At 36.1% G+C, this 72,089-nt stretch overlaps 3 protein-coding genes, 2 non-coding genes and 1 pseudogene across 31 annotated transcripts in view; 5 read left to right on the forward strand and 1 right to left on the reverse strand.

Moving 5' to 3' along the window:
• The first annotated feature begins 9,820 nt into the window (after positions 1-9,820).
• LOC140857958 (uncharacterized) lies at positions 9,821-19,078 on the forward strand (annotated as a pseudogene).
• A 168-nt stretch (positions 19,079-19,246) lies between these two features.
• On the forward strand, positions 19,247-19,322 carry LOC114914280 (small nucleolar RNA Z155). The gene has a single exon (XR_003801065.2). It is a non-coding gene; the product is annotated as a small nucleolar RNA Z155 (small nucleolar RNA).
• Positions 19,323-19,497: 175 nt separating this feature from the next.
• Positions 19,498-19,607, forward strand: LOC114914283 (small nucleolar RNA snoR100). The gene has a single exon (XR_003801068.2). It is a non-coding gene; the product is annotated as a small nucleolar RNA snoR100 (small nucleolar RNA).
• A 5,096-nt stretch (positions 19,608-24,703) lies between these two features.
• On the forward strand, positions 24,704-39,920 carry LOC105045141 (uncharacterized). 27 transcript variants are annotated; one of them, XM_073257706.1, is made up of 8 exons: positions 24,706-26,547; positions 29,026-30,331; positions 30,594-30,675; positions 34,290-34,463; positions 34,542-34,630; positions 36,375-36,725; positions 36,930-37,013; positions 39,124-39,920. In XM_073257706.1, exon 1 carries the CDS (start codon positions 24,845-24,847, stop codon positions 26,510-26,512), a length of 1,668 nt encoding a protein of 555 aa, XP_073113807.1. In that variant the 5' UTR covers positions 24,706-24,844; the 3' UTR covers positions 26,513-26,547; positions 29,026-30,331; positions 30,594-30,675; positions 34,290-34,463; positions 34,542-34,630; positions 36,375-36,725; positions 36,930-37,013; positions 39,124-39,920. The 27 variants fall into 27 exon arrangements, with proteins under 27 accessions (XP_073113811.1, XP_073113824.1, XP_073113825.1 ...); XM_073257716.1 differs by having other exon boundaries at positions 36,475-36,725; XM_073257715.1 differs by having other exon boundaries at positions 36,484-36,725.
• A 1,187-nt stretch (positions 39,921-41,107) lies between these two features.
• Positions 41,108-41,978, reverse strand: LOC140857789 (uncharacterized). The gene is made up of 2 exons (XM_073256980.1): positions 41,823-41,978; positions 41,108-41,733 (listed from the first exon to the last, which is right to left on the reverse strand). Exons 1-2 carry the CDS (start codon positions 41,880-41,882, stop codon positions 41,290-41,292), a joined length of 504 nt encoding a protein of 167 aa, XP_073113081.1. The 5' UTR covers positions 41,883-41,978; the 3' UTR covers positions 41,108-41,289.
• Positions 41,979-71,178: 29,200 nt separating this feature from the next.
• LOC105045144 (RING-H2 finger protein ATL64) overlaps positions 71,179-72,089 on the forward strand; it is a 1,461-nt gene continuing 550 nt past the window's right edge. The window contains 2 exon segments of the mRNA XM_010923310.4: positions 71,179-71,430; positions 71,433-72,089. The exon segment at positions 71,433-72,089 is cut by the window's right edge and continues 550 nt beyond it. Coding sequence (XP_010921612.2) covers positions 71,343-71,430; positions 71,433-72,089 — 745 coding nt within the window. The 5' untranslated portion in view covers positions 71,179-71,342.

Here is a 72,089-nt window from a genome sequence, read left to right on the forward strand (position 1 = left end):
AGCAATCAAATTACTAATCGATCCTTCTGCAATACTTGCACTAGGTTAAATGTCAATCGTATTGATTGTTTAACCCTAGAACAATTCTTAATCGTTGATCAACCATCCGATCGGATCATGAACTCTAATGTATATGATCTCATAGGTCTGAACCTAAGTCGATAGCACAGAAATAAATTGCTGTACCAATCAAAATGATCATCTAGCAATGGTACCCGACGGTCGAATAAATCGAATGTGTAGAACAACATCCACAGAACCCATGCGGATATAGTTTTCATATAATTCATCCCCTTGACCAAAATACTCATAGGACACCTCAGAGTTCAACTGTCAACTCTGATCAGGTTATCCAAATTATATTTTAAAATATCAAATCCATCTGATGGATTATCTTGGTCAAAATTTTGCTAAATTGAAATACAGCGACTCATTCTTCTCCAACTCTTGGAGTGGTCAATCCCATCTCGATCACACTCTGACTTCGCAAGTACTTGACTGTGCCCAAAAGCCTTTCATCACTGAATTAAAAATTCAATTAGTCCAGTACCAAAGCACAGTGAGTTGCTTGCAAGTCACTGAGGTGATCTCAGGTCTAAGGGACACTTATACCTATATCCCATCAGAGACATTCTCGACAGCAGAATACTCTGGAGTTGATCACGTTCAATGATGATGTACCCTTACATCTCATCTGTATGCCATACCAGTGTCTCCACACTCTTTGATTAAGAGGACAATCAACCTATATGACCTACAGCAACCTATGCTCGATAGAAGCTGTCGTCCTTATTAACAGCCTATCATTTGATCGTGAACAGTTTTAAGGACTAATCGATAAATCCTCTCTTTATCGAACCTAAATAGTCCTAAGGACTTCATCATAACAACGGAGTTCATTAGAAGATGAAAACTTATGATGAAAATACCAAAAATATATTTTATTTATTAACAAATTAATTACAATACAAGATTGCTCAACCGTCAACAGATTGACGATTGGCTTTTGGGATATATTTTTCAACAACTCTCACTTGTCCTAAAGCCACTCGACACAGTATCAAATACCCATCTTTGACTTATGGTTGTCGAACTCCTTTATCGTCAGGGCTTTAGTGAAGGGGTCGGTCAGGTTCTCCTTTCCGTCAATCTTCTGAAGGTCGACGTCACCTCGATCCACGATCTCTCAGACCAGGTGGAAGCGACATAAAATATGCTTCGGCCCTGGTGTGCTTTGGGTTTCTTCACCTGAGCTATGGCACCAGTGCTATCGCAGTAGAGCAGGATCGAACCATCGAGGAATGGTACAACTCTGAGCTCGTTGATGAATTTTTTCAGCCACACAGCTTCCTTCGCGACATCCAATGCTGCGATGTACTCCACCTCACAAATAGAGTCTGCTACAGTATGCTGCTTGAAACTCTTCCAGCAAATAGCTCCACCATTCAAAGTAAAGATATAACCCGACACGCTTCTGCTGTCATCATGGTCTGATTGAAAGCTGGAGTCTGTGAACCCCACAAGTTTTCGATCTGACTCGCCATAAACCAACCATTGATCCTAGTATTTCTCAAATATTTAAGGATGGCTTTAACCACTTTCTAGTAATTTTCTCCAGGATCAGATTGGTATCTACTCACTACTCCTAGTGAGTATGCCACATCTGGCCTTATACATGTCATGGCATATATGATAGATCCCACGATCGAATCATATGGGACTCTACTCATATGCTCTCTATCTCTTCAGGAGTTATCGGACAATCCTTCTTAGAGAGAGAAATTTCATGGTCTATCGGTAGATAGCCCTTCTTGGAATTCTCCATGCTGAACCTCTTCAGCACAGTATCTATGTACGTGGACTGAGATAACCTAAGCATCCTTTTATATCTATCCCTATTGATCTTCATCTCTAGGATGTAGGATGCTTCACTCAAGTCCTTCATAGAGAACTGCGATGATAATCAAATTTTTATTTCTTATAGTGCGGGGATATCATTCCCGATTAAAAGAATATCATCCACGTACAAGACAAGGAATAGCACAACTGGACCATTTGCCCATTTATAGATGTAGGGCTCTTGTCCGTTATTAATGAAGCCATACATTTTGATCACCTTATCAAATGCATATTCCAACTCCGAGAAGCTTGCTTCAATCCATAAATGGATCTCTGAAGCTTGCACACCTTGGACTCATCTATGGATGTAAACCCCTCAGGTTGTATCATATACACCTCTTCGGTCAGCTCTCCATTCAGGAAAGCTATCTTTACATCCATCTGTCAGATCTAATAATCCAGATGGGCAGCTATTGCAAGCATTATTCGAATAGATTTGAGCATTGCCACAGGGGAGAACGTCTCATCATAGTCAATACTATAATGTTGATGATACCCTTTGACAATCAGATGGGCTTTATAGGTCTCCATCTTTCCGTCTGTGCCCCTCTTCCTTTTGAAGATCCATTTACAACCAATAGGTTTAACCCCTTCAGGTGGGTCAACCAATGTCCATACATCGTTGACCTTCATGGACTCCATTTCAAATTTCATGGCTTCAAGCCATTTCTCAAAATCAGATCTCTATATTGCATCCATATAGGTGATCGGATCCTCATCGTTCTCATCGAGTTCGATGAGATTATTGTCCTAGATCAAGAAGCCGTAGTATCTGTCCAGCTGACGTGGTACTCTACTAGATCGCCTTAATGATGCAGGTACATTAGGCTCTGGATCTGATCTAATCAAATCTGACTCAGGTTCAGCTATTAGTGTCGGTCCTTCTACCTGTTGAACTTCATCAAGTTCAACCTTAGAGGAAACGATTCCTTCACCAAAGAACTCCTTTTTTAAAAAGATTGCCTTAAGACTGATGAACACCTTTTGTTCATCAGCATGATAGAAAAAATATCCTTGGGTCTCTTTAGGGTACCCTATGAATGTGTATTTGTCAGACCTAGGTCCAAGTTTATCTGTAACTAACCGTTTGACATAGACCGGGTACCCCCAGACCCTAAAGTGTGAAAGTGCTGGCTTATGCCCTGTCCATATCTCATATGGAGTCTTAATTACAGACTTACTTGAAACTCTATTTAATAGATAATAGGTCGATTCAAGTGTATATCCCTAGAAGGATATCGGCAAGCTGGCAAAATCTATCAAGGATTGGACCATGTCTAACAGGGTCCGATTTTTTCTTTTAGACATACCATTATGCTGTGGTGTTCCTGGAGGAGTCCATTGGGAGAGAATCCCATTCTCTCCTAGATATGTGAAAAACTCACCAGAAAGGTATTTTCCTCCTCAGTCAGTCAGATCGAAGAGTTTTAATACTCTTTTCAGTTTATTTTTCTGCTTCATTTCATAATCGTTTGAACATTTCAAATGAATCCAACTTATGTTTCATCAGATAGACATATCCATATCTGGATAGATCATTTGTGAAAGTGATGAAATAGAAATATCCACCTCTAGCACTTGTGCTCATGGGCCCACATATATCAGTATGTACTAGGCCCAAGAGCTCAGCAGCTCTCTCACCTTTTTCAGTAAAAGGTGACTTGGTCATTTTACCAAGAAGACAGGACTCACAGGTTGGAAGTGATTCACAATCACTGACTTCGAAGATTCTCTTTTGAGTCAACCTGTTTATCCTATTCTTGTTTATATGACCTAGCCTATAGTGCCATAGTAGATATCTGATACACTATCTAATCTAGGGTGCTTGCCTCTTATCGGGCTTGATCTTTCTGGTCTGGCCCTGCACTAATGTCCTAGCCTGAACTTGTACCTTCTTCACTTTCTTCTTCTTGTTCTTCTTCCCTTTTTCAAAGGGTCGAGAACCAGAAGACGAACCTCCCACAAAGTTCACCGACTCCTTGTGGAGTTGGTGATCCTTCTCAAAGTTCTGAAGCAACCCTAGTAACCCGTGGTAGTTTACTTCAGACTTTGTCATTCTATAATGAGTGAGGAATGGGAGATAAGACTTGGACAGCGAGTTCAGTATTGCATCTTTCCCAAACTGCTCATGCAAGAAAAAATTGAGCTTGCTCAAATGCTCCATCAGCTCGATCATGTACAATACATGATCAGTGACAAAGGCATCATCCCACATTTTGACGTTGAAGATGGCATAACTAGTCTTGTGCCTCTCTACATCATCGGGTGTGCCAAAGGCATGTCCTTTGATTGAGTCATCTCAAATCTGTGACTGAACTCGTCGCTCATGGCAGCCAGCATGATGCAGCGCACCGTGGTCTAATCACTGAGCCACTTCTGGTAAGTATCTCTGACTGTTCCACGTGCATTGACAGCTGGCTCCTCAGGTGCAGGATCCATTATCATATATAGGATCCGTTCATGCTTCAGGACTATCTTCAACTTTCAGTACCAGCTACCGAAGTTGGATCCCACCAATTTATCATTGTCCAACAATGATCGGAGCAATAGAAAAGTGACCATGTCTGCACAAAGAAAAATCATAATCAAATTAGTAATTGATTTATTAAATCTAAAGATTTGGACTTTAATCAAAAGGTTTCTCCCACTATTTTATTCGAATTGGTAGCCTCTACCTCCAATTCGAGAAATTACCCTAATTTCTTAGTGGGTACTAGAATCTACTTAGACTGCACACAAGCCCAACTTTGATTGACCAATCCATGTACATCTAAGGATAGGTTCATAACTAATTATTTTTTTAAATAATTTTTAGTAATTTTATTTTTGCCCCAATCCCTAATCAATAGGCTTTGGCCTCCACTGAAAAGGTCTGGTTAGGTCCAACCATTAACATGACCATACTTGGCCCATTTAGCCAATGAATGATTAGGCCCAACTTTGGTTGGCTAACCTAACCACCGTTTAGAAAGATGCAGTCAAGGAATCATATTATGAATGATAATTTCATCAGTCGATAAGCACCAGGCCTTTGGGCCTCCAATGATTATCCAACTGATGGACCCATTATCATCCACTTAATGGGAGGCTATGATTTAGTTATCACCATAACTATTTTATTTTAAGGACCTAATAATTTTATAAAATTTAATTGATTTAGAGGATGAGGTCAGATGAACCAGCTTATCATGATCCTCCCACTGGCTTCACTAAGTCAGCTTAAGGGAGACCATTAAAAGGGTTGGTCTAGGAGCACCTAAATCAGTCACACTGATTTACCTAGCTGACATGGGTCAACTCGAATAGTCAAGTGATCCGATCAAAATATAATTTCACCAAAAGGCCAGGTAAGTTCGATCGATGGGAGGATCTGCCAAAGCTTGCCTTAGACACCATATGAAATGGTCAGGTAAGCAGGCTGCCAATTAAAAATCATCGATTTGGTTTACCTTAGACACCAACTGGTTTAATTAGTTTCGATTAGATCAACCTAACAGTTCGTGCTAGACTGCTTAGCCAAGAATCAAGTCCATTTGGTTCTCGTTAAAGACATGGACTTGACCAACTACAACTATTGTAATTGATCTAGAGAATCCTTGACCTAATCTAAAACAACAATTGATTAGATTTAGTCAATTCTCTAATTAAGTCCATCTTTAACCTAACCTTAGGTCTAACCCAATTAATGGACATAATTTCCACTAACCCATTAACCCAATATGTTATGGTTTGTGTATTAGGTTCTTCAATTCACAATCCTAGAACCTAATCAAACAATTTCTTAATTCTCAATTAAGTTTTGGGCTGAGGGTTAAGGTTCGGTTTTTCGAAAATAATTTTTATGTTTGTAAAATATTTTTACAACATGATTCTACCAATCAAGTTGCATGTTTGATTCATAATCAAAATGCAAATAAAAAAAAAGTATGAAACTACTTTAGATCTAATCTAAACAGGTTCATGTAATTGAAATAATTTTAACTTTAAACTGCATAAATTTTTCAGACAAATATATGATGGTTCTTTGCTCGAAAATTATTAACAAAGAGATTTTATTTTAGATTTAAATATTTTTTAAATTTAATAAATCATAAATTTAATCTAGATCACATCGAATAAATTTATAATTAAAGATAGATCTACACGAACTAGGACAACTTTTGCACTATAAGGGGTAAACCTTACAGCAGGACAACCTACAGTTCGTGATTGATCTAAAAATTTTAATTTTAGATTTAATATAAATTAGATCTAATCTAAAAATAATCTAAGCATGTATAAATAATCATGTAATAAATAACCTAGGCTCTGATATCAATTGATGGAACCAGATCTAGGGTTTCAAGGTTAGATCTTGAAACTTTTTCAAGATCAGACAGCGAAAGATTAAAATAAATTAAAATTTATCTTATAAAATCAGAGAATCTCTAGATCTAAGATCCTATTACATGATTATTTCATGATATTAAATTAAAAATTAAAATATAAAGAGCAAGAACTACATGTTGATCATATCAACATGTTTCTATACAACATCTAATGTATGTATAATAGATCAGATCTATTACCTTGTAAGTTAGACATTCTAACTTTATTGATCTGGGCTTAAGGATGATGTTGTAAGCTGCACATACATTCGGCCTCTAGGAGTCATCCACATGAGCTCACGAATCACGATCAGAAGTCTTGATCCAGAAAATCAGCACAGTATGCTAGTACTGCGCTGATCCTTCTTCGATGGTCGATCAGATGCCTCCTTCTTCTTGATTTGGACTCTTCCAAAGATGAGAAGTAGGAGAAGAAGTTTTATATGAGGCACTCTTAGAAAACTTACAGATGGAGGAAGGGAAGAGATGAACCCAGCAACTCTAGAAGATGACCCTCTTCTTCTTCTCTGTGCTCTAACCCAGACACCTAGTTTTGTGTCTATTAGATCTCCATGCCTTAAGAATTTTTTTTTTGTGTTTTAGATGCCCCAAAGATCTCTCAATGCTCTATGTTTCACAAAAATTTTATGAAAAAATTTATTTTAAATAGAGAGATATGAAGAGTCCTTGTCTAGGTCAAATACCTAGTCAAGGATTATCCAAACAAGGCAAAACAAGGGGCGCCCAACTCTTGGACGTCCCCTCTTTCTTTTTCTATCATGGATCACCAGAAAAGGATGCATATTATGTGCCATAAAAGTCATGAAAATATCAAAAAAAATTTGGATAAAATCAGTGCCATAAGGAAAGAGTTTTGGTTTCCTAAAACTCTATCTCATAGAATTTGAAATCCAAACTAATTCCTACTTTGACTTGGTCCACAACTACATTCTATGTAAGAGAAAAAGAAAAAAATTTTTGGGCATGCGTGAAGACCTGGGAGAGAGGGTTTTGTCACACAAAATAAGAGAGAGTGGGTGTGGGATAAGAGAGAGTGGGCATGGGGGGCTAAGGTGATGCAAGGTGAAATCCTAGTCTTACTAGGATTCAATCTATGACTTATTCAAATTTGATTTTTCAAACCAAATCAAACCAAAACTAAATCAACATAATCAAAATAAGTCTTAGCCCAATTAAGAGTCTAATTTAATTAGATTAAATTAGATTTAAATCTGATTTAATTTTTTAATCAATTAGAAATTAGGTTGACCCAAGTCCTATTTGAACTAGGACTAGTTTTTTTTTGCACTTGGCTTATCCAATAAATCAATTGGACTTAATTCAATCAAATCTAAATCAAATCTAATTAAATCATATTCAATTAGACTTAATATTAGCCATTGACTTAATCAAATTAAGCCAACTAGCAATCAAATTGCTAATCGATCCTCCTGCAACACTTGCACTAGGTTAAATATCAATCGTATTGATCGTTTAACCCTAGAATGATTCTTAATCGTTGATCAATCATCTGATCAGATCGTGAACTCTAATGTGTGTGATCTTATAGGTCCAAATCTAAACCGATAGTACAGAAATAAATTTTTATACCAATCAAAGTGACCATCTAGCAATGGTACCGACGGTCGGATAGGTCGAATGTGTAGAACAACATCCTTAGAATCCATGTGGATATAGTTTCCATATAATTTATTTCCTTGACCAAAATGCTCATAGGACACCTCAGAGTTCAACTGTCAACTTTGATCAGATTATCCATATTGTATTTCAAAATATCAAATCCATCTGATGGATTATCCTGACCAAGATTTTGTTAAATTGAAATACAGCGACTCATTCTTCTCCAACTCTTGGAGTGGTCAATCCCATCTCGATCACACTCTGACTTCGCAAGTACTTGACTGTGCCCAGAAGCCTTCCATCACTGAATTAGAAATTTAGTTAGTCCAGTGCCAAACACAGTGAGTTGCTTGCAAGTCACTGAGGCGATCTCAGGTCTAAGGGACACTTATACCTATATCCCATCAGAGACATTCTCGACTGCAAAATACTCTGAAGTTGGTTACGTTCAATGATGATGTACCCTTATATTTTATCTGTATGCCATACTAGTGTCTCCACACTCCTTGTTTAAGAGGACAACCAACCTATATGACCTATAGTGATTATGCTCGATAGAAGATGTCATCCTTATTAACAGCCTATCATTTGGTCATAAACAGTTTTAAGGACTAATCGATAAATCCTCTCTTTATCAAATCTAAATAGTCTTAAGGACTTCATCATAACAACGGAGTTCATTAGAAGATAAAAATTTATGATGAAAATATCAAAAATATATTTTATTTATTAACAAATCAATTATAATACAAGATTGCTCAACCATCAACAGATTGACAATTGACTTTTGGGATATATTTTCTAACATCATATTAGATTAACTGTGCATCAGAATAAAATAATTATATATCATATTTATTTAACTGTATATCATGATACCTTAACTTTGCACCACATTTATAAAAGTAATGTGATATTTTGTATGCTTAGAGTAAGAAATAACATTATAATGGTCTGATTATGAATTATGGTTGACATAATTTATCTAGTTTTTAAAATAATTTTATATCAATTTATCTATATTTTATTTTCATTCACGAGACCAACAGATCGAAAACTAGGAGTAAATTTTTTTAAAAAAATAAAATAAAAACTTAAAAATAATACTTAAATTAGAGGCCAACAAAGTAAATAAGGGAAAGAGAAAAAGAAGAAGGCTCAGATCTGTCAATGAACAAGGCATTGCAAGTTTTTCTACACCTTTAACCATGAGATGGCTACAAGTGGTTGTTTGTGATGTAACAGACCATCTAAGTTTGTCCTGCAACTACAACGATAAGAATAAAAATGCATCACCTCCATCGATCTCTCTCTAGACTTTTTAGGTGCATCTCATACAGGCAATCATCATAGCCTCCTCGAGCCCCTAACCGCCTATCCGAGCCCTCAAGTCATCATAGCCTCTTTGGGATATGCTTCGGCTCCATGTTCATAATGCTGACGGGCACCTTCCCTCGGCCTAAGCGTGCAGGGCTGTATATCTTGGATGCCAGCTAGAACCCGAACCCAAGCGCGTAGGGCACGCCCTGGCCTCATGTTTGCAATGCTGTCTGACACCTTTCCTCGATCCGAGCACTCTGCATGCCGAGACCCAAATCCCGTGCTTCTAATTAATTAATTACATAATTAATTAATTAAATTAATATTTAATTAATTAATTTTTTAATATCTAATTATACTTATTTAATATAATTTAAATAAAAAATTAATTTTTAGTGACAGCATTAGCCGTCGCTAATATTCACAATAGAAGCGACTTAGGGATGGGATGCCAGCTCGAGGATGCGATCGTGGAGATGAGGGCTCAAGGACGGGGCCACGGGATCGAGCCAATGGGACAGGGGCCACAGGATCGGGGTGGCGGGCTGGGGGGTGGGGCAGGTGCCGCGGGGTCAGACTGGCGAGGCTGAGGCATGGGGATGAGGTCGCAGGAAGGCGACGTGGGTCGGGGCCGTGGGGTCAAGCCGATGGGGCTGGGGGCTACAGGGCGGGCAGTGGGGTCGAGTCGCGACATCGAGACCGATGGGGTTGGGGTGATCGCGGGCATGGAGGGATGTAGTCTCAGGGCCATGGGATGCGGAGGGATGGGCGAGGAGGGATGGGGCGTTTGGGCGCCGGTGAGAGAATGAGGCACTGGCGAGAGGATGAGGGTTTGGATGCTGGCAAGAGGAGAGGATGAGGGAAAAGGGGTTGGGGAGGCAAGGGGGTTGAGGGGGGTTCAAGCACTGATGAGAGGAGGGAAGGGGAGAGGGAGGATGAGGAGGGTTTGAGCACGCGAGAAAAATCCTCCCCCCCTCGCACGTTGTTATATGTGGAGTATTAGCGATGGCAATGCGACCGTCGCTAATACTGTTAGTAAAAGTATTAGCGATGATAAAATCTACTACTAAAAAAGGATAGCCATCGCTAATATTTTTATCGAAAAAATATTATTTTTTTAAATAATTTTTTTAAAATTATTAGCAATGGCAAACATACCGTCTCTAATACTGTCGATAAAAGTATTAGCGACGGCAAAATTCATCACTAAAAACTTATAGCTATCGCTAATACTTTTAGCAGAAAAAAATATTTTTTCATAATTTTTTCAATAATTTTTTTTAAAATTATTAGCGACGGCTAACATACCGCCTCTAATGCCATCAGTAAAAATATTAGCAATAATAAAATCTATCGTTAAAAACTTACAGCCATCGCTAATACTTTTATCAAAAAAAAATTATTTTTTTTGAATATAATATAATTTTAAAATTTAAAGTTCATCTTCATCATTTATTATCTAAATAATTATTGTTAGAGTATCATCACAAAAGACTGTCTCGATCCGATAGCCCTTGCTAGTCGATCAATAAAACTTGATTTTGATGGCCATGAACGATCGCATGATAATCTAATAGATAGAGATTATTGATAGATCTAAAAATTTACAGCAATGATCTTGATGATATTTATAGCATACTATCAAAATTTTACTTCAATTGGATATCATTATCATAATCAATTTAGCACGAAATAATTTTAACTATTAAATAAAAAATGAATGATCAAAAGGCCAAACAGTATCTGATTAAGATAAATTTTTAGTTAAATAATTTTTTTTATTACTTAATCATTTATATGGTGATGATCGTAAAATTCAAACTATGAACCATCTACACTAAGTAAATTTTACAAAAGCACAACTATAATTATTTAAGGACTTTAAGAATGAGTATCAAGAGATATATAGTTTTGGATTGTTCATATACGTACAGTTTGAATTTTATAATCATCACCATATAAACAATTAAAGTGATAGTAAAGATCATTTATCTAAAAAATCATCTTATAATCGATAGCCATTTGGCCTTTTGATCATTCATTTTTATTTAACGATCTAAATCATCTCATACTAAATTGATCATAATAATGATATCTGATTGAAATAAAATTTTAATACTATACTAGAATATCATCAAGATCATCGTTATAAATTTTTGAATCCATCAGTGATCTCTATCATCATATCATCATGTGATCATTCATGATCGTTGAAATCAAATTTTATTGATCGACGTAGCTAGAACTATCAGATCGAGATGATCTTTTATAATGATACTCTAATAATAATTATTTAGATAATAAATGATAAAAATAAATCTTAGATTTCAAAATTATATTATATTTAGAGAAAAATAAAAAAAATAATTATATTCTGTCTCTTATTAATGATGGCATATTCCATCACTAATAATCTTGCTATTGTTGCTAATAAGTTTAATAATAAAAAAAATTATTATTTATGATAGAATATTTCATTGCTAATATAGTCATCGCTAATGATTTTTACAGACGGACTGTCGCTAATACTCTTTCTGCGATCACTAATAAGTTTAATAAATAATTTTTTTTGTGATGGCTAATTCTGTCATTAATTGTGTCATCACTAATGATCATTAGCAACGATAATTACCATCTTTAATACTCTTTCCACCGTCGCTAATAATTTAATAAATATTTTTTTTTGTGATGGTTTATTTTTTGGTCGCTATTGATCATCGGTAAAAAATATTATTAGTGATGGCTATTTTGCCATCACTAATAGCCATCAGTAAAAAAATTATTAGCGATGAAAAAATTATCATTGGTAATACCGTCGCTAATACTTTACATTAGCAACGACGAAAATGCTATCACTAATAGTCAAATTTTTGTAGTGCCTGTTGCCATCCCGATATCAAGCAATCCTGACCTATCTCTCTCCTCTTCCTCCAATAGTGTTTCAAACCCTAAGATTTCTAGGGCATGTCTGCCCTCTTTGTAAAACCAAGCATCCTTTCTTTACCTCTTCCTCCCCTTGGTTTCTCTCCATAAATCTCCTTGAGGAGTCTTCGAGTGCCTTTGGACCATCATGTCCCATGATGTTCAAGCAATTCATCCTTGAAGAGTTCTTGATCTCCTCTTGATTGACCTTAGAACCTTGAATCTTTGTGCTTTTGCAATGAATCTAGCTCAAGAGTCAACTCCAACATGCATCAGGGATCGCCTCCTCTCAATTGAGGAGAAGCTCAGAAGGGTTTTCCTTTAGAAACTCAAAGATAAATCCACTATCGAATTCTCTCTATCATCAATCGGTGTTGATGTCATGGCCGATATCTTCACAGATGTATTAAATAGGGAAAATTTAGGAGGTGCGGCAATCATTTTGTTGTTTAATTTGGTAGTAGAGCAACCAAATATGTCATCTTGTATTTAAACCTTTAATGTAATGCTGAAGGGCTGGGAAGAAAATTTTTTGAGTTTATGAAAGAAATATTGGCTTAGATGAAGAACAATGTGATCGAACCCAATTTAGAAACTTTAGAGATTATAATGGATAGCTTTATAAGGGCTTAACAAGTGTTTAAAGCACTTCAATTTCCAGTAGATTGGAAGATATTGGAGCTAAATTTGATTTGGAGTCACTTCATATAGGTCTCAATCTCATGTCAGGGTTGCTAGTTCTTTTTTCCATAGAATGAAAGGAAAATTAGTCTCTGATAACATGTCATATATTGAAATTATCGATCGATGGGCCAAGTTTGGTAGAATTGACAAAATAGAGTATTATTGGACAATGATGATGGCTGAAGGATTAAACCCTAATAATGTTACATATAATCACCTTATTGAGGCACTAGTTAGAACCCCATGCGATGCATGGCATGTATTTATTTTTTTTAAATAATATTTTTATAAATTAAAATTTTAATATAATATAAAAGATATTATGGATGATATCGAATGTTCTAAATAAAAATATAAATTTTAAAAATATTTAAAAAATATAATATTCAAAAAATATTTTATTTTATTTAACTATTTTATTCTATTTATTTATATATATATTTAAATCTATGTCAATTTTGAGATATAAAAAGGTTATTTTTCTAAGGTTATTTTTCTAAGTCATCTGCCATAATTTCATCAGGATACTCCCATCTTCAGCAAAAAGGCAAGGCATGGAATAGGCTGTATAAGTGTGTGCTTAAAATTTTTTCATCCACATGGAATCCTTCGTTGAGGAACAATCACTATTAATAATTAACTTGGATATTAAAAGTTTGAAAATTCTTAAATTTATCAGAGGAAGATAAATTTTCATTTGTTTCCTATCTCAATAAGGACTCAATTCACTAAAATTTTATATTTTTATTTGATAAAAGTGCTTGATTGTGCTGGATATTGAGGATTTCTTATTATGTTTTTTAACTTCTTTTGTTCAGATTTTTCCTTTGGTTGGATCCTCTCAAGATTTCTTTGTAATATATTATATGATTTTTCTTTAGTTTAGTTGATCTATGTCTATTATTGCAAAAAGATTTTTTTTTTTTAGTTTCTTTTGGTCGAATTTGACGTTAAATGAAGTGTAGTGAGGTTGTTTGTTATGTTATATCGATTTCTTAATTTGCTCCTCATTTTAATTTATTTTTTATCATTAAGTATTTCTTTGAATTGGTTTTTTGATAATTAATGATTCTTTTGTTTTTTTATGAGTTTTTGTTGTATGGGAAAAAAAAATTATTCTTATTTTTTTCTTTGTTGATTTTTGTTTGATTTCTTTAGAAATACAAATTAACCATAGGGAGAGCCAAAAATAATTAACAGGGATAACTTTCCGAGTGATGGAATAGTATTATATCATGGAACATCCACTTACTTGCTCGCATGTATAATTATAGTCCCAATGCGCATATGGCAATCGCACCGGAGATTGGTGAACCTCATATCACATTATGTAGGTGGTCCCATCGTTTCAAGTTCCAACACACTACGGTGCATTTCTCCCTTCCACATGGTAAACTAATGGCAACGGTCATGCACTTTTTTTTGTTCTTTTTTGAGTACGCAATAACATGTTTATTACCATATCAACACATCGTCACAGCCGTCCACCCATCAATCAATGACTCTCTTCGAAGCCCAAAAAATCGTTACGTCGTTCGCATCCTCTCTTGTCCAACCAAACCTTCTATTCGGGCCAGACGTCGATGGAACCCCAATCAAAAAAAAAAAGACCATATCTCTAAGATGGAGAGCTTCTCTATTGAGAGTCTCCATTTATATATATATATATTAATTAATAATAATAAAAAAAAAAAATTTATAATATAAAAAAAAAAAAAAAAAAAAAAAAAAAATAAATATATTTTTCTTAATATAAAATCGATTTTAACCGGATTCCAGCACCCTCCCAGCTTTATTTAAGACCCCTCCTCTCTTTAATTCCCTACTAGAAGAGCATAGATTAGATGAAGTTCACTACTGATTTATCGAGCTTCTTCATGGGTTGTTTTCCTATCACCACGGCTAATCCACATTGAAAAAAATGAGGTAAGGCCCTCTTGATTCCTTTGAATTATCTTCTCCCTATCCTCCATGATTGTAGATCATGGATTTTGACTGGCCATCACCGATTTTAGGCTAAGAAAACAATGCTCTGTTTTGATTTTTGTTTTCTTGATTTTTTCTGCCTGATTTCCTTGATTTTTCGACGGCAATCATCATCGCTGACCGTCGATCAGTGATTCCCAATCTGCATTGCCAGTGGCTTGAATCTCGGGTCACGGCTATCACCGCTTAAGATCCCCCACTTTGGGAAAGAAGGGAGACCAGAAGAATCCCCTATTTTCAAATATAGAACTTTGTCATCTCCTCCCTTTTTTCAAGCCATCCTCGCTATCGATCGTTGGTGGGTTGCCATCTGTTATGTTGCCATGGCCCTAGCTATTGCTGGCCATAGCCACGATCAATGGGAGGTCTCCTATCTGGAGAAGGAACGGAGGAACGTGAGTCTCCTATTCCATTAAGAACAAAGGGAGAAGAAAAAAAAGAGAAAAAAAAAAAAAAAAAAATCTCTCTCCTTCCTCTTTTCTCTATTTCTCTCTCTAATTCTTTCTACCCTCTCTACTTTCTCTTTATATGATTTTCTTTCTAAATTATTTCTCTCTCCTAAGATTTTATAGAATTTTGAGAAGATTAATGATGTCGAATGATTCTAATGAAAAGATTTTGGTTCATAATTGCCGAACATCATGTTAGTATCAATCTTGATCAGATTGGATGCTGCTAGAGTTAATCATCCATAATTTTATTTTGAATCATCTATATATTAGTTTAATTATGACTTGATTAGATCGTCTTGATTGGATCGATCGAGATATTGGGATGTATCGTCTGATCAGTTTTGTTATATCTTATTAATTTTTCTCTTCTTTGACTATAACTCTCTACTTAATTTATAAACTCAATAAAGAATTCCCAATCCTATTATTTTAAATTCGAGTTGATCCAATAAATAGACTCTGAACCACTTATGTCATAATTAGATCTTGATTGGATAAAAAATTAGATGACTGGGCCAATCTAGACTGTTGGATGCAACTATCCGTTAATCCTAATTTTTTTAATTATTTATATCCTTTCTGATTGTTGGATTTGATTATATATAGGATTGTAGATGTCTAATAATGGGATACTTTGATATGATTTATGAATCAAAGATTTTTTTAAAAAAATTCTAGAATTATATGAATTTATTGGAATATGTATGAGAAGTAATGTTTATTTTTTTCAGATGTATCGATAATTTATAAAATATTTTCTTAATTGATTTATGAAATAATGCATGAATTTGATGAATGATATTTTGTTATTAAAAATATCTTATTTTAAAATATTATGATAAAGCATGATTCAAAGATCTTGTTGTGCATTATACTTCATTGCTTTCGATACCACATGATTATGAATATTCTTATCAAACTAAAATAAGAAACATAAATTATAAAAACAAAGTTGACTTGAGATGACCTGAATTATGTGGAGGACCCTACTAATAGAGACTAATATATTGAAAATTGATTTGTCTTGAGAGTCTATATCACCCATGAAACCAGCGATAAATTGTCAGCAAAACCAGCAGTTTTAAAAGACTTTACTGTTAGATGATTCACAGCTTGTCGCAAGATGACATATGATGTGATGATCCTACTATAGTAAGGCTGCAAATGGATTGGATTGATCCACGATCTGACCCATGGAGACCCGACCCGATCCAAACTGTTTAAAAAGACCTGCAAATCCGGATCAGATTTTAAAATTGGATCTGTTTTATTTTTTAGGATGAGTTTGGATTTATTGAATTTTGATCCGGTCCGACCCGACCCACTTGAATTTTTAGGTTTACATGAATTTTATGCTCAATGACCCGGTTTGATCCAAATCCATTATATGACCAAATCTATTATATACTAGCATAGGCTAGGCACAAAATACAGTGGACTGCCCACCTACACAATGTTATCTTCTTCCCTTTTCATCCCCACAATTGAGTGGCATCCAACTGGTTCAAGCTGATAGAGTCTCCAACAAAAATTTTCTTTTTCTCTTTTCACCTCCATAAGAAATCCTTCACATCAAACCGACACAATCTTTCCAACTCAATAAATTTAGAAGATTAGTAAGAAATAGATATTTCACTTTCAGTTGTATCCCACGATCGGCTTCCATATGTACATGAGGTACATCTTGGTACTTTCTTGGAATGTAATTGTCATATATTGATGACCACTTCAAAAATTATTATGTCGTGACTGTCATTAGATGATAAACTTGTAAGATCAACTTCAACTCTAATCATGAGAATCGATTGAATAGTTATAGCTAATGCCTATTGATTAATTTGACCTACGATCCAACTCAGACTCAATTTGAATCCGAATCGGATCCATATTTCATGGATTAGGGCTAGATTATACATACAGCCGATCCAACCCAAATGACCTATTGGGTCAAAATATTTGATTATGGATCCGATCCGGCTCGATCTAATCTTCTAGTGGGTTGGGTCTGGGTCTAATATGAAGATCCAATCAAAGAACATGATTAGATCGGGGTCATTCATGATCTGATCTGATACAATTCATTTGCACCCCTATACTATAAGGATAATGTGCTCATAGTTCATGGTCGATGAGAATTTGATAATTTTGAAAAAAATTGAATTCCTAAGATTCAAATTTTGAAAAAAGATTGAATATGACATGAATAATACTTTGATAATATTATATAATAGAAATTGATTTTGAACTGATGAATTTTATATGCTTATTTTTTATAAATAATTATTTATTTTATTATCTGATTTAATCTAGTTGAAGTGATCATTACTTACTAGGTTGTCTAGCTTATTACCTTCTAGTTTACTATTTTTATTGATCTTGCAAACTAAGATGATATAGGAAATATGTACAGGAGAGTGATTAAAAGTAAAACTTTGATGCCTTTATTTTAGTTTGAAAATTTTATTGAATTTGGTGTAAAATATTTTGAATATTTTTAAATTTATTGAGATATTAAAGTTGTAATTTAGATTGTTAAAATTTAGAGTTAATCTATTGACTAATCATTTCATTGTTATTTTATGATAACATGACGAGGTGCCTTGCATGCTTATGGAAAGAGTTCTCTATGAATTTACAGCGGTTGTCATGACCTTTAACTCATGATTTTGGGTTAGAGGCATGACAATGATTGATGATGCTGTTCATATTTTTGAGAAGATGGAGGAGAAAGTTTGTGCTTCAAATACCATGGCTTATAATGCAATGATTTCTAATTCTATTTTAGTTGGAGATTTGGATAACTGTATTCAATACTACAAGGGTACGTCTGAAAAGAATTGTGTGCCAGATATTCATACATACAATAGATTGATTAGTGCTTTCCTAAAAGTTAGAAGAGTGGTGGATGCTCTTGAAATGTTTGGGAAGATGTGGAACCAAGGAATTCTATCTAATACTGGCATCATTACTGATTTAATCGAGCTTTTGTGTAGTTTTGGACCACCTTATACTGCTATGATGATTTATAAAAAGAGTTAAAAAGTAGGTTGTAAATTGTCAATGAAAGCTTTTAAGCTTTTGCTGATGAGGTTTTCGAGGTTTGGTAAATATGGTGTTTGTGCTGAAGATCTGGGAAGAGATGCGACAAAGAGAGGCTATGCTTATGATAAGTAGCTTTACTAGTATATCATCAACGGACTTTGTGCGCTATCCACCATGCCTATGCTCCGGGATTTGCCCTGATTCACTTGCACTGGTGCATGCAATAATTTCTCATTTCGCCTAAGTTTCCACCTAAGGGAGATCGGAGGGGTATCTTAGATTCCGATTGGGGTTTTTTCTCAAGCATATTGGATTATATGCGAGTTGCAGCGATGTGAGTGGTCCTATGAGGTTTTACATATTATTTGGATGGGGGGTACATAGTGGTTCATAAGGGAAGGGGAGGGTAAATAATGAACTCCTATTTGGTAAAATTTTTTGAGAAGTAAGGGAGGGTAGAGAAGGGTTCTCTCAATCCCTCCGTACCCCTCACTTACTCAATTTTCTGTACCCTCCGATTTGGGGTGTAACGGAGGAAAAGGTTCACGCTTAATTTTTACTTTCCTAACTTATCCTTAATAAAACTTTAAAATTATAACTAGACCATTATATACTCTATCTTCTCAATCATCCCTTTGCTGTTTGTATAACTCAAAAATCCTATAGCCATCTCTTCACCCACAGGCTACTCCTTCTCACATAAATCCAGATATCACGATCTTTAAAATGCATATTCCAGTGACAGTGATTCAAAACCTGTCAGTGTCTGAGCTGACAGTAATCTTTGAATAGATCTAGATTTTTTTTTATGTAGGATCTAAAATATTTTTTTAAGAGCTAATATTTTATTTTGTCCAAAATATTTTTGACCTTTTATTTCTTGTTTTTCCCAAGTTGATTTTTTTTTGTAATCACTTGGTAACATTTCAATGCCATTGAAATGGTGATAACATTTGCTGAAAGAAATTATTGATTAAGAAAAAATCAGATTATAATTATCTGATCAACGATAATAATTTCTTCCAATTCATTTGTTAATTAGCCATCTTGTTTCTCATTTTTATGAATCTTTATGAAATTTCCTTTAAGTAAAATAGTTTTAATCCGTTCTCTAAATTTTTCAATCCTTTTTGTCTAAAAAAATATGTATTTTTATAGAATAAGCTAATGCTCTGGACCAAGTGAGAAGAAGGAAGCATGGTAAGGTGCACAGAGATGAAAGATGGGTCTACATGCCTACCCGTTTTGATGCTCTCAGGTGTTGATCTAGCGGAACTGGATTCAACTCACATTCACCATATCAAAATATTATTGTTTCTTTGTAACATAATATTAATCTTATGATTTCTTTGTAACATAATATCAAAATCAAGATTTTTTTTTCTCGATAAACATAATAATATGAATGTATTAATTTGAAAATGATTTAATGCGATAACTCATCTATCTCTTGAATTTATTACATTATAAAAGTGGTGCTATATTTTTTTTGTACCATACCTTGAGTTTATATTGACATCCCATTGAAAGGTCATGTATTTTGCTATTTATTGGAGCTTCACGCATACTTGTTTTGTCACAAATCTAGCTCGCAAAGTGCTTTATCTCTTATGTCCAAGTAAATGCCTAACTTCTAGTCAATTGCTTATATTTCACAGGTTGCTAAAGAGGCACTCAAGACTCCGAAAGCAACATACGATTCACAAAGGCAAAGTTTAAATTCATCAAGGTAATAGTCTCATCATTGTTCTTCAACCCTGTATAGATTTGGATATTTTAGCTCTCCCTAATAGATTGTAAGAATAAATAGTGTCAATTGATGGCAAGCAAGTTATGCATTTTGAAATTTAATTACTAACATCAAGCAATAGTTCTATACCTTCTGTAAGTGTATAGGCTTTCCTTTAATACCTTAATTGAGCGAAAATAAGTGAAGATACAAGAGTTGTCATCATGTTTTGATGTTTAAAGGTATAATTAATCTTTTGATTAAGCTTAGTTGGGGGGGGGGTTGCTATATTCATATGATATGGATATAAGAACATAGGCTTGACAAACTGGTCTTCTCTACATTGTTACGTTGATGATAATTATGATTGCCCTTTACTTGTTATAGGTTTATTTCATGGTGGATTCTTTATAACATGGCTTATATCAATGATGATGAGCTTTTTAATTTACAACAATTGCATCGTATGGCTGCGGTATAAGTTGTTTGTGTTGTTATTTATTGGTGGTTCTTATGCCGAAGGCTTAAGAGAAAGCGACTTAAAATTTCTAGAGAAGTTATAAAGAAGAGAGATATAGATCGACGATTATTGCTTGCTGATCTTGCTAATGATGTTAAATGTCATAATACTTATCGAATGAGAATAATGGCCTTTCATCAATTATGTCACATTTTAAGATCGGGGGGTGGTCTTCGACCTACACGATGAGTGACTATAGAAGAACAGGTTGCTATGTTTCTTATGCTAATGGGGCACAAACTCAAGAATCGTCTCGTATAATTCATGTTTAACCAATATGGGGAGATAATTAGCCACCATTTCCATACTGTTTTAAAGGCTATCATAGAACTAAAAGAAAAATTCGAACAACAATCCAATGGATCTCAAGTCCCTACAGAAATACTTAATAGCTCTCGATTCTTTTCTTTTTTTAAGGTGAAAGATATACTCTAAACTATAAGTTATTTTATAATATGTATATTATATCTCATCAAGTAACAAAGTTCTAATATCAGGATTGTGTTGGTGCAATTGATGGAACACATGTTCATGCAAAAATTTCTCCTACAGTTGCTCCTAGGTATCAGGGTAGGAAGGATTGTCCTATCTAAAATATTTTGGCTGCTTGTACTTTTGATTTCAAATTTATCTATATTTTACTTGGATGAGAAGGGACTGCATCTGACTTTAGGATTCTAAATAATACATTAACACGAAGATTTTCACTAAAAATTTCACAAGGTAAAAGTTTAAATCAACAGAATAATTTAAATACAAATATATTCCTTACGGTACATATATGATGAGTGTACTTTTTTAAAAAAAATTTATCTTGCTGATGCTGGCTTCATGATTAAAGATAGAATAATTTTGTCTTATAAAGGAGTACGTTATCATGTAAAAGAGTATTTCAAAAATCCACCAAGAAACATGCAAAAGTTATTTAACCTTCAACATGCATCATTATGCAATACAATTGAAAGGGCATTTGGCATACTTAAGAAGCGATTTTCAATCATAGTGCCGATGAACCTTTTTTTTGTGTTGAAACACATAAGCAAATCTTCATGTTCTATTTTACATAACTATTTGATGAGTACGGATCTAGATGAGGGACTTATTTCTGAAGTAGATGAAGAACTTAATAATCAATATCTTGAGCCAAAACTTGTTTCGGAGCCTTCTGATGATGTAGAGGATGAACATAGAGGAGAAGAGATTAGAAACTCAATAGCAGCTGCTATGTGGATGGACATGATATAATATTTTTTATCTCTATATTGCTTATAATATCAAAAATTTATCATGTATTGTACTTTAGTTTCATTTTACCAGAACCTATGTATGGTTAAGAAATTTTTAATATTTGAATATGTTTCATTCTCATTATGATGTGATGGATGATAAAGTTAACTACTTCATTGTATTACTACTTTTTATATTGCGCATGTAAATGCTAATTTTGTATAGGTATCCATATGGCACCTAAAAGAAAATCTTTAGAATTAAATAGCAAAGAAGATTGTATTATCTGGACAAATGCCATGAATGATGATCTTTTAGATGCCTTCTTGCAACAAAATTATTCTAAAAATCAAGTGAACAGCACATTCACTATGTTAGCATATGACAACATTCTTCAAGAGATACGAAAAAATTTTCGGACAAAAAATTTGATAAGAAAAAATTGAAAAATCATATCAAATATGTCAAAAAGAAGTTCGCTCCAATGTTGAACTTCTTTAAGGGTGGTTTGAGTGGTTTTACTTAAAATCCAGAGACTGAAATATTTGATGTTGAAAAGGAAGTTTGTGATGCACTGATTCAGGTATATCTATTAACTTTAAGGATTAAACTTTTTTTGGAACCCTTTTCTCGCATTCAAGTTATCTTATTAAAGTTATTTGTTATTTTGTAGAGTAATTCTGAGGCTCAAAAATGGAGGAACAAGCCATTTCTCAACTACGATAAACTATGCTTGCTTTATGGAGCTGATAGAGCGACTGGTGAACAAGCTGAGACAGCTTTTAAGATGAGAGAGAGGTTAAGAAGAAAAGATAATATGAATACTATTGATGATATAGATTACATGATATCAATAAATTAAGCGTCGATTCATGAGGATGATGAAAATGGTAACAATGAAAATTATAGTGATAGAACTGGTGACGACATACACAACGTGCATAGTTCTCTCTTTGACTCTTCTCCTTTTTCGCCTGATACATGCTCACAATGATATGATGTATCATCTAAGAAAGCTAAGAGAAAAGCTAAGATAGATGAAGTTGAAATTTTAAAGGATGGGCTCAAGAGTGTTGCAGATGCTATTGAAGCATCAACAAGAAAATACCGACTTCCTATTAAAGAGGATGAGATTGCTACTTTAGTTCTTGAGCTAGGCATTGAGGACAGTCTTTTTGGCGAATGCTATCTCTTTTTTGTGGAGAATCTAGATAAGTTAAGAGCGTTGTTTGGATTACCAATGATAAGGTGTAAATTTTTTTTTGATCCAGATGGTTTTCGGTGCCAATCCCTCTCATCCACCTACTTTTTTTTCTCCACCTAGCTTTTAGTTTATGGACTTGGTGTTGGCGTATGATAATATTTTGTTGGATTGTGGTATGTATAGTGATGACATTTTTATATTATGATATTATGATTTATAGTGATGACATTTCACTTTTATTTTATTGGATTGGTGTAGTGATGACATTTCTATGATAATATGGTAATATTATAGTTTGTAGTGATGAATGATTTTTCTATATTGACATGTGGTATTATGATGCTTTTGCTATGAGATTATATCTTTTTGCTATGAATGCCAATTTATTCAGAGTATGTATCTGTACGGTATGTTGTGATTAATGTATGCAACTGTCAGTGTTATGTATTTACTTCTTTTTTTATATATATATTGTAACACATGAGTGTTGCTTATGTACTTTATAAATTAATATAACCGCTTTATAGGTTAAAATATCATATCTGAGAGTATTAGGCCAAATTGTTGTTCAAGTTACTAGTTAATCCGAGGTCATCGATCAGCTAACCTATAATGAGTTTGCTAATGAAAATTTCACATTCTTTTGGATCTGTTCATAACCTACCTACAATGTAGAAGGTGTCTAAAGGCTGAGTTATGCTGGCTAAAATATTTAAGTATAGAAAAAAATACTATAGAAAAATTCTGAAATTCTTGTGTACATGCTTAAGATAGAACGTAAAAGTAACAGCTGTCTTTATACAAAGCAATAGAGTACATTGAACCTGTAATGCAATTATCTGGAGATCTGAAGCAAGTTATGCTTTCGCGGTGATATAAAAAGGCTATGAGTTCAAATGCACCACCGACTTTGGGTTTATCGGGGTGGGTTAGTCAATCTACCTCGAAATTTATTTTCTTTTAGTTAAACTATCTAGAAATTCATATATTAATTTTTTAATTTGACCTAGATATGGGAACAAATATCTCAAAGAATTAATATTTTAGGATATATATATATATATATATATATATATATATATATTATTCATGAGAGCCACTATGAGTAAATTTTCTCCTTTAGTATAATAGCAAAATCAAAGAAATGGCCACTGATATACGAAGTCGGATGATGATGATCCAGAACGATCATCAAACTTGATATAGATTATTTTAGCTATTATAAATGAAGTTGGATATGATCCAGGAATGAAATTCTTCATATCAGAAAGTTAAGTCATGAAACCAAGAAAATGAAAAAAAGGAACAGACATTTATCAAAAAAAATGGACATTTCAGAAAGTTAAAATTATTCTCGAATAGATTCATGTGAATGTCAAAAAAAAAAAATCAAAGAGAGCAAATTTGAGAAGCATATTTATCAAAAAAAATAGACATTTGTCAAAATATCATAAATATTAAATAGTACACCTATTAATAAGAAAAGACATATTTATCAAAATATATATAAAAACTTTTCTATCCTTTCTTAATCCATTTATCCAAATAAAAATAAAATATATATTTTTTTATTTATTTTTTTAATAAAAATTTATTAATTTATTATTATTATTTTTTTTTTTTTGACAACCCTCGTATACCTTCAATCCAAACGAAACGATTAATCAGATGCGTTCGGGTACCCAGCGGGCGTCCCAAATTTAAATGGGACAAGTTTGAGGTTTTTATTTAATTTCGTAATTTGGGATGCGTTCGGATAGTAAGATTTTTGACGGATTCTGATACTGGGCAAATTTTGTGGGTGTAGCGGCCCTAGTTCAAGCGGCCGCGACCGATCTCTCTCCTCCTCTAATGGCGTTTCGAACCCTGAGATTTCTGGGTTTTGTCCCCCCTCTTTGCAGAACCACGTACCCTTTCTTTCCCTCTTTCTCCCCTCGGTTTCTCTCCATAAATCTCCTCGAGGAGGCTTCAAGTGCCTTCGAACCATCACGTCCCACGGTGTCCGAGCGACTCGTCCTCGAAGAGCTCTCCGATCTCCTCTCGATCGACCTTAAAACCTCGAATCCTCGCGCTTTTGCGGCGAATCCAGCTCGAGAGTCGCCTCCAGCATGCGTCGGGGATCGCCTCCTCTCAGCTGAGGAGAAGCTCAGAGGGGTTTTCCTTCAAAAACTTAGAGGTAAATCCGCTGTCGAATTCGCCCTGTCATCGACCGGTGTTGATGTCACGGCAGATATCTTCGCAGATGTATTGAACAGGGGAAATTTAGGAGGTGCGGCGATGGTTTTGTTCTTTAATTGGGCAGTAGAGCAGCCAAATATGTCGTCTTGCGTTGAAACCTATAATGTAATGCTGAAGGCATTGGGAAGAAGAAAATTTTTTGAGTTTATGGAAGAAATATTGGTTCAGATGAAGAACAATGCGATCGAACCCAATTCAGAAACTTTAGAGATTGTAATGGATAGCTTTGTAAGGGCTCGACAAGTGTTTAAGGCACTTCACTTATTCAGTAGATTGGAAGAGATTGGAGCTAAATCTGATTCGGTGTCACTTTATATACTGGTAAAGTGTCTCTGTCGTAGATCTCATGTCAAGGTTGCTAGTTCTTTCTTCAACAGAATGAAAGGAAAATTACCCACTGATAACATGTCATATAATGAAATCATTGGTGGGTGGGCCAAGTTTGGTAGAGTTGACAAAATTGAGAGTTATTGGACAATGATGATGGCTGAAGGATTGAACCCTGATAACGTTACATATAATCACCTTATTGAGGCATTAGGAAGAGTTGGCCGGACTGATGATGCTATTCATGTCTTTGAGAAGATGGAGGAGAAAGGTTGTGCTCCAGATACCATGGCTTATAATGCGATGATTTCTAATTTTATTTCAGTTGGAGATTTGGATAAGTGTATTCAATACTACAAGGATATGTCTGAAAAGAATTGTCTGCCAGATATTCATACATATAACAAATTGATTAGTGCTTTCCTTAGAGTTAGAAGGGTGGCAGATGCTCTTGCAATGTTTGATGAGATGTTGAACCAAGGAATTCTGCCTAATACTGGCATGATTACTGATTTCATTGAGCCTTTGTGTAGTTTTGGACCACCTCATGCTGCTATGATGATTTATAAAAAGAGTACAAAAGTAGGTTGTAAATTGTCTATGAAAGCTTATAAGCTTTTGCTGATGAGGCTTTCGAGGTTTGGTAAATGTGGGATGGTGCTGAAGATCTGGGAGGAGATGCAAGAGAGTGGTTATGCTTCTGATAAGGAGGTTTACAAGTTTATCATCAATGGACTTTGCAATGTAGGGCAGGTTGACAATGCTGTGCTTGTGATGGAGGAGTCACTGCAAAAAGGCTTGTGTCTTGGAAAGGTTGTTTATAGCAAACTGAACAGAAAATTGCTGGAGATGAATAAGGTGGAGACTGCATACAAGCTTTTTCTGAAGGTCAAAGTTGCACGAGTTAATGCAAACACACAGAATTTTTGGCGTGCTAATGGTTGGCATTTTTGAGCTTGGCATCCAATTCTACTTGTTCCTCTGCAGTCGTAAGTAATCATTATCCTCATTAGATGTAATGTAGTGTTTTGCACTTTTACTCTCCTCTAAAATTTTAGCTGCTTATATTGGGTATGATAGTTATGTTTATTTAGAGATACCTGTCTCAGGCATGTTAAAAAATGCATAACAGTTCATGGAATGCTTCTTTTGGCTAGTTGATGGTCATCTAGTATTTCATCAGGGAATTTATTTGTGGAACAAAGTTAAAACATATTTTTCTAGTTGCCAATACAATTGACAAATCAATAACCAAGAGATAGTTCAGAGTTCAGACTTTATTGGGACCATTTTTAGCAATTTAGGTTAGTGCATTATGTTAAGAGGCTCATCTATTCATGCTTTATGTTTCTAAATTCATTATCCTCCCATTATATCTTTTGGTGTATGTTCTAAAGGTGAGCTGTGGATGTGGAGGATCCTAAATACAAGTCATTTTAAATACATCACTGAATTCTGGAATTATTTATGTCATATTTTGAACTTAGCTAACATTATTTGATACATCCTCCAAGTTTTGATTGATTAATTGATAAGGGAAGGTTCAGCTGTAGCTACATTCAGGTAGGTCAAATTAGAAAGAGAAATATATGAAGAGAAAAATTCTTTTATTGGAATTTACATTATGATTAAAAAAGCACATCTTGAGAGTGTTGACTTTGGACATTATCTTAATTGCTAGCCAAAATCTAATTGCTAATATCTCTTTCTTTTTCATTTTCTGTTCTAGTACCTATTTGAGGAGATATCCAACAATTATATGTCATCAAAGTGCTAAAGTCATGATACTATATATGGAAAGCTTGTCACTTATCTGCTTGAATGAGAACTGTGTGTGTAATTTTGTATTGAAATGGCTCTGCATCACCATCATAATGCAATAATTTTTGTGACTTTTGTCAATTACTATATCTGTAATTACATTTGAACCTGATCTTGTTTTTTATTGATTTATTTGACATCGATCCATCTGCTTCTATCAAGATATGTGATTTTTCTACATACTCGGCTATCTCTTTAGTGACCCCTAGGTTTTTGGATGAGGCATCAAGTTGGTACTCTATGTTTAGTTCCCTAGAGGACTAATTGTTTTGTTAAGAGTCTTTCTTGTCAGGTCGGACTTTTTGGACTTCTTATTTGTATTCCATTTCCTCCTTCTTTCTTTCTTTTTTCTTTGTATTTAGGCAGGCTTTAGTTTGGTATTGAAGTCAAAGTAGGACTGTAGGACCAATTCTTTGGCTAGTTGGCAACTTCATAGGTGTTTTTGAGGACTAGGTTTGATTAAGAGGACTGTAGGCTGGCCATTGCAGAAAGACTTTGTGGACTATCTGGGAAATTCTTCTCCTATTCTGACTAGGAATAGTGTTAAATCTTTTATTGGTTATAGGTTGTGGAAATCTTATTACAGTCACCATAGTTGTGTTATAGAGCAAATTAACGGTCTATGAGGGAAATCCAAAATTTGTAACCTCTTTGAGAGCTCAAATCACGTGGTTTGTCAACCCTGTCCTTTCTAAGCAAGCAAGGTGGTAATTGTAGCAAGAGTGATTTACTCATAACCTGAAGATCAATAAGGTTTCAGCAAGGTGTATAATAATTTTCTCATCAGCTCTTGTACTTTTCCTTCTTATGTTGAGTCATGGTACCACATGCATTTATCCTATGGATTAATCTACTAAGATTTGTATTTTTGACTTGGTCATGCCTTCTCCTTCATGCACATAAAAATGATGTATCACATTGTTGTTTTGCATATTATATATTCTACCTAGCAGACACTCGATCTACTAGATTATGTTGTGTGCTGAAACTCTCTATCTCTCTCTCTCTCACACACACACGCGCGCGCGCGCACACACACACTCGTCCAATATGTGAATGCCATATAGGAGCTTAGTTATGTCCTTAAATTTGTTTCAGGTTATCTGCTTAACTTGCTGTGTTCAATACAAAGTCTTAGGCTTGACATGTTTTAAATGATAACGTGGTTCACTGAGTATTATTATATCAATGTAATCCATGCATTTTAGATGTTATGATTGTGCCTGTTTGGTTAACAGTCATTGACAGCACTGTGAAATGTTAATGCCGTATTTTGGTAACTTGTTTATGCCATCTTAGGTTGCTGTTATTTTTTTTATTTGATCACTGCTGAACACTTATAATGTGAAAACTGTTCTTTCTAAATTATATGTTCTACCATTTCAACACTTCCGCAGGAAAGTTGGTTGTATATCATTTCCTCTATTACATTTTTCTGATGTTGCCACTTGCCATCTTGCAATTATTCCTATAATATTTGAATTCAGACAAAACTAATTTGGTGATGCTTCACATGTTATCTTTAGCAATTCACTATTTCATGATAAGATAGTATTTGTATTAAACTTACAATTTGTATGCATGTATGTATTATATTTAAATATAATTCTATTAATTCTGAAATGCTAAGTGCCCTTATCAAACAGATCATCTCCTGGAAATATCACTGCCTTCCTTTATCCAGCGAGCTATTTCAATAGAAGCTTGGTTGAGAGACATATTGGATTATAATTTTAATTCATCTCAAGCTTTTGCAGTTATACATGGCACCTGTATAAGCTAGAGGTAGTCTAATCTGGATCCATATTGACCGGTAGCATGCCTCATCTTTCATTTTCTCATAACAAATACAGTTGGAATTGTCACGACAAGCAGCCTTCTTAAGTAATTGATGTTCGTGATATCTTCATCAAGAGGTGCAGAACATGGGTTCTTTTATGATATGCTTGCATCCTCATATTTTTGCTATTGGCCCTCATTCTTTACTGGTAAAGGTACCTAGTTATCACTCTGCTGCATTCCTGTACTCTAACATTTGCCTTATTACCAGTTGCATTTTGTGGAATGAGACCTATGATTATACTGTTATCTAGGTTTTAAATCCTGTGCGATGGGACTATTCTGGTTTTTCCATATAGCAAGATGCGCTGCCATCCCACCCCATCCCGATATTTGGGATAGAGAATGTCCTAAGACGTCCCAATCGGAATGCTGGGACATTAATGAGACAGTCTTTTCCCAATATATGGGATGGTACCCCGTTCCAGTGTCTCATGGGACATCCCGCAGGGACCTGAATCCTTGACCGTCATAATAGAAGCCCAAACTCATATGCATAGTCTTGATCATTTATGCTAATGTAACGTTGCTGTGATTGCTGTGAAGTTGGTTTATGGCATGACTTTAACAGGAAACTTTGTCTCCCAGCTTTTTTTTGGACTAATTGTTTGGGTGCTCTCCTTGCCAAATATATGCAGTACAAGCCAGTTGAAAAAGGTGATATGTTGAAACCTTGTCAACCTTGTTTTCTTGAGCAAGTCCGTCTTGCTCCACACTTGATATCGTTCCTCTTCTTCAATCAGCTAAGCATTTTGTGGAAGCCAAAATAACTTGTGTATTATATTCTTTTGTTATAGTGACTGGTGTCATGGTGAATGGTAACCAACATGCCTATAGCAAAGTTGTGGTGCAATTGAGTACATTTTATGCATGCTATTAAAATGATGGGCCACTTTGTCAATGGTTTCAGTTTATTGCACTTGCCTATGTGTTAGGTTTACATCAATAGAAGTCATTTCTTAGTTTTATTCTCCTCTAGGTTATATAGATAGAAATAATGCAAGTCTTTTCCGCTTCAGATCTTGTTTACTGATTTTAAAAATTCATTTCAATCATAGAGTTTGTGGTGATTATGCCAACATTTGAAGTGCAACTTGAAATTCATTTCTGGAGGTGAGTTTTGATGTACATGGAAGCTTTCATTGTTTTGATATCATCTCTTTCTTTCTTTTCCTCATTATAATTATTAGATCAATTTGTTTATCAAAGTCCATGCTTTGATCCAAAGTGCATGGTAACCAACAATACGCATCTCCAAGGCTCCTTACTTCTATACAGCTTGGGTTTCAAATAGTACTGACTGATTGTAGCAGTTATTTCTGTGGCTGTTAAGAGAGCACAGAGAGTTTTGAGAACCTTTATTTTCATGTAACAGATAAACAGGAGCCCTGCTGTTGCATTCAGCCTCTTCTTCTACCCATTTAAGACATTCTAGGAGATCGAACTTGGCTACAGAGGTATTTTATACTTTTATCTAGATCACGCATTCCTTTGAGTAATAAGCTTTTCCATATTTCTCTTCCTTCTTTTGGATGTTGTAATTATCAATACAAAGTAATATGTTGAACACGTCTTCCATTCCTTGTTCACAACTAATCTATACTGAGTTATGATGTATAATCTAATGTTGTTCTTTGGTAGTTCTGTTTCTCTTTTATTTCTTTTTTTTTTCTAGAAAAAGAGAAAAAGCTTTAATCATTACTCTGACCCAATATTGATTCATTGTCATGATTATGGATTTATGAGCTTTTGTAAACTTCAGGTCTGCAAGTTTTTGGAGGTCTTAAGGTCATCATTTTTTCCAGAGTGTGGACCTAAGCCAAAGGAAGATTATGTTACGGTGAAGCATTTGCCAAAAATTGAGAAGGAATATGATGATAATAGATGTTGTGCATGCTATTGGTTTAATTGTTGCAATGGCAACTGGCAAAAAGTATTTCATTATATATCTTGCAAGTTCCAACCTCTTAGTTGGGTTAACTAGTTTGCATATTGTTTTAAATTTTCAAGAGCATTACCGTGTTCTCAAATTTAAGTTATGGAAAAGCCTACATGCTACATGGAGCATAGATCCATTCGCATGATACAATCATGCAGTGCCTGACAGAAAGGTGTACGTAAATACGATACACAACAACATAAAACTTCTGAAAACCATTTTTTGTCTCATTTTCTTACATGCTGAAACTTGCCTGGACCTATCTTTGCCTTATAACTGCTCATCCAAGGCTATCCTAGATAGCACTAGTCTTGGAGGCTCATAGAGGCTGCTGGCTTGTGCAGTGCTGGCATCTCTAATCTGTTACGTGATTTGATAGCATGGATTGGTCCTTTTGAATTTACTTTGTTTGGTGAATAGAGAATAGGCTGTATGGTTTACATTGCTGACAACAACCTTCCTTGGGATCTATGTAGAGGAGAATTTTGGGTTGTTTTAAGCTACAATTGCTGCTGGCCTGGATGGGCACCAGCTGGTGATCACATGGCTATACGTGGAAATGTGTTCCTCATGGGTCCAATGAGCAGGGTGCATGCAGTTGAGAAATATGCTGGCTGGGCTCATCTTGGCCAGCCATGGTAGCAGCCTTCTGTGATGCAGACTGCACACATTAGCAATCTGAACAAGAATGGTTCTGAAGCAAGGGAGTTGTCCTTCTAAATTTTTTAGGAAGCAAAAGTGATTTTAAAGCTTTTATACAAAGTAATGTCAAAACAATGAGATATGTGGATTTTAAAAGTGGGGAAAAAAAGCTGAGGTCCTGTTTGGCTAAGCTTTTAGAGTGCCAGAAAGTACTTTCTGACCTTTGGAAAGCATTTTGGGGTAATACAGTGATGTTTGATAAAAAATCGAGAAGCTGTTTTGACTTTGCCAGAAAGATGAAAATGTCTATTTGAGAAAAATTTTATTTTAAAGTTTTGTCAAAAGTATTTTCTAGCTAATATTGGAAAGCTGTTTTGATTTAAATAATTTTTTTTAATGACAGAAATATTCATTAACAAATCTCATAATTATATCATATTATATTATTATACTATAAATATAATATAATAATAAATTAATATTATGATATATTATAAATATATAATATAATCTGTTCTAGTATTATTATATTATGAAAATATAATTTAATATAACAATATTTATTAATAATATAATATTATTATATTATAATAATATAATATAATCTGTTTTATTATAATTTATTATTAAATTAGATTATAATCCATTATATTATATTAAATTATATATTACATCATAATTATAAAGATATTATATTATAGTGTATATTATATTATATTACATTATATGATAATAATATTATACAATAAAATAATACTTTAAAATGTAATAATATTTATGTTATAGACATAATATAATCTATTATAATATTATTATATTATAATAATATAATATAATTTGTTATATTATAATTTATTATTAGATTAGATTATAATCCATTATATTATATTACATTATATGATAATACTATAATATAATTATATCAGAATAATATAATATAATATGTTATATTATATGATATTATATTATAATCTATTATTACATTAGATTATAACTAATATATTATATTACATTATAAATTATATTATAATTATATTATATTATTATGTTATATTATATGATAATAATATTATATAGTATAATAATATTTTAATATATAATATAATATTATATTATTCTCTACTATACAATACTATGCAAAGTTTTTTATTGTCCTTTTATCATACCAAAAGTACTTTTTTATTTTAGTTACCAAACATATGATAAAGTTTCAAAGCACTTTGTAAATGTGGTTACCAAACAGCAAATAGCTTTTCGTAAAAGCTCTACTTTCAAAAGTTCCAAAAGCTCTACTGCCAACAGCAATCCCAAACAGGGCCTAAGTAACTCTTTTTTATTTTTTTATTTTTTAAGTTGGTTGGCAGTTGGATATACTAACAAGTAGCAACTAAAGATGATGGTGCCGAAGGTAATTTGATGCACCAGGAAGCTAGTGCAAGAGCAGCATCAAAAATTTGTAGTGGGTGTGGGCTGTGTGGCAACTTAAATCACGGGTCCTGGCAACCAAACTAAGGATCACCATTTATTATAAAAAATGCATATATGTTACTTTTTGACGTTATAGTCTGCTGTAGTGTGTCCATCATGCACTTCTTGCTTTACATTTTTGTCCTTATAATTTTCCTTTTCTCCAATGTTAGTTTAGGTTCCTCTGTCAACTGAAATATCCTTTAATAAGATGACTCTAATAATTCATTGTAGTGCATCTGTTATAGTTTCCATTTCGAGGTGATCGTATTTTGACTTTTCAGATTACCTTAAATGAAGGAATTATTCAAAAAGGGACCGAGTAAAATAGTAAGAAAAAACAAATGAATGTTGCATGACATTTTCTGATAAACAGGTTGAACAGTTTCATTTTCCATGATATCTTGGTTCCAGAGCATGTGGAATTTGTTTGCTGCTTTCACATTTTGGACCTGTTGTATGATCATAATAAACCAGATTCATGATCTTATCTTGAAGTTTTCTTGTTTGCTGTTTCAATTGGCAAATCGCTATGATTTTATAATACTTTGTTAAGGCCTGAGACAATGTCACATATAACCTGCAGTATATATTAGCATCAGTAAAAAAGCCTATTTCAGCATAGGTTGCAATGACTCATAACTTCAAGATTTTGCAGGCATTTATTATTTGCATATTCATTATTAACTGAAAAAGGAAAGCAAAATATTACAGGTTATTCCTATGTGTGTTCTCATATCCTGTATTATAATCATGGATAAAATCACTGTAATTTTTTTCCTTGAATGCGTGAGTACATGGTCTGAATACTTCACCAAAATTAATGTTATTTATGTACTTTGAGATGATTCTGCATGCAATCATACATAGATGTGTGTATCATCCCCAGTCATTCTATGGTGACACAATCTTCAACTAAAGCCCTGCTGCTGTATATGTTATATAGTTTTCATCTCTTATATTGTGTTTGTCTATATCAGTGTCACATGTCAGCTGATGAGTTGATTGCATCTTGTTTTATAGGTCTGGGCTGTATTGAAACCAGTGTTCCTGGCTTTACTGGAGGATCCTTTTGATACAAAACTAGCAGACATTCTTGTTTTTGATGTGCTGCCATCTTCTGATGGAAATGGTGAAGGCAGGGTTCTTCTAGCAAAAGAGACAAGGGAACATAATCCTTTGTGTTTTGGATTTCAGGTAAGTTGCTTTAAATCAAGGTTCACAATCTTGGTACCAGACCTTGTACTAATATCATCTTGGTGTCGATATGCCTAGGTTGGTTTCGGTGTACCTTTACCCAATGTGCCCCCCCGCAATGCATACCATTTGATATCAGTATTGTATGCTATGCCCGATATGCACTGGTATGAACTGATATGGTGTACCATGCTTTAGATTATTCTGTCATTATGATTTATATTTTCCCCTTTTGGCAAAATCAGCAATCTGCATTCAATTTCATTACTCATCTTCTATGGATTCTTATTTTTCATAAACTATTCTATTCAAATCCATGATATTAACATGTCAACTCCAAAGCACAAGAAGACTGGACCTTCACCAAATAATGCTTCTTCGAACTATATCAGTCCTTATCAGTGACCTATGATCGAAATATGCTTATCATCAAACATTCAAACCTAAACCCACATGCAACTTTCATCGATGTTGATATCCTTATTTGTTTTAATGATCTTGGCAATAATCAAAAATTTAGTGCACCTGATCTTGCCATCGTGTTTGTCTAATGACTATTGGAATGGATCTGTCTATATTCTCTTGAATCAAGAAAATTCTCTGTTCATATGAAAATATTTTTTTCGCGCCAAATGATACAATGTCAACAATGAAGATTTTACTTCATGAATGACATTTGGTTAACAGCAAGAAGCAAATCAAGTACATAGACATTCTAAAGTCATGTTGATGCATAAGATGCTCCGTAGCATCATTTTACTCCCTACATAACATAACGGAAATTGATCAGGACATTAAACAATGCTGCCCTGAGGGTTATGACCTTTTATGCATTTAACTGGCCACAAATCCAAATCGAAACTGCACCCTGGTGTTATGCCAACCTCAAGCTACTAGCCATTTTAATGGCAGGGTCAAGTTGTCAAAATCTCCCAATGGCTTCCAAAACATGGATAAGTGCCCACAACTAACAACCATAATTTGCAGGGTAGTGGATGGATTTTCTATCCTAACTATCTATCCAATTAAGGCCTAACAACCTACTACACTAGAGTCTAATGGCCTACTGGATTCAGGCATACCAATCTATAGCTTCGTCTCTATATAAAGAGATAACTAGAGGATCCTAAGGTAAGCAAGCAAAATACACTCATTGAGAATAATATCCATACTTTCTCCTATTTTTTCTCTTCTTTCTTCTCTGTTCTCAAGCTCTGGCTTACTTAAGCATCGAAAAGCCCCCCATCGAAGCATCTCCGACGCGTGCGGGCTTCCATTGCAAATTTTCCCGGAGGAAGTGTCTCTTCAACCAGACCTAAGATTCACATCGGCGGGCAACCGACATCAGTCTAGAGACTTGCAACAACATGCTTAATTTGCCATGTACAATGCAAAGTCTTAGGCTTGACATATTTTAAATGATAACATAGTTCACCGAGTATTATTATGTCAGTGTAATCCATGCATTTTAGATGTTATGATTGTGCCTGTTTGGTTGATGGTCATTGACCAGCATTGTGAAATGTTAATGTTGTATTTTGATCACTTGCTTATGCCATCTTTGGTGGCTGTTATTTATTTTATTTGATCACTGATGAACACTTATAATGTGAAAACTGTTCTTTCTAAATTATATATTCTACCATTTCAACACTTCTGCAGGAAAGTTGGTTCTATATCATTTCCTCTATTACTTTTTGCTGATGTTGCCACTCGCCATCTTGCAATTATTGCTATAATATTTGAATTCAGACAAAACAAATTTGGTGATGTTTCACATGTTATCTTTAGCAATTCACTATTTCATAATAAGATAGTATTTGTATTAAACTTACAATTTGTATGCGTGCATGCATTATATCTAAATATAATTCTATTAATTCTGAAATGCTAAGTGCCTTTATCAAACAGATCATCTCCTGGAAATATCACTGCCTTCCTTTATCCAGCGAGCTATTTCAATAGAAGCTTGGTTGAGAGAGATTGGATTATAATTTTAATTCATCTCAAGCTTTTGCAGTTATACACGGCACCTGTATAAGCTAGAGATAGTCTAATCTGGATCCACATTGACCGGTATAGCATGCCTCATCTTTCATTTTTCATAATAAATACAGTTGGAATCAGCACGACTGGAAGCAGCCTTCTCAAAGTAATTGATGTTCGTGATATCTTCATCAAGAGGCGCAGAACATGGGTTCTTTTATTATGTGCTTGCATCCTCACATTTTTGCTATTGGCCATCTTTCTTTACTGGTAAAGGTACCTAGTTATCACTCTGCTGCATTCATGTACTCTAACATTTGCCTTATTACTAGTAGCATTTTGTGGAATGAGACCTATGACTGTACTGTCATAATAGAAGCCCAAACTAGTTTTAGGATTTCATAGGTATAGTCTTGCTCATGTGCTAGTGTAATGTTGCTGTGATTGCTGTGAAGTTGGTTTATGGCATGACTTTAACAGGAAAATTTGTCTCCCACCTTTTTTGGACTACTCTTTTGGGTGCTCTTCTTGCCAAACATGTGCAGTACAAGCCAGTTGAAAAAGGTGATATGTTGAAACCTTGTCATCCTTGTTTTCTTGAACATGTCGATCTTGCTCCACACTTGATATCGCTTCTCTTATCGAATTAGCTAAGCATATTGTAGAAGTCAAAATAAGCTGTGTATTATATTCTTTTGCTATGGCACCTGGTGTTGTGGCAAACGGTAACCAGCATGCCTATAGCAAATTTACGGTGCGATTGAGTACATTTTATACATGCTATTGAAATGATGGGCCACTTTTTAAATGGTTTCAGTTTATTGCACTTGCCTTTGTGTTAGGTTTACATCAACAGAAGTCTATTCTTAGTTTTATTCTTCTTTAGTAGAGCTGAAACCTGATTGGATACTGGCATATCCATATCCATATTTGTTTTGTGTGACAAATACAAATATGGATACGATATTATTCGGATGCAAAAATTGATATCCATATTTGTTTTAAACAGATACGGACATAATTCGGATATTGAAAGTATGGATATAATTTAGATAATTAAACTTTATGACTACAGAATCAATAATATTACTAAATAGATGATCAATCAAGTTAATCATATTTTTATATAGTGGTATATTTTTCTTAAATAAGTACTATATAAAGTTTATAGGGTTACATGTAGATTCGGATATGGATCGGATAGTTGTCTATCCATCTCCATATTCATTTTTCTTTCACGAATATGGATACGAGTATGGATGTTAGTCAGATCCTCAAATTTCTGTCCATATCTAAATTGATTCGGATACGAAAAGGATCCAGATGGATAATATCTATACCACTTCAGATCTTTCACTTCAGATCTTGTTTACTGATTTTAAAAATTCATTTCAATCATATGGTTTGTGCTGATTATGCCAACATTTGAAGTGCAACTTAAAATTCATTTTTGGAGGTGAGTTTTGATGTACATGGAAGTTTGCATTGTCTTGATATTATCTCTTTCTTTCTTCTCCTCATGATAATTATTAGATCAATTCGTTTATCAAAGTCAATGCTTGATCCAAAGTGCATGGTAACCAACAATGCACATCTCCAAGACTCCTTCTATACAGCTTGGGTTTCAAATAGTACTGACTGATTGTAGCAGTTATCTCTGTGGCTGTTAAGAGAGCACAGAAAGTTTTGAGAACCTTTATTTTCATGTACAGATAAACAGGAGTAGTCCTACTGTTGCTCTCAGCCTCTTCTTCCACCCATTTAAGACAGATTCTAGGAGATTGAACTTTGCTACAGAGGAATTTTATACTTTTATCTAGATCATGCATTCCAAACTGATGTTGGTCTGGCCTAAAATAAATATTTTTCTGTGCATAGTTGATTTATACCTCTTGTTTTAATCAAGATACAAAGGTTAATTTCAGCAATATGTCGTTGTATCAATATTATTTTTTCTGGACTTATTGAATAAATAAAACATCATTGATTTTTGTTTAATTCTCAACTCCTTTTTTTTTTATGTAGGGAGGCACATCCCCATGTTAATATACCCTTAATATGATGAAACAATAGTTATATAAATGTGTATAGTTTAAACTGATCGAGCTTATTGAGATCAACTGCAACTTCGTCCACCATCATTATCTTGTGTGACTTTCATTTCTCCTACTTTACCGCGTTGCTGCACTTGGTTGATTTTATTATCAAATATCATATCGAATTGGCTTTCCAAGCAATAATCTTGATATATAAGCATTGTGAATTTGGGAGAAGTTGAATGCAATCTGCCTATCCTGTGGCAATTGTGATCTTAGGCATGCAGTATGAACTTCTTTGTATCATGTGTGATATTTCATTGAATCCTTCCATTTTCATTTCCCGTGTGCTTCCATTTGCATTGCTTCAGTTGGCATTAATAAGGTAGAAACAGCAATACTGCTAGTCATGGTTTGAAAACGTATACACACTATTACCATCTTCAATTAGTAGGCTCCTAACAGAATTACGGGCATGATGTCACCTTTACTTATTGACTGTTCTACATTGCCATACCTTTGAACCATGACTTCATGTTATACACTGCCTTCATTTTTTTCAGTCATCCACCATCCTGCACTTACAGACATGCTCTTCCTATTACATGGTTTTCTAAAACCATTTTTTTTTTCTTTAGGTAAGTGGGAGAATTGTGCCCCACTTTGTCCTGATTGAGAAGATTCTGAGGTCCGTATTAAATGAATGTGACTCCCGTAACTTCTTACTGGAGTTGGCTTTGATTCTATGCGACGGACTTATGTTACTTTTTGAGGTCACTATTCATAAGTACGCTACTACATCAAGCATTCTGGGCAGCTGCTAAGAGCTTGAATGAAACCTGTAGGAAATGCAACCTCCTTTGCAAACGTTGGTTCCTGTGTGGAGGGCCATGTGTACTGCTACCAATTGCAGCGAAGAAATTATTGAAGCTCGCATGCGACGGGAACACTTTGCGACTAATGTAAGTTCTGGCACACCAAGGGAGATTGATCATATCTCAGAAGTTAAATAGCAGTGCTATATGCTGCATATTGCAAAGCAAATGTTGTTGCATATGTAGATTAGCATGTCATTCTGTGGAACCAACCTGTGTTCGGTGCAGCTTGTTTATAGACAAAAGGAGAGGGCAAACTCTTGAGGAACGTGGTTCCTTCAATGATCACCGATGAGTTTAAATGCTATATATACAGTTTGGTTTGTCTTCAGCGCTAACGGGCTGAGGCTGATAGTTCAGTAGTAAACTTTTACCCTTTTTAACCCTCCTGAAATTATGTATACTATTTTTCTTTTTACATCCCCCGGTCCCCGCTGCCCGGCCTTTTTCTTTTCTTTTAATTTTTTTATTTTATGAAGTGAGAGGCCAAGTTATGTATCCTAATATCCTGTTGAACTCTTGTATTAAGATAGAAGGCAAAATACATTCTCTGGCTAACACGTATATCCCCCCCCCCACCCCCCTTTTTTTTTTTTTTTTTTGTTAAGAAGACGTATATCCCTTTAACATGCTTATCATTTTAACGGTAGTGCCTCACATTTTCACCATTTTCCAGATTTTTGTCGTTTTCCGAAGGTTTCGCTGAAATCAAGTTTAGTATCAGCTGTCGAAGACAATTTTCCTGGCCATCGATCTTGTGAAGCATAGACATTATACGTCTTTTTAAGCGCAGCATTCTCGCCACTCGATCACCCTGTGCACCATATGCCTGTTTTCTGTCGGTATTGTTATGCATCTAGGTTCTGTTTGCCTAGCCATTGTATTACCAGACAGATAGATCTTTCTTTGGAGCCTGGATTTTTTTTTTTTTTTTTGGTTAGGATTAAACTGAAAATTCTGTAGGATTTGTTGATTGGGTCAGAATAATCTGGAAGATAGACAAAACATCCTGAAATAGCTTATAAACTAGATCGATCACAATCCTATAAGGAAAACAAAAAAGTTGTAAAGCTATTTCTGGGCAACAAAAATGTGTTGGCCCAATCCAGAAATTCTATAAAATTTGAGCCCGATTCTTCAGTAAAATCCAAAAAGACCCTTTTTAAGTATCAACATTTCCTGATTACCTCTCGAATAAACACAGTAAAAAGAGAATATTATTCTATTTTGTTCTATAAAAAGTACATTAGGAATATCAAGATAATAATGGGATTACAAACATCAAGAGATAGATGATTACGAGTAAAACAGATTAACCAATATAATAACATATTAATGCCTTTTCAATAAGTTATTGTTAAAATAATAGCAATTATTAGTCATATTGACGCCCCAAACACGAGATGATATGACTTCCTCGAGAACCATGTCCCGCGCCTGAAAAAGGCTCAAATCTAATCACCTTTACAGAAGGCATCATTCAAAAGCCTGATCCGTTGACTCCACAGCAACTTATTTTGATTGCAATCCCAACTCCCGATCCAGCCGGGAATCCAGCCCAACCAACGCAAACAGAGTTCGCAAGGCCGCGCGTAATTAGAACGCACCAACCCGCCAAATGCATTGTTGCTCGTTGGTTATGCTCATTACTGTGAGCGGAGGTTGAACCCAAAACCAAAACAGATCACTCAGAGAGGCACGTGGCGAGCAAATGGGAAAGAAGGCACAGCGAAAGCGACTCGACAACTAACGAAAATGAGGCCAAAAAATACTCCACTTTCGCCTCAAATTCCTTCACGTTTCCACTTTTAGAGGGGAAAAAAAAAACAAACAGCAAACCCCAATAACGAGGAGATCAAGCCATGACCCACCAAAAAAAAAAGGGGAAATAAAAACGAAAGCCAGGGAGAGATCGAACGGTGCCGGCACTCAGGTAACAAGGTAGATGGGCATTGGCGTCGGGGCGGCGGCGGCGGAGGCGGAGAACCGGTGGCCGTCAACGAGGTTGAGATCCCGAAGACTGAGATACGGGAGCCCCACCCCCCCGACCTCCGCCGCAGCCAGCGGCCCGGAGCTGGGCCGGCTGGTGCGGCACGGCGTGGTCGACCCCCCACTCTCCGTCGCGTACACCGGTCCGGACACCGCCCGGTAAGGAGAGGCGTAGCTCTTTGGACGGCGGCAACCGGACCCAACGTCATCGTCGCCACCGGCCTTGGCGCGCTTCCAGAAGAAAAGGGCGGATTTCCACCACCAGCGGCGCTTCTTCCGGGACTTGGCGTCATCCTTGGAGATGGGCTTCTGGAGCTTGAAGTGGAGCGCGTCCAGCGACCGCGCTTCGTTCCTCTTGCTGTGTCTCCGGGCCTCCTCTAACACCTTTAATTCAGAAAAAAAAAGAAAAGAAAAGAAAAGTGAGGACTAGAATGAGGAGAAGAAAACATATGGGGAGCAGTTAGGCGATGAACCTGGAAGTAGTCGATCTGGGGATCGAAGCCGTAGTCACTGTAATGCTGGGGCTCCGGCATTGGGAGTATTGGGGATTTGCTCTGTTTTTTCTTCTTCTACTCTTTCCTTCCTTTAGAGAGAGAGAGAGGTGGAGGAAGCGGATGGCTCTTCAGCCCTTCTTATTTTCTCAGGGGTTGGGGGTCCTACGGCACGGGAAATGGCCGCGGGGATTCCAAAAATGACCATGGTCGTTGGGCTTAACTGCTGAAAGGCCGGAGCAGGGGAACGTGGCCATGTTCGTGTTGGTGGTCCCCCCGACTTAATAGTGCGGTCGGTGGGAAACGTCTTTCTATCGTTTTGGAGAAAGATAAACGGATTCGTTGTGGAGGGGAAACGATCCTTCATGCCAAAAAAAAAAAAAAAAAAAAGGTGCGGGTTTTTTTTTTTTTTTCACGGAGTTTGTCTGTTTGTAACTTTAAAAAAATAAAAAAAATCATGATATATGCATCAAGGTTATTTATCTGTCCAAATCTTTTATTTTTTCTTGCCAAACCTTTCATCATTCATTCACAAAATCTGAGATATATTTTAGATTGCTGAATGACTAATTTGCTAGATATGAATTATTTATTTGTGAAGTATATATTGATAAATATCATATTTTAAAAATCACGTATTGAGTTATTTGGAGATATGTATCGGATGGTTCTTAAATATGTATCAAAAAAATTATACTTATGGCTCGATATGAGGTATTATCCACCATGATTCATGGATCTCATGATTTTATTTTTAAAAAGCATCTCATATGAAAAGAATGGTCCTTTCCTGTTAAAGTCTTATTGACTCACAATCAGTGCGGAACTAATGATATTCTTCTTTTTACACCACAACATAATGGACTGGAGATGCCCTTATCCTTATTTTTATCATAGCTCTCTAATAAAGGAGGTATTTTTACCATAGACTGTGTACGAATGGGATGAACCCCATAGTTGTATGGATAAGCCCCTACCTGATACGTCATTATTGCAGCCAAGGCTTATAACTCAGCACATAAGGTATTATCCACTTTGGTTCATGAGTCTCATAATTTTGCTCTTTAAAAAAAGCATTATATGGAGAGGATGGTCCCTTCTTATATAAGCTAGAGTTCCTATTAACTTACAATCAATATGAGCCTAATAATGCACTTCCTTCTACACTATAATATTATATATATCCGAAAGTCAATAAATATACATCATTTGACTATGTATTATGTAGTGATGGATGTTATATTTTGAAGATTATACGTTAATTTATCTAGAGATATATATTTGATCGTTACATAACAAATATGAGAAATATGTAGCATCTGATCATATACTATATATTGAAGAATATTATATTCTAAAAAATATATATTAATTTATCTAGAGATATATTTTAGATTATTATAATTTTATTTATAAAAAAAAGGTAAAATTTTTGTAACCTTTAAAATATATTTGTTATTTTTATTTATATTAAAAATCACTTAGACGGGCAGAAATGGCTTAATAAGAAAAAGGAGAGGATTCGAAAAGAGAGGATCCGGTCAAGTGGGCAACCACCTCATCTTCTCGTACGCATTGCCATTTTTTTATTTTTTAAAGCTACAAAATGGACAAACTTTATTAATAAGAGAAGTCTCGTCTCAATATACTTTTTGGGTTTCCACATTAAAATACATGCTACAGGAGATGTGGTAAATAAAAGAGTCCGTTCCAAACGATTTTCTTTGGCGTGTGCGTCAAAGAATTTTTGTTTCATCGAGGGTAAGAATCGAGTCATCCCAGTGGTGCATGGTGGGGCCCAGTGGGATGGGTTGAGGTCCGGTTTCCTCGACGATGACTGCGGCGCTGATTTGGTCGAGTTGACTCGATTCGAAGACGACATCTTCTGAAATCCATTTGGACGATTCGGGTCCGGTTGGGCCGAGCTCAGGACGGACGGGACCATGTACGCGACAACCTACTCTGCCCATCCACGTGGCCACATGCATGAGTTGGTACCAATCCGACCATATCGGAAGTTAGCCTGCTCCATGCAAGACAAAAACAAAATTCCAAGGCTGAAGGCAGGGTGGATTTTGTCCAAAAGAATCTCTTAATTGTTACTACTTATATTGATAATAGCCAAATGGGTGGATGATTGTGTTTTTTTAATGTTTTCTTTTATTTTTATGCGTCAGTTGGCACCCATTTTTAAAATTTGAATGAGCTGGCGAATTTTTGCAGAAGTACTGTTGCTACGTTCAATTAAATCTTTAACAAGGAAAAAAAAGAAAATATAAAAAAAAACTAGAGGCTTGATTAGTTTCTTTGCACATTTATTTTCAAAATTATACTAATACTAAAATAGCTCATGCTGCACGATATCTCCATGGAAAAAAGAAGCATTCAAAATAGTTGACAAAAATTTAGTTTCGGCAACAATGAATAATAAGATTTATAGTCCCTACAGAAAAGGCAATGAATGGCAACTTTCTTAAATAATCAATGGGTCGGCTTGGAGACCAATAGGAATCTGTATCTTTCATGATCCACAAGATATCCTACTGACTTTTATCATTTGATAAAAATTATATTCTTATTTTTAAAAACTTGTTAATCTACGGTTTTAAAAAATTCAACATAACTATCACAATAGTAGTCCGATTAGAATGGATCTTGACATCCGTTCCTCGCATCTCAATTCGAGACCATATGCAATCGATTAAATGATGAGATTTATCCCCTTAAGCTTGAACGATATGTTGGAATGCGGCATATGATATACTTGCTGGACATTATTTTTTTCAAACCTAATGACTACTAAAATTTAATTTTTTTTTTTTTAAATTTACTATGCCTATTCTATTGGTTGACTTCAAAACAAAAAGTACCTAAATTAATGCATTTTTAATCATTAGAAAAAATAGTGCTAGATATGTCCAATTATGTACCAATTTGATGATTGTCTACTTAGTTTAATAGTTTAAGAGCAAAACTTTGGAAAAAAATTGGTACAAGAAAGCTTGAGTACAGTTTGTACCTTTCATTTTCTTTTATGACACGGGTTATTGATCGCATTTGTACAGTTTTCAAACACAATATAGGTCTATCTCATGACTTATGCTGATGGATGGGAGAAGTTTGAGATTTAAAAGAAAATATAAAATATATAATTCAATAGTTAACATCATGAAAAAAAATCAATCATCCTTTTGTCATAGGACACAACCCGAACCCAAAAGCTTAAAAATAAGTATATTAAGAGGCAACCATGCTGGCAAGGGGGAATGTCTACGTATTCTCCCAAGGCCCTTATTGTTTATCCAACTTTTAGTTTATAGGAAGGAAGAAAAAAAGTCAAGCTATACGTACAAATTACGCATTTTTGAGGAGTTCAAGTAATCGGATAAATCTTTTATTGTATGAGATAGAGTAAAGAAAAGAAAAAGAAATAAAACCATGGACCACGAGCCCATTCTCCGATTCCTCCTCCATTGCGGCCTACCAACGGGAACATTGGTAATTGGCCCAACTGCTAAGATCCAGAAGGCAGTGGCGTAAATTCGTTTAAGAATAAAGAGGGAAGCATATCATCTACCACGGGCTCTACTATGGACCGCTGTGGGGTCTTGGCCAGTACCCAACAAGATGCTCCCTCCATGAGTTTCCATGCGCTCCGTTTAATTCTCTTGTTTCGTATTTAATGCTTTCATACAGAGGCGCGAGGGAACAGCCTGCCTCCACTTATGAACAGAGCAGGTGACGGTCCTGTTCCCGTGACCAAAGGAAACTTACGTACCCTACGCACCCGCCCACAAACCCCACACCAAAAAAAAAAACAATAGAAAGGGAAAAGTTGTATTTATCGTAATGTCAGTCGAAGATAGACCAGAAATACCACCATTTCAGAACACTCTTCCAACCTTATAGATGGGGGCCCAAGTCCATCCTGTTGATTATAGCAAAGAGCAGTTCGTGGGTCTTTGGCATGGGTTCGTTTAGCATTTAAGAAGAGACGTGACGACACCTTTTCTTCACGGAGCCAACGAGCCTTCGGAGGCCGAGAACGTGGAACGTTGTCGGAGAACCTCATGCTTTTGTCCTACTCCCCTCACCACCCTCCAAAAAAAAATTTAGTATGTTTGATGACGTGGCATAATCTCGTTGGAAAAGAAAACTCCGATATATAACATTATTTTTTTTTGGGTAAAGCCGATATATAACATTATTCGTGGGACCCAGGAACGGACGGGAGATCCGGCACGGCTCTTTCCTTTTGTCCGATATGGTTTTGTTTTCTATCCCTCGGCCCATGTCGGTGTTCAGATCGCAGGCATGTGAGAGGTGCGTGCACTTCCCCTGTACTTTCTTCCACCCCCTGCCTCCAGGAGTAGTGTGGACACGGGGCGTTGGTCGTAGGTGGGGACCACCGCATCATGCGGGTGTCGTGCGGTCCAGATTGAAGGGTCCGCCGTTCCTTATCTGTTCGCCCTGCTTCACGTGGCCTAACCAGCCTTCGTCGTGCGCATGGATTGTGATGGGCTAAAGATTGGGCTCAAGGTTGCAAGAGTGAGAGCCAGCAAAAAGGCCCAACCATAATAGTAACACCCTACAAATTAGGTAAAGAAAAAAAAAAAAAAAAATCTGCATGGACTTCCATGTGGCACGATTTACAAAGTGAGTATGAATGAATCAAGAGTTAGGATCCTTTCTGCCCGAGAACGGACATGCAGAGGCTCAGTCCTGCAGTCACATGCACTTGTGTCACAAGAAAGCAAAGAATGGATCCTGATTTATGTAGCATGAGGCCTACGCAATTACAATGTGATGCATACAAAGATGACAATAATTGTAGGCTATACACGGAAGGAATTATACGGTATATTAGGTGCACCACGTCAGCAATGCACCATGGTAACAATCCAAGATAAGATGAGCGGTCAACATCCGAGAGAGCCACATAATAAATGAAATTCCTAGGGAGAAAAAATCTAATCGGCATGATGCACTGCTAACATGGTGCAGGTGATTTAGGATATAATTTCTGATTCTATGCCAAATTGAGAGGCTTTTGACTCATAAATCAAATATGGTCACATGACAAAGCCGCAATCTCTTTATGGCATTCTGTACCGACCGAAGTTGGTAGCTCGACAAATTGTCGGTGCCCCACGCAGTGAACCCCTCCATACCACTTTTATTATTCACGGTTGCATATATTAAGTATAGGGTTATTAGGTGCTATGGTTTCTGTTATTAGCTTTTGTAAAGTGTAAAGCGAAACAGCCGACTAGAGTAGGACAGCAGCATTTTTCACTAAATTACTGTTCACCAAAATAAGAAAATTTATTTTGCGTTTGGCATTTGGATTTAAATTTAAAGCCCATTATTTTGTTGACATGAAAATTGGAAATGCAAAGTAATGGCAGTTTTCTATTATGCAATGCTTATTACATTGACTAATAAGGAAGAAGTGTTTAGTAAGGCCTTTTGTCTAATATAATATCATAACAAAGTGTTTCTGAAATATTGCGGTTATAATACTATAAAAGACCATTGTTTTAAACTTCAATTTGGCTAAATTTGAACCATGTTGTGGTTAATCTAGGGTGAGCCCAACTTGTGAAACTCATTTAGAATTTGAATTCAACTGGTCCTGATATGATATATATTCGTCTCTTTAATCTCGCAACTAACCGATTGATGACATTAGTGTCATCTAAAATATCAATCATGATAATCGATTAGATTTTTGAAGTCGATATTAGCCAAGTAGTGACCTAAATCATCATGCTGAAGTCAACAACTTGATCGATAAGTAGCATCAAGTTATAAGTCTGCAATTCAGAGCATATTAAAGACATTTAAAGTCCGTTGAAGGCACCGCTATTTATAGAGTATGTTGTGGGATGGTTATAGCTCATCTTGCATGATTGAACGATTACTGCATGATTCTGTTGGTTGAGATCCACGATATGTACAATATATAGATTGGTGCCGAGCAATTAAGGCCTATGCTATCTTATTCCATGGTGGCATTAACCCTCACTCTGTACAGACAAAGCTTAGGAGACCCTTAAGTATGCTTGACCAAGTTCTCCCCCATTTTGCATGTCTTCTGAAAAATCTCCATTATTTCCTCATTTAACTTAATTATCAAAGGTTCCCTGCCAAACAAACTCTAACAAATAGGTTTCATTTTCTATTTTCAGATCCAATTGTGAGCAACAACTTCTCTCTTTGAGCTTAACCACCATAATCATTCTCTTAATCATCTCTTCAGCTTAGAGCATATCTTGACCTCACCAACTCGTGCTTATCCAATCTTACTACCTTCAGCTCAAATTTTAGTGGCAATGGGTCCTAATTTACTCAAGTGAGTAGAGGCGTTGGAGTGTAAAAAGAAAAAATTGAGTGTCTATATATACGTTCATTACCTTTCTTAATGAGATCTCTATTTCCTCTCCGTTAACATATATTATTCAAAAATATTTGGAGAGGAGAGAAGCTTGTCAATGCACAATGGACCATGATAGCTCATTGAGTTCAATGTTAATGGGTCAGGGTTGATACATATATTTCGCTGGTATTAATTCCCATTGCTTGTCAGGCCTAGGCCCAATCTTTGTTTAATGGGCTAAATATAGCAGGCATAGCGTCGGGCCCACTTTAGCTGCTTGGATTGGTTGGTTTGAATGGCTAGCGGGACGTACGGGTTGAAGTGTGCATCGCGAACCAACCCAAACGGAATTGGTAATTCAAGTAATGAAACGAAGATTTTATATTTTATCAAGAGATTTTTTTTTTAATCAGACGAGGAGATCCTTAAAGAATTGGATCATGAACACGCATTTATATCTTCATATACTATCTCTTATATACCTGTTAACGGAAAACTCAACCCCTTTCAAAATTCATGAAAAGTAGAAAGAAATTGAAAAGTTATCTAAAATATCTAGAATTTTTTTCAAAAATTAGCTAGATATTATTCGAAATTATTTTAACCAGATATTTTAAAATTATTTGAAGCTATATATTTAGAAATTTTTTAGAGAAACGAATTATTTTAGGAAGCCTGTTTCTTCATTATTTCAGGAATTTTTTTTTTCCATGCAGAAATTTCTCAATTATTTCTAGAAAACACAGAATCTCTTATTAATTATTTTAGGAAATGCAAAAACTCTTTTTATTTAATTTTTTGCCGAGGCCTATTTAGGAAGCACCCAAATTATTTTAGGGATACAAAAATTTAGGAAATATTTGAATCTATTTATTTAGATTCCCTAGAAAGCCATTAGAAATATCATCATAGCTCTTCTTAATTATCTTAGGAAAAAGGTCGTGAGTAAAAATTATTTGAAGCTATCAACTTAAAGATTTCTTTGAGAAAAAATTATTCAGAGCCCGCCTCTTTATTATTTAAGAAAATATTTTATTCCACCTAAAATTTTTTAATTATTTTTAGAAAATATAGAAACTCTTCTTAATTATTTTCTACCAGGCCTAATTGAAATGTGAAAAATTCCTCAAAAAATATATGTGAGTCAAGGATATATTTTTTTAATCATTTTAGGAAACACAAAAAGTCTTATTAATTATTTTATAAAATATAAAAACTCTTTCCTAATTATTTTTGCCAAGCTCTATTTAAAATTGGGATGTTAAAAAATTCAAAAAAATTATCTTTCAGTGGCGTCACAGCAAGGATTGGAAGGTTTAGAGTACCATCGTGTTATGGAATAGTAATTAATTATGAAATACATTCTACTTATAATCTTATTCTTCATTCTATTTTTAAGAAATTAATAAGAAAAATATTTAGAAATATGTTTAGAAGTATCTAATATTATTTTGGAGAAACACAGTCAGAGAAAGACATCCACTTATAGTGCTCACATAGAAATTGTTTTAGAAAAAATATCTATCCCCATTCATAAATTATTTTAGTGAAGCTCAAAAATCTTATAAAATTTTTGAAGCAGTCCATTTAGAGTTTCCACATAGAGTCCCCATGCATCAAACGTAGTTAGAAATATCACTACACACTAGAATCTTCTTAATTATCTTCAAAAAAAATCATTTAAAGCCATCCATTTAGAATTTTTTTTTGGAGAAAAGAATGATTTTTGAAAGTCTGCTTCTCAATTATTTTAAGAAATGTTTTCATTGATGCAGAAATTTCTTAATTACTTTAGAAAATAAAAAATCTCATCTTAATTATTTTAGAAAATGCAGAAACTATTCTTGTTTAAATTATGCCAAGCCTTATTCAGGAAATGTACATAATAAGGATGCATGAACTTTAGGAAATATTTAAATGCATCCGTTTAGAGTCCCCATAAGTTTTTAGAATTTTTAGGAAAAAAATTATTTGAAGCCATCCATTTAGAAATTTCTTACAGAAAAATCTATTTTAGAAAGCCTACTTCTTAATTATTTGAGAAAATATTTTCTTCCACTCAGAAATTTCTTAATTATTTTACGAAATGCAAAAAAATATTAATTATTATAAAAATGTAAAAACATTCTTAATTATTTTTAACTAAGCTCTATTAACAAGCGAAAAAAGTCCTCAGACGAAATACATGCTAGCTAGTCGGCATATATTTCTCAATCATTTTAGGAAATAAAAAATTCTTATTAATTATTTTAGAAAATATAAAAACTCATTTTAGCTATTTTTTTACCGAGCTCTGTTTAAATTTAACATGTGGAAAAATCATGGAAAAAAAATTACCCTTCGAGTCGATGTCATGGCGATTCAGTATCTCTTGGCGTGCGGGGTCATTCTTGTATTATACCATACGAAATGTTTAAGGAAAGCGGTGATGAACTTGACAATATTTTCCCCCGATTTGGTAAGAAATTTTACGTTTCTGTCTACTGATGGAAGATTCTTCGTATCTATACCAAATCCTAAAAGATCTCCATCTGAGAAAGAATCCTAAAAGATATGGACCGCGATCTTCCCGTACCATTTTAGGATTTTGATGATGAACTTGCTGTATTGTGTTCTCATGTATTACAGTTCAAATCTGATATCCAAATCTACGCCCAGATTTAGGAGCCCGGCTTGCAAAGTTGGGCTTACTAATGAATAAATAGGACAATTTAAATGCGCCAACTTCAGCCCTGCGGATAACTACAAGAGTCTCCAACCACTGGCATCGCGATAAGCATTATCTAAAATCCTGGCCACCAACGTATGATTCATTGCCTTTCCACTCTCACTCTCCCTTCGTTTAATTTTTTTCCATATTTACTTTAAGCCTAATCAGTATATGAGTCATCTTGCCCTTAGTTAAGACATCGAGGCTGATATTTGGAATGGATAGAGGCTCCAACTGGAGCAAGTCCAAATTTGGAAAAAAATCTCTATTTATTTGTCTGATTGCACTAGGGTGGCGAGGTTAACCCAAAGGTCCAGTACCAAAGCCGGAGCTGACGAAGTTGCAGCTCGAGTAGACTACTTGGGTTGCGTTTCTGCGTAGAATTTATGGGTGTGGGCCATCTACATCCAAAGGTTAATAGTAAAAGGGGAAAAAAAAAAGGAAAAATAGTGAGCACAACTCATGGTAAGATCTATATCGATTTATTGCTTCAACGGTTGACAACAAATCTTATCCAAAACGAATATAGCGTGCTTTTGTCCAATGTTTGCATGATACGGTTCCAAAGGCAATTCTAACTGACGTATTCGACAAAAATAGCCAAGCTCTTCAACATGTAGAAGGCTACAAGTTGCTTTCTTGTCGCTTGGCATGGTAGAAGTGGACGGGGTAGAACATATGAAAGCTAGTCCAGCGAGTAAGCTTGACCAATATTGTCGAGGCCAATAAAAATGCGATGCATGTTCTTCTGAGCTACGATGACATTGCTTTAGGAGCTGCTCATGTCGAGGCCTAACTTTTATATTATGATCTATGTTAACAATTTCAAACTGTTCATGAGTTCAACGATAGATGAAAAGAGGGGACATAGCTGGAGGAGAAAAGATGAGAGTGAGAGGAGGATTTGTTGTTTCGAGGAGTGGCTGTCGTGAAATCTGAGCGAGGGTGTGGTGGTCCCGCCGTGGGGAGAGAATGGAGGGCCATCTACCGTAATAATGATTGACATAGAATTGAGGCACAACTACAGTGACACTTGAAGAGAAGGGAGGGGTGGATCTCGGCTGAGAAGGTAGGAGATTTTGATGATAATGGTAAAATAGGAAAAGAAAAAAAATTAAAAGATTAATTATGTTTTTAATCCATGAAGCTATCCGTCTTTTTTTTAGAAGGTCGTTGAAGTTTAAAAATCTAAAATTTAATTCTTCTAATTTTTGATCCCTTTTATTATGATACTCAAATATATTTTTACTAACTTTCTCTCACTAGAAATTCAATGCAGCAACTCTTGATATATATATGTTCGTTGCATAAACATTGCTTAGATGGCGGAAACCAGTGGTCTTATGGCTTTAAAATTTAAAAATACAGATGATGTGCCAAAAATGGGTGATGTGATATCATGTGAATCAGAAAACTCCTTTTTCTTTTTCCTCGATTGTCTTGTTATCACAAATCCTCTTTCTCCTCTCTTATTCCATGATTGAAACTTTATTTTTTCTCTTTTTTTTCCTTGATTGAGTTATTTTTAGAAATCCCATTTTCGTTTTCTTCTTCACAATCCTTCTTCCTTGCTATGCATCATCCTCTAGCTATAATCTTTATTGATAGAAGCCCAATAATTTGATCTATTGACTCTTACCGATCTAGTACTTTAAACAGTGATGGTGAAAAATTTTATTTTTGTTGGGATTGGGATTAAATGAGACCTCGTGGATAAGAAGAAATTTAGATTAAAAGTTCTTTAGTTATCTATGATCTAGAGCATGAGATCTGTTTGCCCCCAATCCACTTGATGCTTTTTCTCTTTTTGATTTGAAAAAATACTTTTACATAAGAAAAAAATTTGTGTTATGATTATTTTGAATGGTAAGATAATGAAGTCTATAATTATAAAAAAAATAATGATAAATAGATATTTGGAGGAAATCATCGGTCCAAATGATGGTTTTATTGGAATTAGAGGCCCAGATGACGATTTCAATTCTATCCATATCATCCGATCAGCTGGGTTTGAAGCAGGTTTAGGTGGCCGTGAAATCGCCACTTCATGCATGAAAATTTTTAAAAATAAATTTTGAATGAGATATTTTTGAAAATAAAAAATAATAAAAATAATAAAAAAATCCGGAGATCAACAGGTCCAGAGAGAGAGAGAGAGATCCTGTTATGTTCAAAAGAAGCACCCCAAATGTCAAACGCCAATTGCGTAAAAGTAGTAATCATTTCAATGCAACCAGTAGTTACTATTTCAAACGTCGTCTGATTGGAATAAAGTTACGGCGTATTTTAAAGTTGATTTAAATGAATGTCCAACTCGTCAAGAACACCGTACAATGCCGTAACGCGACAGGAAGCGTACGTGAAGAAGAATCGTGTAATGCTCGACGGATGCTAACACAATCAATCGAAAGTGGGACCTTCGGACGTGAGGAAAAACAATGAGTAGTTCACGCTGTGGACTTTTGATAATTCTGGAATTGATGGTAAAGGATTCATGCATGTAAAAATGGGAACTGGTGGAAGGTTGCCATCACTGGCTTCGGATGTATCGAGATTAGGTGAACCCGGTAGATGTAGGTCTGTCATTCAACTCTCGCCAAACTTCAGGTGGATAATGGATGATGTGGTTGATAGAGTTGAAGAGGCTGCTGGTTGGAAATGACAGGAACTCCATTTAAACAGAAATTGGACCACATGGTGAACCAAAAGGGATGCTAGCATGCCAAAAGGAGGATGTATCAAGAAATTATTTTATTCTCTTGATTGGATATTGATCTATTGATGTTGAAGAATCAATAGTAACAGTGAAAGTTAGGAGATGCATTATTTTTAGGGCAGAGTACAAGTTGGGTTCCGTCGGATTGAGAAAAAAATTTTATTCGACAGAACCTAATCAGATTGAAGAAAATTCAACCTGCTGCCGATCATTTATCATGTATAAACCATTTGAAACCGAAATGAGCAGTTTATAATGGGTTCGAATGGGTTGTGTTAGTTTAGGCTTCAATGTTGACCCAATGTTGATTTTAAATCTAATATTGGCCTATTTAAGTTTATCTATTTTTTTTATTAATTTAATACAAAAAAATTTAAATCTTATACATTATAAATTTTGAGCTTCTGTTTGAATCTATACAAAATAAAATAGAAAAAAAAAAGATTTACTCATCTGAAAGCTTTCACTTTAGAATTATATCAATTGATGTGCTTTCATCAATAATTCAACATTAATATTTTTATGAATCCAAATGGATGATGGGGTATTATTTAGAATGAAGTATTGAAGTCTAAACGATACCGTTCCAAAATAAAAGTGAGTTTGTGAAATATTACATCGGTTGGGTTAAGTTTCATATGGATTAAAAGTGTAGGAACTGAATTTAATCGTAAATAACCGATTTTTTACAAACTCCAATCCAATTCCATCCAATTTATGTCTTTCAACTTATCGAAACTGATATTTATTGGGTCATATTGGGTGGATTTCTTCGGGTTTCAGTTATTTGCTCAGCCCTAGTTATTTTGTTGAAGAATAGGCTTAGCTGGCATATTAGAGAGAGGATGTATTGTTCTTGAGTTATGCTCCCATAAATAATATCTTCCGCACCTTATCTTTATGTTCCTCCTTAGTCTAGCTAGAATTAAGTTTTGTGTGGTTCATCTGCATCTCTTTTTCTTTGCTTTTTGAGCCTACGAGGTGGCCTCTTTATTGTTGGAGGGAATGGAGGGATTAAATTTATCTTAGGCCACAGTTTGTCCATTCAATGTTTAGAGAAAGCAGGAGTATATTCTCAAATAGATCTCATTATAGAAATAAATATGCATATACTCCTTATGCCTTTTTTTAAAAAACTATGTGCACTTTATTGAATGTGCACAAGATATACCAATCAACTTCCATCCGAAACAACTACATTCATGCTTATCCAAATCCACAACATATTGATTAGAACCATATGGAACCTCAGACATGCTACCACCAGCCCATATTATCAGATAAAATCTTGAAACATCCTTATTCTTCTCCAAATTATACTATTAGGACCATGGTTTTCGGAACCATTCCAAATTGTACCGATAGAGAATTGGAACCGTTTCGATGGAAGAAATGGCACACATCAGTGCCAGAGAAGAAAGAAATGAAAACAGAGGCAGAGAGAAAGAGGAGGAGAAAGAAAGAATGGCACCATCGTCGGACGTCGGTTGTGGCCCTCTGTGACCATCGGAGGGTGGCAAAAATCATCGCAGCTCGGTCCGTCTGATGGGACTGCTACAATGAGTGAGAAAGAAAGAGGAGGGGAGACCATCGGAGATGGAAGGACGGAACAACAGAGAGGTCGTCGTGGCCATCAGACGATAGAAGCAGTGCGGGCAACATCGCGGCCGTGGAATAAGTGCTGTCGCCCCTGTTCACACGTCAACTTTTTTTTAAAAATGAAGATAAATAGTGAAGCCAGCAAATCATTTGCCGGTTTTACTATTTAAGAGATTAAAAAAAAATTAAAATCAGTGAAGTTGCCAATGAGATTATCGGCTTCATTTTTTTTGAACTTTTTTAAGAAAAGTAAAAATAGTGAAGCCGGCAAATGGTTTGCCGGCTTTACTTAAGTTTTATTTTTTTTAAAAAAAACCCATGCAATGGGGGCATCGCCCCTGTTTCATGCCCAAGGTACTGCACACATGGACTGTATCGTCTAACGGCTCCTCCGACTCCTCCCTCTTTTTCTTTCTTTCTTCCTCTCTTTTTATTTCTCTCTCTTTCTCTCTTTTCTTCTCCCAGTTCGCTTCTTTTGCCTTCATCGGTTCGCATCGGTCTGATACGATATAGGGCCATACCGTACCATGCCATCGGCTGACCGAAACAACCACTAGTACCGACATAGCAAACCTTGGTTAGGATAAATTAGATAATTATGTTTGAGAATTATTTCTTTTTCTTAATTGTCATTGACATCATAGCCTTATGTATCCTCTAATATTTCTACTATAGGTTTATTCCTTCCTTGCAATATTAAATGTTAAAAGTCTTGGATAAATTGTTTCATAGCATATTACATCTTGGCTATGTCTTAAATGCATGCCTAGATCGAAATTTGATAGGAATGTCCACTAACTATTGATAGATAGCTGAATCAATCTTTTCAATCAGCTTCTTGTTCAACTCAAAATTTGCTCTCACCCTAATTGGACAACAACTCAAAAAGCATGCAACATCCACCTGCAATCATCTAGGTATATTGCTCTTACCCTAGCTTTGTTATTCTTTACCAACTTCATATTATACCCCCATTTATTGCAGACTCCCTTATTGCTACTTTTAGTGGGGCAAAGCTACTGAATTTCATGCCTCTCTCAAATTGAACACTCCCTAAATCAGCATCCTCTCTGAAAATCAAAGAATGTATCATCTTGTTTCTCATCTGAATCTATATGTGAATCTAAGTTTTCAGATTGTGTATAGTCTGAAGAAACATCATCAAAGCTTTCAGCCTCTTTGACTCAAGCTTTATTTTGTTCAAAACTAGGTTCAGTCTATTCACCCCTTTTCCTACCAGTTCAACACTTTCATTAATATTAAAATCAAAATTTTCATCATCATTACTCTCCACATAATCACTAATACAGAGATCATCTAAATTAATACTTCTATCACTCTCATTATCACTTTCTTCAACTCCAGTATCCTCATTGCCTTCAGCCCTAGTATCCCCACTTCCCCAATAGCTTGTTCATGTATATGAATGGATATATTCTCTAAATTCAACAATGGTTTAGCAACTGAATAAGACTACGATCCATTTTTTTCACTGACTCAGGGACACCTCCCTGCTGACCACTCACCTCTTCATCTTCATATTCTACATAACATGTATCATCTCATCAGAAGGAATATCTAAAATTATATCTAAAACATCCTGACCACTAAAAATTGAATTTCAAGCTAGTATTTAGATCTTTTCTAGGTTTGACATAGTAAAATTAAGGGAAGTTAGAAACTCCAATTTCTCTCAATATACTCCATCTTCAGACTAGAGATTCTATGAGGATCAATATTGTCACAAATGAAAACTTGTCCTCCAACATATCTCATGGTGTTTTTAATATGAGCTTCCCATTCCAGTGAAATGTGATAGAAAACATATCCTAAGCCATATCCACTAATACTTTGAGGATCAAATTATGTAAGAATGTAGATGAAGTATAGTATATTAGTAAAAATATAATAATCAACAATAGATGAATGTATACAAACAAAATAACCTATGAAGTATAAGTAATTTTTTTCTATGTATAAGTTCTTAATAGAAACTTATATTTTGAGGAATAAGATATATACTCTAAGGACCAAAGAGATACATTATCCTAATATATAAGATATGTTGGAACATAAGAATTATATATAGGATAATATAGGAATGCATAGTTCCACCATGAAGTACAAGTACAATACCAAAAAATCTAGTAATTAACAGTATATGAATGCATACAAACAAAATAACCCATAAAGATACTGGTAATTTTTTTTTTCTATGTATAAGTTGTTAATAGAAACTCATATTTTGAGTACCAAATTAGATTGATTTTTAAAGTTTATGGACTATTTAAAAACTTCCCATATGCTCTGAGGACCAAAGAGATACTTTATCCTAATATACAATTTACGAATACCAACATAAGAATGCATTGGTAAATCAGAATGAAATATTATACCATATAGCAATGCATATTTTTGTCCCATCAAAACTATGTCATAGGTAAATCAGTAAAAGAATGTATGAACTAGCAATATATGACTGCATATTAACAAACAATTCCATCTCTAGTTCACCTCTGGCATATATAAATGTCTATCTAATAGAACAACTAAACATAGAGTCACTGCATATATGACAAATTACAGCATTCATCAACTTCAATTTAGTTAAACAAAGCACAATAGAGCAAGTTCTAGGGTAAAAATACAAAGCACAACAAAAACAATTAAAGAATTGACATCTTTTATTAAAAATAGAAGGATCAGGCAGTAAAAATTATAGAGATTAGGTAGTAATATACAAAGAAACTAGGTAGTAATAAACAAAGACAATGACAAAAAAATATAAATATAAGCACACCCTCTGCCAAATCCTTTTCAAACTCATCTTAACAACTGTACTAGGGTACAAGCAGTGACGAACAAAAGCAAGCATGCCGGTGGAATCATACATTTTAGTTCATGAGGATGCATAGCCCTCCACCGAGTCTCTTTGATGTTATAATCCTACTTCATGATGCCCTCAACGCTTTAATTTCATAATCTCAAACAAAAAGACATAAAATATCAAATCTCATTATATCAATTCCCAAACAAGAAATGTATACACATCACCAATCCAATATTTTAACTACCGGTGGATACGTACTTAGAGTGCAATGGAGAAGAATGACACCGAAAAATGATAGGAAAGAAAGATGATGAACAACCCCTTGCCGACGAATGACGCTGAAGAGGAGTACCAAATGCACGACTCCAATGAAAATTGCTGGACGATTGGGAAGAAACACAGTGAAAATAGACCTCTCATTTGAATTAAGGAAGAAGAACGATTTTTGATTGGGGAAGAAGAGGAGGTCTTGTGAAATTAAGGCATAGATCGGAAATTAGAAGATTAAGCACCTATTTAGATGGTTTTAGCCATATAAGTGCTTGTTTTTGTCACATCATATATATTTTTAAATTTTAATGCCATGTGAGCACCGATTTCTACTATCTAAGCAAAGTTTACACCACATATGCATAGGGGGTTGCCACATTGGATTTTCAGAGAGAGGGTCAATGAAAATTTGTCTGAAGACCATAATAAAATATTTCATAAATTAGAGGGGCTAAACTTTAGGATTTTGAACTTCAGGGACTAAATGCATAATTAATTCAAAATAAAATTAATTCAAAAAGAGGTTTATTGTTGGTAGTTTCAAGCTCGCCCATAATTTTGATGATGGGTCCAAGTTGCCTAAGATCTAGACAGTGGTTTCATGCCAAACCTGGCCATTTCGCATGGGCCTCAACCCGGGCAAGGGATTACAATCATGGTTTTCTTTTTCTTTCTCTCCTTTTTTTTAAATGGAAATTGGCATCTCCCATTGACTTTGGCTGGGTTGACCGATAAAGCTGGTTTAGTTGGACCAGCTCTCGAGTCCTTCCTCATCCTTGGAATTGATATTCCTAGACTAAGAAATAATTGAGGATACTTAGCTCAAATCATATCATTGTCTTGCTAGGAGACACTTTAATAAATGTATAATCTCCCACTTGGAATTTCAGATCTCATCCTTCTTCAATCATATGATTAACATGAGTATGATGACTAGATTAAGATCTATTTATATATGAAAAAATAGTTAACTAAAGCTTTTATCCAATTTAAGATTAAAATATAGGTTAACATATTAGTATTAGTAAAATGATTGAAAATGAATTTGAGTTTGAAATTGTGATCTAGATTTAAATGCATGTTCAATCAAGAATTGAATAGGATCAATAATAAAATGCTAAATCCTCAGGCTGGATAGATTATTAAAAGTGATTGTATTTAGAATAGAGCTTGGAATGAAATGGATTTGACATATACATCATGGTGGATCTTTGATATAATTAAAAGATCATAATCAATCTTGTTGATTAAATAATTAGATATTCTACAAGTGATTACAAGGACAAATATTTAATGATGGGCTTAGAAAAATGATATTTAAAGTAAGCAACATGATTGGTATTAAAATCAAAAGAGAGAGTCCAAGATGATGTGGCTTATTACCATGACTTCTATAATAGAATTGAGATCATAATGAGTTTCCTAATAAGGTAGCCCATATATTAACATAAAAACCTAGAATCTAAACTTTAAGTTATAATCTGTAGAGAGGAACAGAAATTGGAAGCAAATATAATGTCTAATTGAATCTTTAACAAATTGGATCAAGTTCATATGCCAAAAAAAAAGAACTTCAAGAATAAGTGAATTGATTCTGAAATCACAGATATGATTACAAGAATATCATGCAAAAATTATGAAAATTAAGAAACTCGATCATGATATACACAATTTATAATAAGATCAGGAGTGCATTTGAATCAAGGAATAAAAAATCTAAGACTTCCCAATATACTTAAATTCTATCCCTACTCACACCTATCTAGTTTAAACTCGAAGGATTTAAAATCCATGCTTTGATACCATTTATAAGAACTAAGGTTCTCACTTGTATTTGGTTGAGATCATGAGAGCGTGGATGGATGAGATTGAAAAGATGGATGGCCTCCATCCATCGTTTAGTTCAAAAAGTTACAGAGATGATAGATGAAAAAGAAGAGATTACCATCCATCCTGGTCTACCATGTTGCTTTTTTTCAAATTGAAAAGATAAAGAAAAAAAGATGGAGTATTGAAGGATGAACTTTTGCATTGATAAAATTATCTCTCATTAATTTTATTTGATAAAAATATAATATTTTTATTTTTTCATTCATATTATTTATATATATTTTTATATATTGTTAATCATATATCATTAAATTTTATTAATCATTATTTTAATTTTAATATATAATTTTTATAATTATAATTAAATAATTATATTACTTCAATTTTTTATTTATATTTATTATTTTTTAATTAACTATTTATATAATATTAATTAACCATTAAAACTATATTATAAATTAATTATTTATTTATATAATTAATTTATAAGATCATATATTAAATTAAATATTTATATAATTATAGATTATAAAAATTATGTTTATATATTATTTACTTCTTTAATATGAATAAATATTATAAATTAATAATAATATTTTTATTAAATGATAGTTTAGTAAAATGTTATATAAATATTATCCTTTCTTTTTTTTATTTTCCTATACCAAATAGAGGAGAGAATCATTTTCACTCATCTTTTTATGCTAATTTCACCATATATATAAGAGGATGGATCAAAAATTTATTCATTCATCTTTCCTCCTCCATCCATTTTTTTTTAATCCATCCTTCATACTAAACAGAGAGTTAGAAAGACTAGCAGGAATGTATTATTTAGATTCTTATACCTATATAAGTATTCAAGATTGTCTAAGTGTATAATCAATATATTATATATACTAAAATAGAGGTTTTGCTTGTGTTAAGCTCTCCACTCGCCTTGTGGACACTAATATGAACGATAAAATTTATTTTTTTCTCATTCCACATTTTCATTAATAGAGTGAAAGTCATATATTAATTAATTATCTAAATTATATATTAATTAATTACAGACTATAGAATAATGATTTCAATCACTCATAGTTAGGGTTGGCAAAATATGACTTGATCCACCAATTCGATCTATGTTTGATCTATCATAAATAAATTTAGATGTAGGCTAAATAGAGTTGGATCATAAACAGGTTGATCTGTTTAATCCGTTTAATATTTGGATGAATTTGAATTTCAAATATCGAACCTATTTAACTTGTTTAATAGTTAGGTTGGATTGAGTCAGATAACATGTTTAGCCTATTTAATTTGTTTAACCCATTTAAAATCTGTCTAAAATAAATTAGAAATTTTCAATTTCAGAGAAAGTCAAGCATTTCAGTTGACTCTACTATCATAGAAAGATTCTCACAGCTAACTACTTACTTCTGAAGGGTGTAAGAGTAGTTTTAGTGTGTCTGTTATGCTGTGGAGAAGAGGAGACAGTTGACTATCTCATGTTTGTCTATAACTCTATCAAAAGCTTTTGGGATTGCCTTCTTCAAAGGTTGAAATCCTTTGTTTGCCGGAGGACATTCAAAGGGTCTAGGGTGAGTGACGAGATCAAAATCAGGTGAAGAAAATTTTTTCAACTGTTGAAAGTCTGATAGCCATCAGATATTGGGTTCTATGGAAGGAAAGAAATAATAGAAGATTCAACTTTGAGGCCAAAATATTATCTGAAACAACAAAATCAATCATTTTATTATTTCAACAATGGACTTCAATAAAAGGAGGTAAAGCATGTAGTACAGTAGTAGCGAGATTGGGATATTTAACGAAAGGAAGGGAACTGGTCGTATCTTCTGAAGATAATACTTTGGCTGAAGGAGGGGAGCTTAGCAACGAGAATAGATAAGCACTAGCAACACATAATACAAGGCCATGCAAACCGTGCATCAATTTTTATTTTCTTTGCAAGTATAAAAAGGGGACTCTGGGTTTGGCGGGTAGTAAATTGACTTTTGGCTTCCTCTATTAGATGGGAATGTCGTTTATTGGGTAGAATAGTAAGTGGGGAGTCTTCAGCCAAAACTTTTTATAAGATAAACCTTTTAACAATAGTACCTGATAAAACTTCTTTCAGTCAAAGTAATACAATAATGAGAAAGTATCTCACTTCTATCATTTTTTACTCAAAAAAAAATTATTTAACTTATTTAAGGTTTACTTAACTTTTATTTTTGATCCATTTAACTCGTTCAGTCAATTTAACTTAATTTGATATATTTAATAAATAAATTAAATTGATTAGCTGAGATTATCTATTTAATAAATAGAATAGATTCAGATCTGAATTTTTAATTTATTTAATAAATAAATTAAATTTAAACTGACAATTTTCTGACTCAATCAATATTGACCTAATTTATATTCAACCCAATTGCCACCCCTGCTCATAGTAGATATTATTAATTAATGATAAAATTTAAATAATTTTCACATTCCATATGATCATTAATAAGATTAAAGATATTATTAGTTAAATCAATGGGACATGAGAGCTGATGCTAAGAAAACAATTGTGGGTCATATAGGTTTTCTATTTTCTATAAAATATTATAATAATTACAAAAGGATTTATATCATAAGTATTATAAATGTGTTTGGCATTCATAATTTATTTAATACAATACAGTACTTGTATATAACAAAAAATATAATATATATATTTTTAATTTGTAAAAAATATATTTAATATAGAGGCTGTTGCTGCTCGATTCGATCGAGATCGGAGAGAAGACGGTTGAGCCTCGCACAGGAATACTGGCGCTGGAGTGACTTATAAAAAAAATCCAAACCGGAAGTTTTTACTCCGGCGAGGATCCTCGATGTTCAAGTTAGATTCAGAGAACAATAGGAGCAGCAACGAATTCTCTGAGAAGGATTGATTGGCTTACCTTGATCTTTGGAGTTTGGCTGCTTATATAGAAGGCTGTCGATTAGTTGGTCATACAACTGTATGAAGATTGTGAGATCTCGAGATTGTAGAGCTATTCAACATTTTATAACGGATGAGATATTTTAGCCCTCCATCACTCCCGTGGAGTGAGGAGGTTGTTACTGACAGTTATTGAGTGGGAGATTTGAATATCCTTGGGGGTTGTGCTTGACCTGTTGGCCTTCTTAAATTGGATGAGTGGTATCACCTTATGGTACATTGGGATCCCCCTCTTAATTACATGGATGTCAATCAGAAGCTGAGAATATGGAGGATCTTAATCTTCATATGCTTTTCATGGGAGGGTATTTATTGTTTTTAGCCTTTTTTGCATGGTGTGGGTGGCTGCCATGGCATGAAGATGGCTAAGTATAGAAGGATAGCTCAGCTCAGCACATAGCTCAGATAGCTCAGATCATATCAGGATAGTCATATCAGCATAGATAGTTTTTCTCAGTACATAGCTCATATCAGGATAGCTCAGCTCATATCAGCATAGATAGCTCTTCTCAGCATATAGCTCAGGATAGCTTAGCTCAGTACATAGCTCAGGATAGCTTAGCTAATATCAGGATACTCATATCAGCATAGATAGCTCTTTCAACATATAGCTCAGAATAGCTCAGCTTATATCAGGATAGCTCATATCAGGATAGATAGCACTTCTTAGCACAGCTCAGGATAGCTCGGCTCATATTAGGATAGCTCATATCAGCATATGTGTGGCTATGGATATCTCTTCTCAGCATATGTATAGCTCAGCCACTCGAAATCTATGTTTTGGATATAAATTCGAGGTATCTTTGATACCATCGTAATACTACCTTTTACTTCTGAGTCTGAGAATCAGACGAAAAGAGTGCTACTGAAATGATGCCTCGGGCCTAGGGACGTTCATCCATGCATTCCATTAAGGCATCTGTTCGTCATTTAATGTGGACAGTGAAAGCAGCTTGACTCTACTCTTCACATGAGTGGCAGCATGTGCACTTCTCGTAATGCGAGAGGTAGCTTGTTTTTAGCTCATCTTCAGTCATTCAAGGCCAGTTTGGATGAAGATCAACAGGCAGAGGATCCGAAGATAACTCGACGGACTGCGGTAATCCCGTAGATTGTCCTCCATAGGAGTATGATTTGGAGAAAAACTTGATGATCTGGTCCAGATAGAGATCGACGAACTGACTCGGATAGAGATTGACAGGCTAAAGGACCAGAAGATAACTCGATGGGCTGTAGAGGTCCTATAGGTTGTCCTCCGCAGAAGTATGGCTTGGAGAAAAACTCGATGAGCTGGCTCGAATAGAGATCGATGGGCTGGCTCAGATAGAGATCAACAGGTTGGAGGATCCGGAGATAACTTGATGGGCTGTGAAGGTCTCGTAGCTTGTCCTCCGCAGGAATATGGCTCGAAGAAAAACTCGATGAGCTGGTTCGGATAGATATCGACGGACTGGTCTGGATAGAGATCGACGGCTAGAGGACCTTGAGATAACTCGATGGATTGTAGAGGTCCTGTAGGTTATCCTCCGCAGGAGTACAGCTCGAAGAAAAACTCGACGAGTTAGTCTGGATAGAGATTGATGGGTTAGTCCGGATAGAGATCGATAGGCTGGAGGATCTGGAGATAACTCGATTGGCTGCAGAGGTCCCGTAGGTTATCCTCTACGGGAGTATGGTTCGAAAAAAAACTCGACGAGCTAGCCCGAATAGAGATCGATGGACTGGTCCGGATAGAGATTGACGGATTGAAAGACTCGGAGATAACTCGATGGGCTACGAAGGTCCCATAGATTATCCTCCATAGGAGTACGGCTCAGAAGAAAACTCGATGAGCTGGATCGGATAGAGATTGACAGGCTGGTCCTGATAGAGATTGACAGACTAGAGGATTCAGAGATAACTCGACGGGCGGCGGAGGTCCCGTAGGTTGTCCTCTGTAGGAGTACTGCTCAGAGGGAAACTCGACAAGTTGGTCCGGATAGAGATCAATGGGCTGGTCTAGATAGAGATCGATAGGCAGGAGGATTCGAAGATAACTCGACGAGCTGCGAAGGTCCCGTAGGTTGTTCTCCGCATGAGTATGGCTTGGAGAAAAACTCGATGAGCTGGCTCTTATAGAGATCGATGGGCTAGAAGATTTGGAGATAATTCGACGGGCTGCGGAGATCATGTAGGTTATCTTCTGTAGGAGTATGACTCGAAGAAAAACTCGACGAGCCGATCCGGATAGAGATTGATGGGCTGGTCCGGATAGAGATCGATGGACTGGAGGACTTAGAGATAACTTGACGGGCTACGAAAGTCCTATAGGTTGTCCTTCGTAGGAGTATGGCTCGGAGGATAACTTGACAAGTTGGTTCGGATAGAGATCGATGGACTGATTTGGATAGAGATTGAAGGACTGGAGGATTCAAAGATAACTCGACGGACTACGAAGGTCCCATAGGTTGTCCTCCACAGGAGTACGGCTCAGAAAAAAATTCGATAAGCTAGTCCGAATAGAGATCGATGGGCTGGTCTGTATAGAGTCGACAGGCTAAAGAATCGGAGATAACTCGACAGACTGTGGAGGTCCTGTAGGTTGTCCTCTGTAAGAGTACGGCTTGGAGAAAAACTCGATGAGCTGGCCCGGATAGAGATTGATGGGCTTGTCCGAATAGAGATCGACGGGCTGGAGGATCTAGAGATAACTCGACGGACTGCTGAGGTCTCGTAGGTTGTCCTCCGCAGAAGTATGGCTTGGAGAGAAACTCGACGAGCTGGTTCGGATGGAGATCGATGGGCTAGTCTGGATAGAGATCGATGGGTTGGAGGATCTGGAGATAACTCGACAGATTACGGAGGTTTCATAGGTTGTTCTCTATAAGAGTATGGTTCGGAAGAAAACTCGATGAGTTAGCTCGGATAGAGATCAATGAACTGAAGGATTCGGAGATAACTTGACGAGCTGTAGGGATCCTATAGGTTATCCTCCGTAGGAGTACGTCTCGAAGAAAAACTTGACAAGCTAGTCCGGATAGAGATCGACAGATAGGTCCGAATAGAGATCGATGGGCTAGAGAACCCAGAGATAATTCGACAGGCTGTGGAGGTCTCGTAGGTTATCCTCCACAGGAGTACGGCTCGAAGAATAACTCGACGAGCTGATTCGGATAAAGATTGACAGGCTGACCTGGATAGAGATCGACGGACTTCGTCTGAGGTTTGTATTTATGAACCTGCACACAAAAGATGAGAAGACTCACCAGACTTACTTTAGTTGGATTTTTTGATTTTTTAATAAAAAAATAGGTAATTAGACTGATATTATCCAATTTTGCTTAGGTTGGTCTTTTGGTGATGTTGACCCTTTGAGGTTAGTTTTTTAAAAGCTCGTCTCTCTAATGACACAGATCTCACATCATCATTGTGGCTTTGGACCGACCTCTACTCCAACTTAAGTATTTGAAGATCTATTGTTCAAAAAGAATAATGTAGGATAATAAATAAGGTCTGAAAGCTTTTTATCATAAGAATTGTGAGCTCTATTTGAGAGCTTTTAGATTTTATTTGACTCCTGCAATTTATCTCAATTTGAGCTTATTTTACTTCAGATTGGTCTGCATCTTGGATCCACATGATCTCATCCTAGATTTTGGATCCGTAGATTTTTTGCGGACCAGCGTACTCGGATTTGCAGATTTTAGATCAGACCTGCAGATTTTTATCTTGGATCTGCGTATTTTTACCTTGGATTGGCATGTTTTACCTCGGATGGACCTTTATTTGGCCTTGGCTTGGCTTTCCTTTTGGAAATCAGCTCTGTTGTACCAGCCCAAAAGACAGCAGCAAACTGCAACAGAAGCTTTCCGTGAGCTTGATGAGGCCATGATCGAAGTGGTGCTAGGTTGGAGCAGCAGTGTCAGGTCGGAGGTTGCGGAGAGCTCGGCCTATAGCTGCCTCAGTGTGGCCACTGACGCAGACCTCACCATCGCGATGGAGGTTGGTGCTGCAGCCGTGGCAGCACTTGAGGGGAAGCTCGGAGCTGCTCGTAGGGGAGGTCCTCAGCACCATCCGGGGCTCGGACGAGTGAGGTGACCCCGTATCCACTCGATGCCAGTGCCATCAATGGTGAGATGCGAGCGGGGAGAGCTTGGAGGCTCGGATCCGGCGAGGTCGACGTAGATAGAAGGGAGGCGTGTGGGGGAACACGTCGGAAGCCCGGATCTCAGGGCATCGACACCAACAGGAGTTCTCAGGTCCATCCATTGGTGACCTGGATGCATCTGCCGATGAGATCAGTGGTGACAAGCTTGCGACGGCCGCCAAATGCAGAAGGAATGGATAGGGGCTTCGGAACTGCTCGGGGGAGAGTTCCTTGGCGCTGTCGGAGGTGAGGCACGGGCGTGGCGAGCTCGGAGGTGCTCGTGGGTGAGTTCCCCAGCGCTGACGGAGGTGAGACATGGGGGAGGCTTCAGAGCCTCTCGAACAGGCGGCTTCGGCCGTGCTGGGGGACTTCAGAAGCTCGGATCCGGTGAGCTTGGTGCCTCAGAGCACCTTGGGAGCTTGGATCCGGCAAGCTCGGTGCCATTGAAAGCCAGGTGCACACAAAGAAGACCTTAGGGCCGCGGATCCGGGGACCTCGGCTCGTGTGGGGAGGAAGTCAAGGCTGGAGCTCGAAGGGACCGGCGTTGTCAATCGAAGGGAGCGGGGCGCACAGAGGCAGCCACGGGGGTCGTCGTGACAGACACCGGCCACGCAGGAGACCCCGAACGCATCGGAGAACGAGGGACGCACAGGGGAGGCTCGTGGCCCCCCCTCCTCCTCTTCTTCTTCACCGACGGGCCTCGAGGTTGGTCGAGCGCACGCTAGGTGCACGGGGGAGGCGTGAGGCCACCAGTGCCGGCCTTGGCACAGGCTGAAGAGGCTTGAGGTCACCGCGAGGGACGTCGGCCGGGCACGTGACGGCTTGTGGCCACCACCTCCTGCCCTTTTTCTTCTTTTCCTTCCTTCCCGGCTTCTCTGTCTCTTTTTTGACCTTTTGTTATATCATACTGAGTGATGGGATGAGCGTTATTGCGTGACGAGCTCTGCCGGAGAGGCTTCGGGCCCTCCTCTTCTCTCTCCTCCTCCTCCTCCTCCTCCAACTCCTTCTTCTTCTTCTTCTTCTTCTTGACTTGAATGCTCACGGTCCTATAGCCCCGACAGTAAGAAAGAAAATAAAATTTGAAAATTTGAAAATCTCTGATCAGAAGAATCTTGAGTTATGAAAAATTTCTACAACCTCCTTCTCCTCCCCCTTCTTCTTCTTCTTCTTCTTCTTCTTCTTTTTCTTTTAGATATTATGATATCCTTTCTTATTTAGAGCCGCAATCTCCTTCTTTGCTTGAGCCTACTCAAATTTTTTTTTAAAAAATATAAATAAAAAAAATTTGAGGATAAAAAATTTTCGTATCTCCCTCCTCATTTTATTGATTTTTTCGCCTTCGTCATAGACATGGGAGCAAGATGCATCTTCCGTCGCACGTCGTTATTTTGCCAGATCATTTAGATCGTAGCGATCCAGGTATATACTTACTAGACCGACACATTGAACTGATTCGCACTCATCTCCATAGTCGACGGAGGTGGCGGTGCTGGTGGTGATGGCGATGCGGGGGCCTTGCTACCGGCATGGACTCTCTTGTTTTCGAAAAAGGCATTGTTGGAATGCCGTGAAGAAATCTTGTGTGGCGCCATCGCACGCTCACTTGGCTTCTCAAAAAATGGGCCTAAGCCCTCTTTCATATGAAGGGGCTGGTTGTTGTGATGCCAGTGCATGATTTTCTCCGATACTAGTGGCAGTTCGAGGAGCAGCAGATCGTCTCGATTGTGTGATGGTAGTTTTCATTGGTGGTATGACGTGAAAGTGACCATTCCTCTATCTGCTGCAGCTCGATTCGGTCAAGATCGGAGAGAAGACGGTTGAGCCTCGTGCAGGGATGCTGGCACTAGAGTGACCTGCAAAATAAGTCCGAACTAGAGGTTTTTGCTCCGTAAGAACCCTCTGACGCTCAAGTCAGATTCATAAAATAATAGGAGCAGCAACGAGTTCTTTGAAAGGATTGTTGGCTTATCTTGATCCTCGGAGCTTTGATTGCTTATATAGAAGGCTGTCGAATAGCTGGTCACACAGCTGTATGAAGATTATGAGATCCCAAAATTGCAGAGCTATTGAACATGCTATAACGGACGAGATATTTCAACCCTCAATCACTCTCGTGGAGTGAGGAGGCCGTTATTGGCAATATATTGAGTGGAGAATTTGAATATCCTCGAGTCGTGCTTGACCAGTTGGCCTTCTTAAATTGGATAAGTAGTGTCACCTCATGGTACATGAGGATTCCACCTCTTAATTGCATGGACTGTCAATCAAGAGCTGAGAGTATGGAAGATTTTAGCCTTCATATGCTTTCCATGTGAGGGTATTTATTGTTTTTGGCCTTTTTTGCATGGTGTGGGTGGCTGCCATGGCATGAAAATGGCTAAGTATAGAAGGACAGCTCAGCTCAATATATAGCTCAGAATAGCTTAGCTCATATCAGGATAGCTCATATTAGCATAGATAGTTTTTCTCAGCACATAGTTCAGGATAGCTCAGTTCATATCAGGATAGCTCATATCAGTATAGATAGCTTTTCTCAGCACATAGCTCGGAATAGCTGACTCATATCATGATAGCTCATATTAGCATGTGTATGGCTATGGATACCTCTTCTCAGCATATGTATGGCTTAGCCACTCTGAAATTTACGTCTCGGATATAAATCCGAGACATTCCTGATACCACCATAACACAGGCTTGCTTGCCATGAGCTCTCCTCTTATTATTTACAAAGTAATATTAATGATGGAATTTAAATCCTTCTCACATTCTATATTTATTCATAAATGAAAGTTATGTATTAATTTAATCAGTGTATTAATTAAAATCATATTAATGATTTAGGATGATCATTAGAGTCAATGTGCACCATTTTCTTGAGCTTGATAGGATCCAGAAGCAAGACTGCGGTATCAAGAAGCTAAGTTGTGAGTCAAATTTTTAGAGATTATAATTTAGTCATACAAATCCAATTAATATGATCTTTTTTTTGAAATAAAGTAATTTTTTGAGATCTACGACTTAGCGCTAATTCTTAGAGAAATTAAAATATTCTGACATTTTGTTGTTGGAACTCGAAAATAAATTGGTCCAAATGAAAGTTTCATTTTTGATAAAAACTTTAATTGGACATATCTCTTTATTTGAAGCAATAGAAGGCAAATTTATATAAAATCGAGAACTACTTTCTATAGATTTTTTATCTTTTTTATGGTTACTTTTGCAAACCTAGTCTTATACGAACTACGAGAAGGACCCACTACTATTTTAAATATGGGCTATGTACTTCAATCTATGATGTATCAATCATAAATGAAAGAAAATAGAATATAGTCTTATTTTTATTATTTTTTTTCTAAAATTTAAGGATTCGAGTTAAGTGGATTGATGAAATTTTTTTTTCTCTCTAATTGATATCAAAGTTTCAGTCCTAAATAAAGATCCTAGCAGAATCCTTCCTTTTAAGTTCTAACAACCATCACAATACATGTGCTTCCAAGTCTAATATGGGCAATTGCTGGCCAACCTGCTTTCTCTACCAAAGATTTGGGGATTTGGACTCTCCACTCAGCGAACCCATCCATCAGAAAGATGACACTGTGAGAACGCAAGTAGGGCCGGTGACTCAGGCCCGCTTAAGCAGCCACCCCCATCTAATTGTCAGATGGATTGAGGTCCAGTGGATCAGTCCAGTAGTCATACGCCATACTACTTTCTTGCATTTAAATAATTTCAAAATTCCTTCACGGTATCTACCGTGTATGCAACACTTGATTTGGATTGGTCCTCTCCACCGCGCCTGTCTCGCCCGGGGTTCCGCCTAAGACTCGCGCCCACCGTCTGTTCCCGAACCCTGAACGAAGCTTCACAGCGGCCAGCTAAAAACTTTCCCCAAACGGTACCTTTCCGCGTGAAAAATTCACCCCTTCTTATCCTAATCCTATACAGGTCGGGAATAATAACACAATCCCGCCCTCACGGCCACGCTGATACAACTATAAAAGGTCGATTAGGTTCCCTCGCCTCCAAAGAACAAAAGAGGGGAAAGAAAAGAAGATACAAAGCCCAATGGATCCGAATACTCAGATTGACGACGGGGTTCCACGGAAGAACTACGAGCTAAGCGGAAAGATTATGCTCATCACCGTTGTCGTGCTTTAACCGCCACCCTCCTCGTCCTCTTCCTCCACCTCTACCTCCGGTGGCGTGTCCTCCGCCGCATCGCCTCCACCCGCCGCCGCCTCCGCCGCCGCCTCGTCTTCGCCGGCGAGGCCCACGACGCCCTGCGCCCCACCGATCGCGGCTTGGCTCCTGATATCCTCCAGTCCCTTCCCGTCCTCGTCTTCTCAGCCGCCGCCGCCGCCGCTGCCGCTGGAGGCGAAGGAGATGGGGAGAAGGTGGTGGACTGCGTGGTGTGCCTGAACGAGTTCCAGGAGGGGGAGAAGGTGCGCTCCCTCCCGCTGTGCGGTCACCGATTTCATGTCGAGTGCATTGACATGTGGTTCCACTCCCACGCCACCTGCCCCCTCTGCCGCGCCGCCGTGAAGGTGGCGTCGCCGCGGGTCCATACCACCGCCCCAGTGCGAGTACTGCCGCCGAATCCTCCGGAGGCGGCGGTGGAGGAACGAGCTTATTTGCCCTCCGGTCTGTGCTTCCGGTGCCGAGCGGAGGGGATCGGGTCTTCGTCGACTACGTTGGGCGGTCCGGAGCTGAGGATCGAGGTACCGGCGAGGTGGGGCGAGGGGTTCAGGGGATCGGAAGAAGAGATAGAGTCAGGATTAGGGTTGGGAATGCCGGGGGTGCAGGGTACGAAGT

Source organism: Elaeis guineensis, chromosome 5, assembly GCF_000442705.2.
Source record: "Elaeis guineensis isolate ETL-2024a chromosome 5, EG11, whole genome shotgun sequence".
Taxonomy (NCBI): Eukaryota; Viridiplantae; Streptophyta; class Magnoliopsida; order Arecales; family Arecaceae; genus Elaeis; species Elaeis guineensis.

Excerpts from the sequence above, each read along its gene's own strand:
- LOC105045141 (XM_073257710.1), top strand. The coding sequence starts at position 24,845 with ATGGCGTTTCGAACCCTGAGATTTCTGGGTTTTGTCCCCCCTCTTTGC.
- LOC140857789 (XM_073256980.1), bottom strand. The coding sequence starts at position 41,882 with ATGCCGGAGCCCCAGCATTACAGTGACTACGGCTTCGATCCCCAGATC. Across the intron at positions 41,734-41,822 it reads CCCAGATCGACTACTTCCAG|GTGTTAGAGGAGGCCCGGAG; the intron begins GTTCATCGCCTA and ends TCTGAATTAAAG.